Below are 69,534 nucleotides of genomic sequence, written 5' to 3'. Positions count from 1 at the left end.
TTTCAAAACCTGAAATTTGGAGATGACCTCGTCCCTCTCGCAGCTGGTCTCCAAGAGTCAAGTGCATGCACTCCAAGCAGAACACGCAATCGGCTGCACAAGGCCTTGCAAGCGGGACGGTGGATTTCAGAGATCATTTGTGGTGTCTCAGTCCAGGCGCTGGTACAGTACCTAAACCTCTGGGATCGACTGACAGAAGTAAACTTGAGGCAAGGGTGACTGATAAGCTCATTTGGCGTCGCTCTCTGAGTTGGGAGTTCAACACTTCAGCTCCAAGTTGTCCAACACAGCTCTTCATTATCTTGGATCCCTACCTTTTGAATCGAAGAGGAAGTTTAAAGTACTTCTTCCGTCCTAAAATAAATGTATATCTCGCTTCCCGAGAAGTCAAAATTTTTAAGTTTGATTAAATTTATAAAAATATACTAATATTTAGGATGTATACTAACAATCGTTAGATTGAATTATGAGTATACTTTTATAATAGGTTATTTGAAGATACAAATATTGATACTATTTTCTATATTCTTAGTCAAACTTAAAAGTTTGTCTCCTCGAAAAATGATATGCGTATTTATTTTTTAAATATATTTTAGTACTCCATTTGTCCAAAAAAACATCATCGCAGCATTTGAAGTACGTCCAGAAAAGAATAATGTTTTAGACATAGGTCCCACTTAACATTAATTTTCCGTGGCTACCCACCTGCCCCATCCATCCCTCGTCGTTCTATGTCTCTCCCTCCCTAGCTCCTATTTTCCTCCGCCCCCTCCTCTTCCTCTTCACCGGTGACCCCCTCTTCTTCTCCTCCGCCGGTCGCCCTCCTCTTCTCTTCCATCGGTGGGAGGCCGGCGCACACCCTCCTCTTCTTCTCCGTCAGCGTGGAGGTGACACTGCCTGGCGAGGCTACATCGGGGCGGCGGAGATCCGGCCCCTCCCTCCTCTGCTCCTCCCATGGCCGTCAGTAGCCTCTCCTCTCTCACCGTCGGAGAGAAGGCTCGGACGGAGAGGGCACGGAGTCGCTAGATATAGCGTGGGCTACGGCCTCCCTTTGCAGTGCTCAACAAGGAATGGACCAGCAGCGAGGCGAGGCGAGGCGAGGTGAGGCGAGGCTTGGTGGCCACCGGCCACCGTGTGGATCGAAAAATTTGAATGTGAATGGGAGAAGAGAACATGACAGAGACATTGTGGGGCTATTTTGGTCTTTTTTCCTTGCTTATTGGTTGTCGTGCTCATTCTAGAATGACAACAATTCTGAGACGGTACTTCTAAGATGGACAGAGTACGTTCTAGAGAGTCAAGTAGACAAAAGCTTCTGCTGCCCAGCATACTGTTCCATACACCATACTATAGTCGGTCCTCGCGATTGCTAGCTGTAAGGATTGAGAAATGTATGGACAGACTAAACGCTGAATTAGTTTCAGTCATTTCAGCTGCTGCTCATAATACAGAGACGGTAACTCGTGAGAAGACTCAAAACTCCATCGACCATGTAAGTGGTTCTAACCCCCCTGTCCACGAAAGAATGCGCGAGTAGGAGTAATTTTAAGTTAATGTGTCTAAAGTTTAATTAAATATATAGATAAAAATATTAATGTTTATGGCATTAGATAAATATAGTATAAAAATATATCTTATGACAAATCAAATGATACGTATTTAATATTTTTATTTATAGTTAGTTAAATTTAAAAAATTTAACTTGGTATTATACTAGAATTGCATTCTTTTGTGGACAGTGGGAGTATATAGTTAGTCCGCTATATTGGTAAAGTGGGGAAACATTAGCAAAAATAAGACACAGGGATTTCATCTATTGCTTCTAATTTTAGCGTCCACTTTTTCATTATGCTTGTCTGGATTCCATGAAATTAAAACCAATATCTAGAAAGTGCTTCTTATTTTATTATTAGATTATTTTCAATTTCTCTAAATTCCAAGACACCAAACAGGGCAAAGAAATCTAGTTTAAACTCTAAAAAGTTAGGGATATACTAGAACTCAACTGTCTCTAGAAATCATTTTTCCAGAATTATTAGTTATGTTGCTTCTTACCAATGCGCCTCAGAGTGACTTGTAACTAACTAAGTGGTTGATATTTTCCTTTTGTATTCACTTTAGCGAACATTGTAATGCATATTTGAGATCCTAAACGAACTTAAAGAAAAAAAGTTTGAATTGAAAAGCTTTAAATCACTTCAATTACAACTTTGGTGTAGGTCGTTTCTCCCTCTAAAGTCATTGGGAAATGTAAAAAAAATATGAATAGCAAAATCATTAATCTTAAAACATAAATTTTGGGTCCTAAATGAATTCAAATGACAAAGTCATCAACTATAAAGTTGCATACATCTTCCGGTACTACAACTTTGGTTTATGTCGTTTCTCCTACCAAGGTCATTTGAAAAAATCAAAAAAAATATGAATATCAAAATCATTAATCTGAAAACATAAATTTTGGGTCCTAAATGATTTCAAATAAAAAAGTCATCAACTAAAAAGTGCATATATCTTCCAGCACTACAACTTTGGTTTAGGTCGTTTCTCCATCCGAGATACTTTGAATTTTTTTTAAAAAAAATAAATTTCAAAATCTAAAAACTTCAAACATAATTCCTGGGCACTACAAAATGTAGTCATGTACAAAGTTGTAGATCCCTTCGAGTACTGCAACTTTGGTTTTGTTTCTCCATTTGAGGACATTTAAAAATTTAATATCGAATTTCAAATTATAAAAACTTAAAACAAAATTTTCTGACCTTAAATGATTTCAAATGGAAAAATCGTCAGCTACAACATTGTAGATCTCTTTGAGTACTAAAACTTTGGTACAAGACCTTTTTGAGGCAGACCAAATTGTCAACTGCCTCTAAAAAATCCATTTCTGAGTCGGCTAGAATTCCCAACCACCTCTAGAAATACCTCCATTTCTAGGAGCGTATGGAAAGTCTAGGTGCCTCTATAAATTGCATTTTGGAGGCGGTTTGGTTTGCCAACCAACCTCTAAAAATAGGAAGCATTTCTAGAGGTGGCTCAAAAGCCTAGCTACCTCTAAAATCGATTTATAGTGGCAAACCATTTTTAGAAGCGGATTTTGATAGAGTCGCCTCTACACAAAAAAGAAGGCGCCTCTAAAAAATGGTTTATATATAGTAGTGATACAAGCTATTAGGAATTACTTTACATGTTCCACAATGTTTATCCGGTTCTCATGGCTAAGAAGCAAGATTCTTGATTAATATTCGATGTATTTTGCATCAGATTTGTTTTTTACACAAAAATATATAGATTTTTGGTACTTCATCTATGTCATAAGAATAAGAAATAATTTAATTTCATAAAAAAACTATAAGTTTTGTGTCACCTTGGTAAGCATACTGAATAAATATTATGAAGTAGAGGTACTAGTTTAGACTTAATAAAGTTCTTTAAAATATTGGAGCAACCGATCAAGGAATCTCATGAGCAATTTTATTTTTCCCAATACATCGAGAGATCTTGGATCTTTACATCGAGAGCATTTGGTTTATAATTTGTACTCCCTCTATTCTAAATTGTAAGTCGTTTTGGTTTTCTAGATTTATACTTTTTATTTATATGTAGACATGGTGTATATCTAGGTGTATAGTAAAAGCTATATATCTAGAAAAGCCGAAACGCCTTACAATTTAGAACGGAAAGACCACTAAGTATGAATATTTATATACAACCCACTTTATTTAGTCTACAAATACATATTACATACCTACTCGAATATGAAGCTGCAGTATGTGCAAAGAAACCAAAGTGCGCCTTTTATTTTGATGGTATATAACTAACTCCCACCAAGAGTTTGCCTTATCATCTTTTTCAAATTATAGTTTATTTTAGTGTTGTCGTACATCTCTGATTTTGATCAAGTTTATGAAAAAGCTATCAATATTTACAACATCAAATTAGTTGTCAATGAAAATATGTCTTGGTAGTGTATTTATTTGAACATGTAAATATTACTATAGCTCAATAAAAATTCAGTCAAAGATAGAAAAAAAAAGAACAAAGCTAAAGAAACTATGATTTGCCTCGGAGTCAGGAGAGAGTACATATGCAAGAATTGCACTTCAAAAATGTATTTTGATTGACTCGTGACTAGGTGGCAATTCAAAGTCTACCCTGGTAAACTCTCAATCACGCACTGAATGATGAATGTGATATATGGCCACATAACTACCACATCACTCACAGTCCAGAGTCCAACTGTATTTCATGGGTTGTTTCACCGGGTTGTTTGATAGAGGGAACTGATAGCTCTTCTATGAATACGCCGGGTGGAACCTTTGCTCTGTCTGATCCGAGCTTGGTGAGGACATCTGCTGCAATGTTTGAATCGCGCAGGACGTGTAGAATTTCTAATCCTTGGAAATGTTTTTCAAGTTTCCGTATTTCAGCACAGTAAGCGCTCATGTTTTCTTTTGTGCAATCCCAATCTTTGTTGACTTGGTTGATGACTACTGCTAAATCGCCGTATACGAGTAATCTCTTTATTCCGAGGGTAATTGCCACTCGTAGCCCGTGGATGAGGGCTTCATATTCTGCTTCATTATTTGTAGCTTGCCATAATATCTGAAGGACGTACTTGAGTTGTTTTCCTTCTAGAGAAATGAGGAGAACGCCTGCACCGGCTCCGCCTAGTTTGAGTGACCCATCAAAGTACATCTTTCAGTGGTCAAGGATTGTATCTGATAAAGGCTGTTGAATCTCTGTCCACTCGGCCACAAAATCGGCAAGGGCTTGAGATTTGATTGCTTTCTGCGGGGTGAAATTGATGTTAAGAGCTCCGAGTTCAACTGCCCACTTTGATATGAGTCCCGTCGCATCACTGTTGTGTAAGATGTCTCCGAGCGGGAAGTCTGTCACCACGGTAATCTTGTGGCTTTCGAAATAGTGGCGAAGCTTGCGTGAGGTGATAAATAGAGCGTAGAGTAGTTTTTGTACATGCGGGTACCGGATTTTTGATTCAGATAATACTTCGCTGATGTAGTATACGGGTCATTGTACTTTATACACGCGTCCTTCTTCTTCTCTTTCTATGACTATTGTCGTGCTGACCACAGCAGTAGTCGCCGCAATGTATAGCATCATATCTTCGTCTTTCCTTGGGGGTGTGAGAATTGGTGAGGATGTGAGGTATGCCTTAAGTTTCTTGAAGGCTTCGCCGGCCTCTTTTGTCCACTCAAACTTGTCTGTCTTCTTTAGTAGTTTAAAGAAAGGTAACCCCTTTTCGCTGAGTCTTGATATGAAACGGTTGAGGACCGCCATGCATCCTGTTAGTTTCTACACATCTTTGATACTTCTAGGTGGGCCCATCTCTGTTATAGCTCGAATTTGCTTGGTGTTGGCTTCAATCCTGCGCTGACTGACCAAAAATCCGAGTAGTTGTCCTGAGGGAACTCCGAATACACATTTATTTGGGTTCAACTTCCATCTCCATCTCTTCAAGTTTTCAAAGGTTTGCTTTAAATCTTCAATCAGAGTGTCTGGGTTCTTTGTTTTCCCCACTACATCATCCACGTATGCCTCCACATTTTCACCGATTTGATCCCCAAGGCAAGTTTGGATAGCTCTTTGGTATGTGGCGCCAGCGTTCTTTAGTCCAAACGACATGGTCTTGTAACAGTAAGCGCCGAATGGAGTAATGAAAGACATCTTGCTCTAGTCTTGTTCTTTTAATGCGATCTGGTGATACCCTGAATAGCAATCGAGAAAGGATAATAGTGCAGACCCTGCTGTTGAGTCGACTATCTGGTCAATGCACGGTAGCTCGAACGGATCTTTTGGGCAATGTTTGTTGAGATCTGTGTAGTCGACGCACATGCGCCACTCATCCGTGTTCTTCTTCTGCACAAGGACCGGGTTGGCTAGCCAGTCTGGATGAAGGATTTCTCTGATGAATCCGGCTGCCATCAGTTTTGTGATTTCCTTTTTAATCGTTGCCTTTTTGTCGGGTGAGAATCGTCGTAGCCGTTGCTTTACAGGCTTGGAGCTTTCATTAACATCAATTCTGTGCTCAGCCAACTCTCTTGGGACACCTGGCATGTCGGTCGGCTTCCAAGCGAAGATATCTTTGTTGTCCCGAAGAAAGTTGGTGAGCGCGAGTTCCTATTTTGCCGAGAGGTGAGCACTGATGGTTGCTGTCTTAGAGGTATCACCGGTGCCCAAGTCGATTTGCTTGACGTCGGCTTCTTTTGGTGGTGTGATGATGCTGGGCTTTTTAGCCGGTATTTCTAATTCTTCTTGGCTCATCTCTGCAGTAATTGTGGCTATTTCTTTTCTTCCATTGTCGGCTTGTGCTTTGGCTGCAATTTGGATTGCCTGAACGTCACAGTCAAAAGCACGCTTCAAATCACTTCGAAGAGAAAGGATACCGTTGGGTCCTGGCATCTTAAGCAATAAGTACGGATAATGTGGTATTGCCATGAATTTTGTCAGTGCTGGACGTCCGAGGATTGCATGATATGACGAATCGAAGTCTGTGACCTCAAATTTGATAAACTCTGTTCGGTAGTTCGAAGGAGTACCAAAAGTAACGGGTAAAGTAATTTATCCGAGTGGCTTGGCTGCTTTGTCGGGTACTATTCCGTAAAAAGGTGTGCTTGTTGGTGTGATCATCCCTGCGAGTTGTAGTCCCATCTTCCTTAGTGTTTCTGAAAAGATGATGTTGAGTCCAGCTTCCCCGTCGATTAGTACTTTGGTGACAGTCATACCGGCAATAGTTGGGTCTAGAACTAGTGGGTAATGGCCTGCGTTCCCTACGCTAGTCCATTGGTCTTCTCTTGAAAATTGGATTGGATATTGTGACCAATTGAGATATCTTGGTGTAGCCGGTTCTGCTGTCATGATAGTTCGTAGTGCTAGTTTTTCTTGATGTTTGCTTCTGCAATCTGGAGCCCCTAAGAAGATCACTGCCACCGTTCCTCTGGGTTTTTGGAATCCTTTGTCCTCGTGGTTGTCTTCATCTTTTTTCTGAATGTCCTCTTTGGTGTTCTCCTTACTATCTTTTCTTGTGTATCGATCATTGAAAGTGTAGCAATTTCCGATGGTGTGCCTCCCATTAGGGTGCAATGGGCAACGTATGTTTTCAATGTCATCATATCTTCTGGGTTTGGAAAACTTCTTTGATTTGTCGGCCATTGCCACGGTATTGTCTGGTCTACGTTTTCTTTCTTGATGTCTGTTATTCCGATGATTTTGCTTGTCCGGGTTGTCCTGGTTGCTTCTATCCGGGAACCTCTCTCGTGTTTTTTCTTCTGCAGTAATCATCTTTTCTACTGTTCGTCTAAATTCTTCATTGTTTCTTGGATTTTCTTTGCAGAAGTCTTGGAATTGCCACCTAGCCATGATTCCATGAGAGAAAGCTTCAATTACTTCTCGTTCGGTGATGTCATGCACTTGAGCCCGCAGTTCGCCGAATCGTCGATAGTAATTTCTGAGACTTTCGCCTCCCTTTTGCTTGAGTCCTTTCAGTTCGGCATGAGTGATCGGGTGCATGATGATACCCGAGAAATTTTCACAAAAAGCTCTTTGCAAATCCTCCCAATTTTTGATTGATCCTGGGTTCAATTTATCGAGCCATTGGAGGGGCATAGTTTCTAGTGCCATGGGGAAGAACAGGGTTTTGATATCGTCGTCTCCTCCGGCTAGTTCAATTGATTGTGAATATATTCTGAGCCATTGCCTTGGTTCAGTTTTGCCATCATACTTGGAGTGGTTAGACGGTTTGAACTTGTGAGGTAATCGTACTGACGCAAGCCTGTTCACGAAACAGGGGAATCTGTCGTGCGTTTTGGCTTCTTTGAATTCGGATTCAGCACCTCCTTCTGGCCAACTATTGTTTTGATGGGAATAACTCTGCGAGACTGTCCGGGTAGGCACCTTACTCCTGATCTTTCTTGGTTGTTCAAATTGGTGGCCTTGATTATGTTCCTTCCTACTTCCTCCGTTATGGCTTCCACCTGGCCCAAGTCTTTCGAAGGCGGACTTCCTTTGATTTTGATCTTCTTGCCTGTGGGTCGTTGATCTGGCGGGTAGTCTTGATTGGTCTCTATCTTCGTGTGTTCTTGGGATCGTTGACCGGAGTAAGTCTTGGAGCTGTTCATACTTCTCATCGGGATGTGAAGTTGTTCTAAGTTCTTCTAATGCTTCTCGAATCTTATCGTAAGGCGTATTTGCCGTGCATCTTCCTTCGACTTCTCGTTGTGATTTTCTTCTGTCGTATTCAGCCAAATCTGACTCATATCTGATCCAGGCTTCCCTGCGCTGCCTAGCACGGTGTTGGCGCCCTTGCTTCAACTTGTTTTTCCTTTCTCTAGCTTGTTTCTGACTCTCTGTTTCTCCATCGTAGCCCTGGGCAAAGGGTGATATGTTGGATTCTAATTCATTCGATGACCTGACATCGGGTGCTTCTAGGGGGTTTAATGGTGACCGAGGATGTCGAACCATGAGTACTTCTCGTGCGTGAGCCGTTCTATTATTGGTGTTAGTTTTCATACTGTCGGAGTTGCTGATGACTTCAGTAGATGCTTCGATGTCGCAGATCGAGTCTCCTTCTTGGTAAGGTAGAATAGCTGTTGTTGTGCCGACTAGTTGGGTTCCGCTATCTTCAAGAACGGAACCTGGCCAGTGGATGATACAATCTTGCGATGTTATCGTTAGCACTAGTCCCTCCTGGGCTCCTGTCAGTGGTATCCCAAACATTGGATTGAAAGATCTTTTGAATTGTCCCTGATAGGATTTTGCCATGTTGTCGAGCCCAAACGGAAAAGAATTCGACTTCTTGAAAGAACTCTGAATGTAATCCGAGTTGTTTTGGGATGTGCTCTGGAATCCTGCTAAAAAAGAACTCGGTTTCTTGAAAGCACTCGAATAAGACTTCACCTTGGACACGGAACTTGAATTCGAGTCGGATGCGCGTAGCCGTGAAATCTTATTCGAATCGGATATTATGAGCTGCGCGAATCTTCTGGTGAGCTGATCCGTCGTAGTTGTCGAAATAGGAAATTCTTCATGATGATCCGGATCTTTGAGGAGATGGCTTTGAAGCTTGCCGTAGTTGTCTGCCTCGTAGATCCATGATCCAAAGATGAAAGTTGATCCCGTCGGGAAGATCATGTTATCGAGGTCCATCGAGCTCTCGGATGCAAAGTCGCCGAAAGCCCCTACCTGGCGCGCCAGCTGTCGATGTTTTACCACCGATAGCCTGCTACGGAGATACCCGAGGCAGTATGTTCGGGCTTCAGCGTATGCTGAACTCGATGGTGAACGCAAGAGACAGTCGATTTATCCTGGTTCAGGCCCTCGATCGTAGATCGAGTAATAACCCTATGTCCAGTCGGTGTTAGCCTTTGCGTTGGATTGATTATGATGTGTTGTGTTGTACAATTGCTGTCCTCTTCTCTCAGGAGCCCTGCCCTCCTTTATATAGTCAGGAGGCCAGAGTCCTAGTCAGTTTATAATGAGATTTCCTAGTAGGATTACTGAATAGTTCTACTACTAAGATTATATGGGAAGAATCCTAGTTGGACTAGATCTTCTCTCTCCCTTGCGGGGTATCCTGTGGGTCCCGCATCGACATCCGCTCAACGATCCTCGCTGCACCAAGCCGTCTAGGTGGCGGCAACTACCAAGAGAAACAAGCGAAACACAATCACCAAGTGCCTCTATATGCAATCACTCAAGCAATACACTTGGATTCACTCTCAATCTCACAAAGATGATGAATCAATGATGGAGATGAGTGGGAGGGCTTTGGCTAAGCTCACAAGGTTGCTATGTCAATACAAATGTCTAAGAGAGTGAGCTAGAGCCGGCCATGGGGCTTAAATAGAAGCCCCCATAAAATAGAGCCATGGGGCTCTCACTGCAGCCCAACTCGGGGCAACCGGACGCGCCGATCAAGTATGATCGAACATGCAGATCAGGTATGATCGGACGCACGCCTCAGTGTCTGGTCAACCATCGCCATCCTTGTGTCACCTCCGTTCAACCTCGCGCGTATGAGTCCAACGGTCAAATTCAAACCCTCACGTGTTAATTTAAGACTAGAGTCACGACAACACGACCTGACATGCCAACGCGGCATCCGATCGCTCCTGCGCCCAAGCCAGCCACGCAGTGACCAGATGTGTTGCTCCTCATGGCTTCTCAGTGTTAGGTCACTTCCAGTAAGCATCCAGAGGCAAAATTTCGTGACCGGACGCGTCAGATCACACGTGATCGGACGCATCGGTGAGTTAGGTCAACTCTGCCTCGTTCTGTTGCTTGCGTCAGCGTACGTCATACATGACCAGACGCACCTCTATCGCGTTAGGTCACTACTTGTGCCAGCATCCGGTTAGGGACTGATGCCACGCTCTTCACTACACTGATGACCGGACGCGCCGAACCCCGAGTCTGGTCACTACGTGACCTATGTTCGGTCAGAGGAAAACAGCTCCTCCACTTCACCAACTTCTCCACCCTTGAATAAATATGCCAACCACCAAGTGTATCACCTTGTACACGTGTGTTAGCATTTTTTCACAAACAATTTCAAGGGTGTTAGCACTCTACTAGATCTAAATGCATATGCAATGAGTTAGAGCATTTAGTGGCACTTTAATAACCGCATTTCGATATGAGTTTCACCCTTCTTAATAGTACGGCTATCTATCCTAAATGTGATCACACCCACTAGGTGTCTTGATCACCAAAACAAAAGGGCCCTATCAAATTCACCTTTGCCTTGAGCCCATTTTATTTTTCTCTTTCTTTCTTTTCAAGTCGAGCACTTGATCACCATGGCCATCACTACCATCAACAAGATCTTCATTTGCTCCACCACTTAGAATAGTGCTACCTATCTCATGATCACTTAGAGCAAATAGGTTAGCACATAGGGTTTCATCAATTCACCAAAACCAAACTAGAGCTTTCAAACGGTGTTAAAATCCAATGTAAAAGATCGTTTTGCCCCTGCTGCCTCACGTGCCGCCATAGCCTCCTCACCAGCGGTGTGGTTGGAAGTCGACGCAACGCGTGGGCCGGGTGCGCAGGGGAAGCCGGCAGCCAGTTTGCGTGGGGCATGGGTCGGCGGCCGAGGAAAGGGCATGCAGGCGAGACCGAGCAGGTGCTGGCGGTGGCCTAGGCGCGAGCAATCTTCGGCGCCGCATGGGGCCGCCAGTGGTGGCAGCTCCGGGGCATGAGGAGGCTGTGGCGGCGCGTGAGGAGGCAGGGCGTGGGCGGTAGAAGTTCGTGGCAGCGCGTGGGGGCCACAGGGCGCGCCGGCAACGGGCCACTATAGCGCGGGTGGCAGCGGTGACAGCTAACCATGGCGAGAGACGGACAGTGGGGACGGCCAGTGACGGCGAGAAGAAAGGGAGAAAGAGGAAGAAGAAAGAGACAGAGGGCAAAAACGTCATTTCACAGCTATTCTCTCACCTCCTAAGCCAGAAATAAATATTTTAATACGTCTGGTGTCCTTCAGCAAATTTCGCACAAACTAGAGTGTTCGCCAGCAAATCAATTTTTTCGGTGTCCGCTGGCAAAGCGACCTTACTTTCTGTGTCCGCTAGCAATTTTTGCCATGTTTTTTTTTTCTTAATTTAAGTATGCTAGAGATAAGTTCTTTGAGAATAATTATATAATTGAATGCATATTTATACCCATTATTCATCATATATATGCTTAAATTTAATGTGATTACCATATGCCGCTATTGGAACTTAGCATCCGCAATAGTGCCTCCTATCTCGACACCAATTCACTACCAACTAGCGCTATACACTTTTTAGTACCTTGTAGTTCAAAGACTACAATGACTATTCTGCCTATATACGACCAAAACAACGCTTGACCTAGTATTAAGGTTTCGTATTTCTTAAGTTGCTGATTCCCACTTTCACATGCAAGACTGGTGAACAAGCTAAGGAGATCTCACTTCTTTTCTTGTTTGGCTAAAAATAACCATGCATGCAATATCTAAAGAGACTCGCATACACGTATTAACTTTGCAGGTTAGCTTCTCAAAGAAGATAGCGTGAGGAATTGATTTCAGTTCTCTCTTTTTTTTCAAAAAAGAAAAAAGATACATAGCATGAGATGCAGACCAGACATGTAATCCTTAATCATCCAGCATGACAGTGTTGCCAAATGAACGCACTTGGCGAGCCGTTAACTCGTTTATGTGGTTTTGCCATGGCCCATTAGCAATGAGCTTTGGGAGCTAGCTTCGGCATTGGGCCCGGCTGCTTCCGACAAGGCTTCGAGTTTACCTGCAACCACACCACTCAACCTCCAAAGTTGTTTCTGGGCAACAGCACAACTCAGGTTACTTACATAAGCATAGAAGATAGTAACTTAGTTTACGTCCCTGATATGTTCTTCAACGATACTGGCATGGAAGAATATGGTACGAACACCTACAATGTATCTTGGGATGCCCCCGCTAAGGGTATTACTATCTCTAGTTATTATAACACTTTCTTCTTCCTTGGCTGCGATTTCGATGATGACTTTTTTGACTCTATGAGAAACCCAATCGACTCCTGCATGAGCAGGTGCCACGGCAAGGTATTGCCGAATCAAGGGCCTTGCAATGGTTTTGGTTGCTGTTCCATCCGTCTACAAAACGACATCTCAGGCTTTCAAGGAACAATTGTTCGGGCTGATAATATGGCGGCACAGTCACATCCTCTGCACCCTGGCATCATGTCTTTCATGTCGATTGGAGATCATTACATGGAAAATGCGACTGATCTTTTCTCAAGTTGGACAAGTGCAAGCAAGATTGATGACGCTGCACTTTGGGTTGCCATCATGGACCAACCAAGCTGCAAAATCGCGCAGATGAGCAAGGCAAGCTATGCTTGTGGTGGCACCGAGAGCATTTGTAGAAATGCATCACATGGAGGTTACACCTGCGACTGCTCCAATGATTTTTACACGTCCAATGCTTACCTGTCAGATGGATGCATGCTGACACTACTAGAGAACAGACTTTAGAACGATGTCCCAATTTGGCATTAGCCTCGGCATTTTTTTGCCCCCGGGACTAAAGGACCCTTTAGTCCTGGTTGGTAATACCAACCGGGACTAAAGGTCCCTGTCCAACGGTCGTCCGCAGGGCAGGGATCTTTAGTCCCGATTTGGGTGATGCCCTGGGAATAAAGATTAATCTTTAGTCCCGGTTTGGCCGCCTAACCGGGACTAATTATCCCGGCCTATAATCCAGCTCATTTCTTCCTCCCCGAGCCCGAGCCATTCCATTCAAACTCACTGCCTCTGTTCTTCAGCTTGCTGTTGTTCTTGCTCTCTCCCCCTACATTAGTGTTGCTCTTCGATTTTGGAGCTAACAAACTTAATCCTCTTATGTTTTATCAGTAGCTTATCTCATTTTGCGATGTAGATGCATGCGTAACTTTATATGTTGGACTTTATTATGATTTTATATGTCATTTTTAGCTCAAAATCACATGATGATTTGCATATATGTTTGGATAAAGAAAAGTTAAATTAGTTCATCAAAATCACGCCTCGCTCGTCCTCGCTGGAGCACGCGCCATCCTCATCCCCGGCGGCTTACGTGATCTTAGAGTTAATTTTTCCATGAAATGAAAAACTTAGAAAATAGTTAGAAAATTGTAGAAAATCCGTACTAGTTGAACTTGCGGACCGTGTTCAGCTCGGCGAGCATGTTCTCTGCCGAGCGGTAACGGACGTCAAGGAGGAGCTTTGATTCTACGAGGGAGAGCGGCAACGGTCGTGGAAGACCGTGTTCCCTTTCTCGTAGAATCGGAGCTCTTCCTTGGCCAAGTACGGTGCCGTCCGGTGGAGAAATGCTCGCCGAGATGATCACGTAAGCAAGGTCAACTAGTAGGATGGTTATTTATTGAAACATGTTTTTGAGCAATAATTTGATGGATATTTGATAACTTCAGACCTACAAATATCATCTACAAATATTACTATCCTCGGCAACCTAAATGCCAGCGAGCTCGCCGATATCGAGCAGGTCACTTAGAATTACTTTTTCCATAAAATGAACTACTTAGAAATCATGCCTTTTATTTTTTAGAATTAAATTTTCCATGAAATGAAAAACTTAGAAAATAGTTAGAAAATTATAGAAAATCCGTACTAGTTGAACTTGCGGACCGTGTTCATCTCGGCGAGCATGTTCTCTGCCGAGTGGTAATGGACGTCAAGGAGGAGCTTTGATTCTACGAGGGAGAGCGGCAACGGTCGTGGAAGACCGTGTTGCCTTCCTCGTAGAATCGGAGCTCTTCCTTGGCCAAGTACGGTGCCGTCCGGTGGAGAAATGCTTGCCAAGATGATCACGTAAGCAAGGTCAACTAGTACGGATGGTTATTTATTGAAACATGTTTTTGAGCTATGTGATTTCTATGTCATTTTTAGCTCAAAATCACATGATGATTTACAATAGTAAAATCACTTGATAGTTTGGTATTTTACTATTATACATAGTACATATTTCATGGTTTAGTTAGATAAATAAATAAATTTAGTTTTGTTTAAATATATCATTTTAGAAAATGTGAAATTTACACTAGTTTGTAAAAATAAGTATAGAAAGTAGATGACAACTGGTACCGGATCCTCGGCCTCTCGTTCGGTTGTGAAACGACTGAGGCCAGAACTCCCTCTCATTATCTGCGGCAAGTGTAAGCAGAAGATTGTGATGGAGTACCGAGTCAAGAGACAGGGACCCAACAAGGGTCGTGTTTTCTACAAGTGCCCGGATCGCGATGTGAGTTTCTTACGCATTTGATTATTATGGCTAATTGACCTACTTTTCTTGAATATTTTTGACTAAATATTTTTTGGCTTTAATTTCAGTGGGAGGGCAATGGATGCGATGGTTGGTACTGGGAGGAAGATTATGCTACATACGTGCAGAATTTGGGTGCGCTTGAGGTAGCGGCTGCTGATGATGAGGCAGTGAGCCAGCAGGAGAAGCTTATTGATATTCCACAGAAGGATGATTTGTCTGTTTTAGTTGTGTACGATCACGAAATAATTATGTTACTGAAGTGCATTGTAGTTTTAGTTTGTTTAGTGATAGTTGGGATTGCTTACGTTGTAGCCAGGCTTAGTTAATTAATCAACCGTGTGTGTGTCATCTATGTTGTGTAATAAAATACTTAATTATGTTCAAGGTTTTCATAATTTGTTGTGTAATGCAGATTATGTCACGCCATTGGATGTACAATGCCGATCGCCGCTCTCAAGACTTTATTGAGGGCGTGCACTATTTCTTAGGTGTGGCCGAGGCAAATAAGCGGGATGGTTTCATGTGCTGTCCATGTGCCATATGTAAGAATTTAAAGGAATATTCAAGCTCAATAAGTCTTCATTCACATTTGCTTAAGTCAGGTTTCATGTCAAACTATATATGTTGGACTAAGCATGGAGAAAGCGGGGTCATGATGGAAGAAGGTGAAGGAGAAGATTTAGACATTGATGACATTATTGCTCAGTATGGTGCCTTTGATGATACTACAATGGGGAGAGATGAAGAAGAGGTAGCGGCAGAAGATGATCTCGGTGATGCTCTTGGCGATGCCATTCGTGATGCACAACAAGAATGCGAAAGTAAAAAAGAGAAAGTTAAGTTTGAGCGCATGCTTGAGGATCATAGGAAGTTGCTATACCCGACGGCCGAAGAGGGGCAAAAAAAGCTAGGTACAACACTAGAATTGCTACAGTGGAAGGCAAAGAATGGTGTATCCGATAAGGCATTTAGGAATTTATTGAACCTCATAAAGAAGATACTTCCGAAGCCAAATGAATTGCCCACCACTATGTACGAAGCAAAAAAGGTTGTCTGCCCTTTGGGATTAAAAATCCAGAAGATACATGCATGTCCTAATGACTACATCCTCTACCATGGCAATGAATACGAGAATTTGGATGAATGCCCGGTATGTAAAGCAGCGCGGTATAAGATCAGGCGCGATGATCCTGGTGACATCGAGGGTGAACAATGTCCTAGAAAGAAAATCCCTGCCAAGGTTATGTGGTATGCTCCTATAATACCACACTTAAAATGTTTGTTCAGAAATAAAGACCATGCAAAGTTGTTGCGGTGGCATAAAGAAGACCGTAAGGTAGACAATATGCTGAGGCACCCAGCTGATGGGTCCTAGTGGAGAGCGATAGACAGGGAATTTCTAGAGTTTGCAAATGAGGCTAGAAACTTAAGGTTCACCTTAAGTACAGATGGTATGAATCCTTTTGGGGAGCAGAGCACTAGTCATAGCACTTGGCCAGTTACTCTATGTATCTACAACCTTCCTCCATGGTTATGCATGAAGCGGAAGTTCATTATGATGCCGATCCTCATCCAAGGTCTGAGGCAACCTGGCAACGGCATTGATGTCTATCTAAAGCCATTAGTTGAAGAACTTCTAGTTTTATGGAACAAACTAGGTGTACGTGTCTGGGATGAGTACAAACAAGAAAACTTTGACCTACAAGCAATGTTGTTCATAACAATCAATGATTGGCCTGCTTTAAGTAATCTTTCAGGTCAGACAAACAAAGGATATAATGCATGCACACATTGTTTTGATGACCTTGACAGTATATATTTGAAAAGATGTCGAAAGGTCGTGTACCTTGGCCATCATCGATTCCTTCCTTTGAATCACAAGTAAGAAACAAAGGTAAGCATTTTAAAGGTAAGCCAGACCACCGGAAGAAGCCTCATAACCAAACCAGGGAAGATGTACTCGCAATGGTCAAGGATGTGAAAGTAGTATTTGGAAAGGGACAAGGCAGCGAATCTGTTCCCAAAGATGCTAAGGGACACGCACCCATGTGGAAGAAGAAGTCCATCTTTTGGGAGCTACCCTATTGGCAAGTCTTAGAGGTCCGCAACGCAATTGACGTGATGCACCTGACAAAGAATCTTTGTGTGAACCTGTTAGGATTCATGGGTGTGTATGGGAAGCCAAAAGATTCACTTGAAGCACGCCAGGACTTACAGGGCATGAAAGAACGAGACAACCTTCATCCAGAGAAGACAGATAATGGATGTCATTACATAAGTCCTGCTAGCTACACGCTTAGCAAAGAAGAGAGGGACAACATGTTCGAATGTCTAAGCAGTATCAAGGTCCCATTGGGATTCTCCTCCAATATAAAGGGTATAATAAATGTGCCAGAGAAGAAATTCCTAAACTTAAAGTCCCACGACTGCCACGTGCTTATGACGCAATTGCTTCCAGTTGCTTTAAGAGGAATTCTACCTCCACATGTACGTCTAGCCACCATGAAGCTATGTGCATTCCTCAATGCAATTTCTCAGAAGGCAATCAATCCAGTGGAACTAGCTACTCTATAGAATGATGTGGTTCAATGTCTTGTCAGCTTTGAGTTGGTGTTCCCTCCATCCTTCTTTAATATCATGACACACCTCCTAGTTCATTTGGTGAAGGAGATTAGTGTTCTTGGACCTGTGTTCTTCCATAACATGTTTCCCTTTGAGAGGTTTATGGGAGTCTTGAAGAAATATGTGAAAGTCCGTTCTAAGCCTGAAGGAAGCATCGGCCAGGGCTATGGAACAGAGGAGGTCATTGAGTTCTGTGTTGACTTTATTCCTGACCTTGCCCCGATTGGCGTTCTCGAATCACGACACTAGGGGAGACTCAGTGGTAAAGGAACTTTAGGGAAGAAAACATATATTGGCATGGAAGACGATTATTTCAATAAAGCACACTACATAGTTCTTCAGAACTCGTCATTGGTGCATCCATACATCGAGATACATAAGGAGTTCTTACGATCCAAGTTTCTAGGGAAGACTGAAGCTTGGATTATGTGTCAGCACATGGAAAGTTTTAGTGGTTGGTTGCGAAAAGAATGTCAAGGCGATGACAATATTGATGAGCAACTGTATTTGTTGGCTAGGCAACCATCATGGCATATCCTCACGTACCAAGGGTACGAGATAAATGGGAATACATTTTACACAGTTGCCCAAGATAAAAGGAGCACCAATCAAAATAGTGGTGTTCGCATAGATGGCACAGATCCAAATAGGAATATACAAACATATTATGGCCACATAGAAGATATATTAGAACTAGACTACGCACCTAATTTTAAAGTCCCTTTGTTCCAGTGCCAATGGGTGAAGCTGACCGGAGGAGGGGTAACAGTCGACAAAGAGTATGGAATGACAACAGTGAACCTCAACAATATTGGGTACAAAGACGAACCATTCGTCCTTGCTGCCGATGTGAGTCAGATGTTCTATGTGAAAGACATGTCTACAAAATCAAAGAGAGGAAAAAACGAAGACATCAACTCAATGATCAATGAGCCAAAGCGCCACATAGTTCTTTCTGGGAAAATAAATATAGTGGGAATTGAAGACAAGTCAGACATGTCAGAAGATTATGAAAGAAATGTCCGAATTCCACCCTTCATAGTGAAGAAAGATCCAAGCATCATGTTAAATGATGAAGACACTCCATGGTTACGACAAGATCATAACCAAGGGTCATACGTCAAGAAAAAATTCACCATTGTGCCTGCATGATACAACGATGCACTGTTGTGACATAGTTTTAGAAAGTCTATATGAGATTCAAGAATTTATGACTAGTGTTTGATAAAACTTTCTCAAATGGGAAAATGATCTATGTAACAATTGTAGATCTTGCTGAGATGATCAAACTTGGTATTCAGAGATTTTTCATCTGAGGTCATTTAGTGTCTCATTTGAGCAAGTTTGACCAAGTCAAATTTGGTCAAATGAAAAAACAACACTTTGACTCTAGTATTATGAACTCTAAATGACTTCAAATTGAAATGTTTTGAATACCAAGTTTGTTAAAATCATCAAGATCTACAATTGTTGTTTTGGTCAACTTTCCATTTGAGATAGTTTGGACTGTTCAAATTTGTGATTTTTAAATTTCGACGCCTACAAACTAGTTTTCGGAACCCTAGATTGTCTCCAATTGAAAAGTTTTGAATACCAAGTTTGTTCAGCTCTTCAAGTTCTACAATCCTTATATAGGCCATTTTTTATTTGAGAAAGTTTGAATAAAATGTAGTTTAAATTTCACAAGTGTGTGACATAGTTTTAGAAAGTCTATATGAGATTCAAGAATTTGTGACTAGTGTTTGATAAAACTTTCTCAAATGGGAAAATGAGCTATGTAACAATTGTAGATCTTGCTGAGATGATTAAACTTGGTATTTAGATATTTTTTCATCTGAGGTCATTTAGTGTCTCATTTGAGCAAGTTTGACCAAGTCAAATTTGGTCAAATGAAAAAACAACACTTTGACTCTAGTATTATGAACTCTAAATGACTTCAAATTGAAAAGTTTTGAATGCCAAGTTTGTTAAAATCATCAAGATATACAATTGTTGTTTTGGTCAACTTTCCATTTGAGATAGTTTGGACGGTTCAAATTTGTGATTTTAAAATTTTGACACCTACAAACTAGTTTTCGGAACCCTACATTGTCTCCAATTGAAAAGTTTTGAATACCAAGTTTGTTCAGCTCTTCAAGATCTACAATCCTTATATATGCCATTTTTTTATTTGAGAAAGTTTGAACAAAATGTAGTTCAAATTTCCCAAGTGTGTGACAGTTTTAGAAAGTCTATATGAGATTCAAGAATTTGTGACTAGTGTTTGATAAAACTTTCTCAAATGGGAAAATAAGCTATGTAACAATTGTAGATCTTGCTGAGATGATCAAACTTGGTATTCAGAGATTTTTCATCTGAGGTCATTTAGTGTCTCATTTGAGCAGCTCATCAAGATCTACAATCATTAATGAAAAAACAACACTTTGGCGGGCTGCAAAAATTTCAGGCCTTCAGTCCCGGCCCAGGCCAGGAACCGGGACTAAAGGGTGGGTGGAATTGCCCGCCCAAAAATACCTTTAGTTCCAGTTGGTAACACCAACCGAGACTAAAGATCCTTTAGTCCTGGCTGGTAAGCCGAGCCGGGACTAAAGGGTTGGACCTTTAGTCCCGGTTCGGCTTACCAGCCGGGACTAAAGGATCTTTAGTCCTGGTTAGTGTTACAAGCCGAGACTAAAGGGTCCCGGCCTATATATATCGAATGGTTCATCTTCTACTTTTCGATCTACAACGTCGATCTCGTCGTCTCTACCGCGCCCGCGCCGCCGTCGTTGTCTACCCCCGCCCGGCCTCGATCTCGTCGTCTCTGCCGCGCCCGTGTCGCCGTCATCGTTGAGCCCCGCCGGGCGGCCATCGAGTCTCCGCCGTACGTCGTCCTCGCGCGGCTCTCTGCTCGGCCCCGTGGCCGGCCAGCACGCCCAGCCACCATGCATGGCCATCCATAGCATATTTTAGATAGTTTTTTAGATACTTTTTAGATAGTTTTTTTAGATAGTTTTTTAGGTAGTGTTTGATATATATGTTAGATTAAAATGTATTAAAATTTAATTAGTAGTTTATTCTTAGTTTTTAGATAGTTTTTGATTTATGTTAATTAGATTTAAATGTATTAAAATTTAATTAGTACTTTATTTAGATAGTTTTTTTAGATAGTTTTTATTATAGTTTTTGATATATTTAGTAATTATTATTCTATCTCTCTCTATATGTGTTAGATTTAATTTTGATTTCGTAATTCTATCTATGTATATATGTTAGGTTTAATTAGATTTAGTAATTAATTCTATCTAGAGATTCTATATGTATACATATATATGTACTTAATTATTTTTATGTGTATATATACATGTACTTAATTATTTCCTTGTGTTGAGAGAGAGAGAGAGAAAATTGTATCTAGAGAGACATTCTATGTGTTATCACATGCATATCTAGAGATATATACATGTACTTAATTATTTCCATGTTTTTTGGATCGAAAGTGTTTTTTATTCGATTCCAAAGCCTATACCTTATTATTGTTTATCCTTATGAAATATTATGTGTTATTATATTTAATTGGATTTAGTAATTCTATATGTGTTATCACATGTACTTATGTTATGTGCCATAGTAATTCTATCTATGTGTTATCTTGAAGATACAAATGGCTGCTCCGGATGATAACTTGAATGATGACATAATGGTGAATATTATCAACACCAAAACCAATGTGGATGTAGATGACACGAGTCAGTACTTTGCTGATTATGAGGATATCCTGAATATGCCGGTGGTTGAAGATCAACAAATTGTCGCGCAAGAAAATACTGGCGATGTATATTCGATTATCTATCATCTCTTATAGATGCATGCGTCCGTATATTTATTGTTAATCGTTGTGTTTCTACTCATGTAGCCGGTCTCTGGATCTACATCAACCACTGGCAAGAGTAGGAAAGTCCGAGGGCCAAAAAAGCCATTAGAGGGCCGTTTCATAATATCAGAATTCGACACCGACACCGGCAAACCATTGGGACCACATGCTCAGATATATGTCAATCAATGTGGGTTCATTGTAAGGGATAGGATCTCAGTTAGTGCTCATGAATGGAAGCAGAAGATATCCTCTCCTAATGTTAGTTTTGTATCTGATCGTGACAAGAACCTAGCTTGGAGAGATATCACTCAGCATTTCACATTACAAGCAGATGATGCTTTGAAGGAGCTAGTGAGGGATTGGACAATAAAGAAGATGGCAACATTGTTCCAGAGTTGGAAGAAGACACTGTATAAAAAGTTTATCTTGAAGAATGAAACGCCGAATTTCAATGCTAAGGCGTTTGTCAAGTTGGAGTCCCATTGGGATGACTTCGTACAATACAAGACATCTCAAGAGAGTGAGGAACGTGTGATAAGGAATCAGTAGAATGCCCGACAGAAGCAATACCATCATCACATGAGATCAGGTGGTTATAGGAGTGCTATTCCCAAGTGGCAGAACCTAGAAGCAGAGATTACTACCAAGGGAATCATACTTGAAACAATAGAGAAGAACTGGCCTCAACGCGCGAAGAATTGGTTCTATGCTCATGGGGGAAGCCTAGACCCAGACACTAGGAAGCTAATTTTTGGCCAAAAAATTGAGAGAGCAACACAGAGACTAGCTCGTGCTAGGGAAGAAGATGATAGTGGTGTTTTCAAGCCCAACAGAGAAAAGGATGAATTGACATATGCCCTAGAGAATCCTGAACACGGTGGTCGAACAAGAGGCTATGGGGCGGTTCCGTGGCTACAAGCATTCCCAGCAGACAGGGATACCTACAGAAGCCGCCAGAGAAAGAAGGATGAGGAGGCAGACCGAATCCGTGTATTGGAGCAATTTGTTAATGAGTCACGACAAGCATTGCTTGAATCACGTGAACGAGAAAAATCTCTTGAGGCAAGAATGCAGGAGGAGATCAAGAGGCAAGTGCAGCTAGTAATGAGTCAAATGCAATCGCAATCAATGCCGAGAGTCACCATTAGCCCTGTTGGTCAGATGAAAAGCAGTTGTGCTTCCACGGAGCTGCCAGTTATTCAAGGTGACGCTGGGTTGCGCTTCCCTGTTGATGACATTACCGAGCCTCTAACAACATGTGAGCTGCACATTCCAGATGGTAATAATGCATCAATCATGGTGGCTGTCGGGGTTGTATCTCCAATAGACCAAACGAAGACACCAAGAATCTATGGGTCAGTTATTCAATCTGGATATGCTAGCGTCTCGGTCGATAGAGTGCTCAAAGGTTACAGCAATGTTCCTCTTGACATTGAAGGCGGTGATGGGGAGAAGACACTAGGAGAAGCAGAGAAGACATTTATTCAATGGCACAAACGCTTCATCATTATTCCTGGGGCGCCACCGCTTCCCCTACCTCACCCTAGGTACGAATGAAAGTGAATTAAATATTATTTTTCCATTAATTTTATATTGGCTTCAAAAATAATTGACCCACAACTTGTTTTTGTAGCAGGGTCTCCCCCCAGCCTAGGCCAATCATTCATTCCCCATCTCATCACAGCGTCGCGGGGGGTGAGACGACTTCATCCCCACAGCGATCTCCAACTCCTACACCGGCCCCATCGCCTCCACAACGATCTCCAACTCCTACACCGGCCCCACCACCTCCACAACGATCTCCAACGCCTCCACGCCAGACTCCAACACCGGCCTCATCGCCTCCACGCCGGTCTCCAACACCGCCCCCACCCCCTCCACAGCGACGCACTACAAAGACGTCTAAGGTCCCGGCGGCAAAGAAGACCCCCCAAAAAAGAGTTATTTCTCAAGAAATACCTCCTAAAAAGACTGATGAGCAAATAGCAGTTGAAGAAGACAAAAAAGTGAAAGATTTTTTTATAGATATCCAAAAGTAGAGACAAGCGAAGCTTAAGGAGAAGTCGTACTTTTACATACCACGAGATCAGCTGAGGCAGAAGGTCGAAGCTCACAAGAAAAAGATGCTTGAAGTTCGTAAGCCTCCGCCACTATCAGACTATGACCGCTCTCTCGTGAAGTCACATGATGCATATAAGAAAAGGAAAAGAGCATCAGGGAAGGATGTCCCACAGCTCGGACAACAGAAGCAACCAATGCAAAATCTTGTTGTTGCTAATGAATATGGTTCCAACATAGAAGTCTATCGACCAGACAACTCTGGAGAAGTGTCGGTTCAAGACCTTAATGCTTTTTTTGAACAAACTGGTTTAACCTTGGATCAAGTGACGGGCAAAGCTCCAATCCAGAACCTGGAAGTTGATACCTGGAAGACTTATAAATTTGGCAAAAGTCTGTATAACCCTGCGGCTCTAAATGAATTGGGTACGCAAATGTACTTGCTCAACAAGTGGTACATGTAGACGTGTGGCAGGGGTGAGCAGTGGATCTTTGTCAGATTTAGAGACCATCATTACTTCCGTGGAGATGACATCTTACATATTAGTTTCAAAGAATTGCATCAACTATTCCACTTGGACGCTCTAGACAAATCAATCATTAGCTCTTTTTGTTTGTAAGTGATTCTTACTTTTATTTAATAAACTCACTTCCATGCGTACGTGTATATAATTATCCTCACATGTAACTTATATTTATGTACAGATTCCAGATGTCAGAGCTCCAAAGAATACAAGACACCGGTGTTGGCTTCATTGATCCTTATATCGTATTCAAAACCGATATTATTGTCAAAGAGCACTGGTTATCTAAAGCACAGATAAATATCGTGAAGTTCTTCGTGAAGCAGCACGACAAGACAACAATACTTTTCCCATACAACTTTGAGTAAGTGTTAATAATAATGTAGTCTACACATTTTATGTAATATCAATAAAACTTATATGCATGTACGTGTGTGTATAAACCAATGCAGGTTTCACTGGATACTCATTGTCATTGAGTTAAACTCAAGTCAGTTAGTAATCTTGGACTCATTGAGAAAAGAGCGAGCACTATACCAAGATATGATAGACATTATCCAGGGGTAATTTTGATCTCTCGCGCACAACTATTATTGAATAGACTTTGCCATAATTTATTAACGATCGTACATTATTGGTCGCACAGGGTTTGAAAAGAGTTTATTCGGCAACACCGCAAGGATTGCAAGGCACCACTTAATGTAGTTGAAATACCAGTAAGTTGTACTATATATACTTCCCCACATGTTTAATTACTATATCGTACTTCAATTTACGTGTGAGATGATGAGAATAATCTTCTTCTCGTACAGTGGTGTTTGCGGCAGGAACCAGGTAATAACTTGTGTGGATACTACGTTTGTGAATTTATCACTGCATACATAAGAACTCCTGAAGATGTCCTCAGAGTACGTATATATCAATTTTTTTATTTATTTTTAAATGAATATATATATATATATATATATATTAATACTTTTCCTTTTATTTCAAATGCAAGACTGAATGGTTGAAACGAAGGGTCATGCAAAAAGACCATCTGAAAGCAGTTCAAGAGTCAATAGCAGGATATCTTCTAGAAAAAGTGCTAAATCCCAACGGCGAGTTCTACTTTGATCTAAGGAACTAATGATGTAAATTAAATGTTTATTGATATCGTTATTTTCGAGAATAAGATTATGAAAGTGTTGTATATATACATATATATCTATAATATATATAGTTTCATACTTTATTCGAATATAATAATGCTCGAGATGAGAATTAGATGTAATTATATGCGTGCGTGTATTTATATTAGCAGTGTAGAATACGTACATAAAAACATATTATATATTAAACAAATATGTGTAACTGAACTGAAAACAAATTAAACAAAAAAAAGAAAAAGAAAATGAACCTTTAGTCCCAGTTGGGGTTACCAACCGGGACTAAAGGGTGCGGCCAGGTTTGCTCGGCTGGAGGGCCTTTAGTCCCGGTTGGTAACACCAACCGGGACTAAAGGTCCCTCTTTAGTCCCGGCTCGATGACCCGGGACTAAAGGTTCCACCTTTAGTCCCGGGATCGTTGTCCCGGCGCGGTAACCGGGACTAAAGGCCGTTACCGCCCGGGACAACAAGTCTATTCTGTAGTAGTGTGAAACAAGATTCTACTTGCTTGCTTTTATCTAAAAAATGAAAATATCACAAACATATCATTTCAATCATCTTGTTCTTACTCCTTGTCAATTTATTATGGTGCAGATTACACCCCGAAGCCTAAAGAGCATTGCCGGAGGTCATGTGGAAACATGACCATTCCCTTCCCTTTCGGCCTCGAAGAAGATTGTTATGGAAACAAAAGGTTCAAGCTTAATTGTACAGCAGGTAACACTACACTTTTCAGCTCAGGAAGTGCGCAATATCACGTGATTAATGTGTCAGTAGAAGATGGGACTCTGATTGTCAGCAACACACTAAACAACAATGCAAGCTCCATGAAAGAAATGGTAATAGTTAATACCAACGAGCAAGGAGATACTGACTTCGAGGGCCCTGTCGAAGATCAATTTGATTTTTCTATGGAATATGACATTGTTATAAGATGGGCAATAACCAATTCAACTTGTCAGCAAGCTAAGCAGAATAATAGCAACTATGCATGCCGTAGCACAAACAGTTCTTGTCTACACGTAACCCATGGGGACATATTTATGGGGTATCGTTGCAATTGTTCTTCCGGCTTCCAAGGAAATCCGTACATACGTACAGGGCGGCTGCAAAGGTACATCCCTCTCATCGATCAGTAGTTCAGTACGTCTACAGAGCATTACATCACTCATACCCAAAATGGAATGCATATTAGTCGGATCACATGCTCTAACAGAGCTGTAATTCGAAAATCGGATCAAATTATATAAACATTGGATTTGTTTTCAGCATAGTATAATACAAGAATATATGATACTCTCACCATTCCAAATTACAAGACATTTTGGTTTTTCGAGATACATAGCTTTTGCTATGCACTTACTTATACACTAATATCTAGATACATAGTAAAATCAATATATCTAGAAGAGATAGATCATCTTATAATTTGGAACGGGGAGAGTATATATGTAACGGTCAATATAAATATTGAATAACAAATTAGATGTCTACAGATATTGATGAATGCTCGCTGCCAAACTACTGCAATGGTACATGTGAAAATATCCCTGGAAGCTATAAATGCACGCCATGCCCTCACAGTAAAGAATTTGATTCTATTAAGGGGCAGTGTGTCATATCGACTAAGCAACGGAACCTTCTTTTGGGTAAGTCATAGCAAACAAAATCCCCTTGCAATTACATTTTGTAACATTAACATGGTCTTATAACCACAACAAATGCATATAGGTATTGCAATTGGAACTAGCTGTGGCATTGGATCCATATTTATTGCCTTGGGTATAATTATAATTGCCAATAAGTGGAAAAAAGGCATCCAAAGTAGAATCCGACGAGCATACTTCAAGAAAAATCAAGGTCTATTATTGGAGCAACTAATCTCAGAAGAAAGTGCTACAAGCAAAACAAAGATATTCTCATTGGAGGAACTAAAGGAGGCGACCAATAATTTTGATGCTACCCGTGTTCTTGGTCGTGGAGGACATGGAACAGTTTATAAAGGGATTCTATCAGACCAACGTGTGGTGGCTATAAAAAAATCCAAAATAGTGGAGCAAATAGAGATAGACCAATTTATCAATGAGGTTGTCATTTTGTCTCAAATCCATCATCGTAATGTGGTGAAACTGTTTGGTTGCTGCCTAGAAGATGTGGTGCCCTTTCTTGTATATGAATTCATTTAAAATGGAACTCTGTCTGAACTTCTTCACACTGATACTACATTAAAATGCTTGCTTTCATGGTCTGATCGCATTAGGATTGCAACAGAAGCAGCAGGGGCCCTTGCTTATCTACACTCAGCAGCTACAATACCAATTTTCCACAGAGATGTCAAGTCTTCAAATATACTATTGGATGACAACTTCACCACAAAGGTTTCAGATTTTGGTGCTTCAAAGATCTGTTTCACTTGATGAGACCCATGTGGTGACAATTGTTCAAGGAACATTCGGTTACTTGGATCCACAGTATTATCATACCGGTCAACTAACGGTGAAGAGTGATGTATACAGTTTTGGAGTAATACTTGTGGAACTTTTGACAAGAAAGAAGCCAATTTTTATTGATGATTTAGGTGCAAAGCAAAGCTTGTCCCATTTCTTCATTGAAGGACTTCACCAAGGGTCTCTTATTGAAATAATGGATACTCAAGTTGTGGAAGAAGCAGACCAGGAAGAGATTAGTGAAATTGCCTTACTTACAGAAGCATGCTTAAGGATCAAAGGAGGAGAGCGACCGACTATGAAAGAAGTAGAAATGAGGTTACAATTCCTAAGAACAAAGAGGCTATGAAAAAGACAACATTTACTTGAACAAGAAGGAGATATTGAGCCTTTGTTATGTGCAGAAGCTAAGAATTCACTCGAACATATCAACCTTGTTAATGCTACCCATATAATACCTCAAGAGACCTCTAGGTGCTACAGTTTGGAGCAAGAATGTGTGTCTTCGTTTAGGCCAAGCTAATTACATTTGTGCTAGATAATAAAGGGCTTTGCTTAGATACTGATTTATCTGAGATATAATATATTGTGAGCGCGCGTGGGACTAGTACCTATCTTCAGAATATTTTGTACCAATTATCGGTAATGCATGAAGCAATACATTTCATTGACAAATGACCATGGCACAAGGGAGCCTACCAATTGAAGCAGACGACAGTAGCCAAGGCCCAAGGCCGCGGGGGACGCATCAACCGGCTGTTCGTGCTGGGAGCGTCAGAGGAAAGAGGCGGAGGGCCTGTTCCGTTTGGCAGAGCCTCTACCGACTACGGCGACCTATGAACAGCGAAGTGCGGCGCTCGGCAGAGTCGCGGCGAGGAGTCGAGGTGCCCGAGGATGGAGTAGGCATTGGCGCAGAAATTGGGTCTGAAAGGATTTTCCTTGATGGGCCCAAGAACTGCTGTCGGCAGCGTGGGTCAAGGACTTTTAACACGCCAAGCATCCATCCAGCCAGCAGCATGCTCACCGCGCTGGGGCCTCATGTCCAGACAATCCTTACTCCCAATTCAGTGCTGTTAGTTCTTTGCCTTGACCATTTGCCAGCAGCTTCGGCCCAGGACGACGAGGAGCCTAGATGCAAGCCAATGCTAAGTGAGATACTTATTACTTCATGGTACGAGCATGAAGCAGCAAGGACACAAGCTTAGCTGTCTGTGCTCGACTGCTTGTCCGGCCCCCGTTGCGCCTGCAGCCAGCGCATGTACGCCGGATGAGTTTAACACAAATCTTCTAGTAGTGTCGATTTGCTTCCCTGAGCTTTTTGCTGAATTTAAAAAGCACTATCAAATTCGAATACCGGACAACGCACTCCTTTTAACTTTCAAAACCTGAAATTCGGAGATGACCTCGTCCCTCTCGCAGCTGGTCTCCAAGAGTCAAGTGCATGCACTCCAAGCAGAACACGCCATCGGCTGCACAAGGCCTTGCAAGCTGGACGGTGGATTTCAGAGATCATTTGTGGTGTCTCAGTCCAGGCGCTGGTACAGTACCTAAACCTCTGGGATCGACTGACAGAAGTAAACTTGAGGCAAGGGTGACTGATAAGCTCATTTGGCGCCGCTCTCTGAGTTGGGAGTTCAACACTTCAGCTCCAAGTTGTCCTACACAGCTCTTCATTATCTTGGATCCCTACCTTTTGAATTGAAGAGGAAGTTTAAAGTACTTCTCCTGTCCTAAAATAAATGTATATCTCGCTTCCGGAGAAGTCAAAATTTTTAAGTTTGATTAAATTTATAAAAATATACTAATATTTAGGATGTATACTAACAATCGTTAGATTGAATATGAGTATACTTTTATAATAAGTTATTTGAAGTGATACTATTTTCTATATTCTTAGTCAAACTTAAAAAAGTTTGTCTCCTCGAAAAATGATATGGGTATTTATTTTTTAAATATATTTTAGTACTCCCTTTGTCCCAAAAAAAAACATCATCGCAGCATTTGAAGTATGTCCAAAAAAGAATAATGTTTTAGACATAGGTCCCACTTAACATTCCTTTTCCGTGGCTACCCGCCCACCCCATCCCTCCCTCGTCGTTCTCTGTCTCTCCCTCCCTAGCTCCTATTTTCCTCCGCCCCCTCCTCTTCCTCTTCACCGGTGACCCCCTCTTCTTCTCCTCCGCCGGTCGCCCTCCTCTTCTCTTCCATAGGTGGGAGGCCGGCGCACACTCTCCTCTTCTTCTCCGTCAGCGTGGAGGTGACACTGCCTGGCGAGGCTACATCGGGGCGGCGGAGATCCGGCCCCTCCCTCCTCTGCTCCTCCCATGGCCGTCAGTAGCCTCTCCTCTCTCACCGTCGGAGATAAGGCTCGGACGGAGAGGGCACGGACACTAGTAGAGAAACGACTTTTGATCCACTTCGAAATTTGGCTTTAGTCCCGGTATTTTTCGCGCCCGGGACTAGAGAGACCTTTAGTCCCGGTTTGTAGCTCCAACCGGGACTAAAGATCCCTGCCCAACGGCTACTGCGGCAGGCTTTTGCTGCAGGGGACCTTTAGTCCCGGTTGGAGCTACCAACCGGAACTAAAGGCTATCTTTTACTCCCGGTTGGTCCCTCCAACCAGGAGTAAAAGTCTACTCCCGGCTGGAGGCTCCGTCCGGGACTAGAAAGAGACCTTTAGTCCTGGTTGCTGTCTTCAACCGGGACTAAAGGTCCCCTACTATATACCCCTTCTTCCTCCCGGAGCCCGAGCCACTTCGAGCTCAGTGTTCTTGCTTCATCGCCGGCCTCTCTTCTTCCTTATCGCCGGTAATCATAAGATTTTCTTCGGTTCCTCCATCGATTCTTCGGTTCTAAAGGTTACCAACTTTATACTCTCATGTTTCATCAGTAGCATATCTCATTTTGTGGACTAGATATATGTGATTTTTTATGGTGGATTTTTTTTATTTGTAAGCCATTTAAGCTCAAAATCACTTTAAAGTTTGCATATTTAGATGAAGGAAGGTTAAAGTAGTTATTCAAAACTAGTATTCAGCTTTCATTTCTAGCATGCATAGCACACTTCATGGCTTAGAGATATAGAGAATTTTAAAATTTTTTAATTTTATTTTTTTATAAAATGAGAAATTTATATTATATTAAAAATGAGTATAGAGAGTAGATGACAACTGCTTCCGGGTCCTCGGCCTCTCATCGGGTTCCAAAGCGACTGAGGCCGGACCTCCCTCTCATTGCATGCGGCAAGTGTGAGGAGAAGATTGTGATGGAGTACCGGGTGAGGAAGGAGTGTCTCAACAAGGGCCGTATCTTCTACAAGTGTCCGGATCGCAATGTGAGTTATTTTGTCGCATTTGATGATTATGGTTAATTTATACTTATTTTCATGATGATTGTGATTAAAGTTCTAATTTTTTGTTTTAATTTCAGTGGGATGGCACTGGATGTTCAGGCTGGTACTGGGAGGAAGAGTATGTTGAACACGTGCAAAACTCTCTTGCACAGGTAGCTACGACGGCTGATGAGGCAGTGATCCTGCGGAAGAAGCCCATAGATATTGAACAAACACATGATCTATCTATTTTAGTTGGGATTGGTCGCGAAATCCTTATCTGCTGAAGTGCATTTTAGCTTTAGTTTTTTAGTGGTAGTTGGGATTGTCTACATTATAGCGAGACGTTCATAAATTAATACCTTGTGTGATGACATGCATGTCGTATAATTAACTAATTATGTTCTAGGTTTTAATATGATATGTATGTCATGTAATGCAAATGAGCCGGCATTGGATGTACAATGCTGATCGCCGCTCCCAAGAGTTCATTGAGGGCGTGCATTCTTTCTTACGTGTGGCTGAGGCAAACAAATGCGATGGTTTCATGTGCCGTCCATGTGCCATATGTAAGAATTTAAAGGAATATGCTAGCTCAAGGAGTCTTCATTCACACTTGTTGAAGTCGGGTTTCATGCCAAACTATATTTGTTGGATGAAGCACGGAGAAACCGGGGTTGTAATGGAAGAAGGTGAAGAAGAACAATGGGACGATGATGACATAATTGCTGAATATGGTGCCTTCAATGATACTACAATGGGGAAGCTGAAGAAGAGGTAGGGGCAGAAGATGAGCCCGCTGATGATCTTGGTCAGGCCATTCATGATGCATAAAGAGAATGCGAAAGTGAAAAGGAGAAGATCAAGTTCGAGCGCATGATAGAGGATCACAAGAAATTGCTATACCCAACTTATGATGCGGGGCAGAAAAAGTTGGGTACCACACTGGAATTGCTGCAATGGAAGGCAAAGAATGGTGTATCTGACAAGGGATTTGGGGAGTTACTGAAAATCCAAAAGAAGATGCTTCCGAAGGATAACGAATTGCCCGCCACTACATACGAAGCAAAACAGGTAGTCTGCCCTTTGGGATTAGAAATCTAGAAGATACATGCATGTCCTAATGACTACATCCTCTACCATGGCGAGGAGTACGAGAAGTTAGATGCATGCTCGGTATGTCATGCATCGTGGTATAAGATCAGGCAAGATGACCCTAGTGATGTTGAGGGCGAACGTCCCACGAAGAAAATCCCTACCAAGATTATGTGGTATGCTCCTATAATACCACGCTTGAAACGTCTGTTCAGAAACAAAGACCATGCAAAGTTGTTGCGATAGCACAAAGAAGACCGTAAGGCAGACAATATGTTGAGACACCCTGCTGATGGGTCCCAGTGGAGAGCAATCGATAGAGAATTCTCGGAGTTTGCAAATGACGCAAGAAACTTAAGGTTTGCTTTTAAGTACGGATGGTATGAATCCTTTCGGGGAGCAGAGCAGTAGTCATAGCACTTGGCCTGTTACTCTATGTATCTACAACCTTCCTCCCTGGTTATGCATGAAGCGTAAGTTTATTATGATGCCAGTGCTCATCCAAGGCCCAAGGCAACCTGGCAATGACATCGATGTGTACCTGAGGCCACTAGTTGAAGAACTTCTACTTTTGTGGAACAGACTAGGTGTACTTGTGTGGGATGAGCACAAACAGGAGCACTTTGACCTATGAGCGTTGTTGTTCGTAACAATCAATGATTGGCCTGCTCTAAGTAATCTTTCAGGACAATCAAACAAGGGATATAATGCATGCACACACTGTTTTGATAACATTAAAGGTATATTCTTGAAAAAATGTCGAAAGGTCATGTACCTTGGCCATCGTCGATTTCTTCCTGCGAATCACCCCCTAAGAAAGAAAGGCAAGCATTTTAAAGGTAAGGCAGACCACCAGACCAAGCCGGGCAACCGAACTGGTGAGGATGTACTTAATATGGTCAAGGATGTGAAAGTAGTATTTGGAAAGGCACATGGCAGTGAACCTATTCTAAACGACGCCGACGGTCACGCACCCATGTGGAAGAAGAAGTCCATATTTTGGGAGCTACCCTATTGGCAAGTCCTAGAGGTCCGTAGCGTGATCGATGTGATGCACCTGACGAAGAATCTTTGTGTGAACCTGCTAGGCTTCATGGGTGTGTATGGGAAGCCTAAGGACACACTTGAAGCACGATAGGACCTGCGGTGTTTGAAAGAACGAGACAACCTGCATCCAGAGAAGACAGACGATGGACGCCATTACTTAAATCCTGCCAGTTACACTCTTAGCAAAGAAGAGAAGGAAAGCATGTTTGAATTCCTAGCAAGCATCAAGGTACCATCTGGATTCTCCTCGAATATAAAGGGTATAATAAATGTGCCAGAGAAGAAATTCCTAAACTTAAAGTCCCATGACTGCCACCTGCTCATGACGCAATTGCTTCTAGTTGCATTAAGAGGAATTCTACCTCCAAATGTACGTCTAGCCACCGTGAAGCTATGTGCATTCCTCAATGCAATTTCTCAGAAGGCAATCGATCCAATGGATCTAGCTAAGCTACAGAATGATGTGGTTCAATGTCTTGTCAGCTTTGAGTTGGTGTTCCCTCCTTCCTTCTTTAATATCATGACACACCTCCTAGTTCACCTGGTCAAGGAGATTAGCATTCTCGGTCCTATGTTCTTGCATAACATGTTCCCCTTTGAGAGGTTCATGGGAGTCCTAAAGAAATATGTTCACAACCGTGCTCAGCCAGAAGGAAGCGTCGCCAAGGGCTATGGAACAGAGGAGGTCATTGAGTTTTGTGTTGACTTTATTCCCGACCTTGACTCGATTGGTGTTCCTGAATCACGACACGAGGGGAGACTAAGTGGAAATGGGACACTAGGGAAGAAAACATATATTGGTACATAGGACAATTATTTTAATAAAGCACACTACATAGTTCTGCAAAACTCCTCTTTGGTGGATCCGTATATCGAGACACATAAAGTGTTGCTCTGATATGAGTTTCCAGGGAAGTCTGAAGCTTGGATTATGCATCAGCACATGGAAACTTTCAGTGACTGGTTGCGAAAAGAATGTCAGGGTGATGAGAGTATTGATGAGCAACTATATTTGTTGGCTCGGTAGCCATCGTGGCATATCCTCACATACAAAGGGTACGAGATAAATGAGAATACATTTTACACAGTAGCCCAAGATAAAAGGAGCACCAACCAAAACAGTGGTGTCCGCATAGATGCCACCGACCCTAATGGAAATAAGCAAATATATTATGGCCGCATAGAGGAGATATGAGAACTAAACTATGCACCTACTTTTAAGGTACCTTTGTTCAAGTGCCAATGGGTAAAGGCGACTGGAGGCGGGGTAGTAGTCGACAACTAGTATGGAATGACAACCGTGGACCTCAACAATATTGGGTACAAAGATGAACCGTTCGTCCTTGCCAAGGATGTGAATCAGGTGTTCTATGTCAAGGACATGTCTACAAAACCGAAGAGAGGGAAAAACAACAACGACCCAATCAATGAGCTAAAGCGCCACATAGTTCTTTCAGGGAAAAGAAACATCGTCGGAATTGAAGACAAGTCAGACATATCAGAAGATTATGAAAAGGATGACCGAATTCCACCCTTCACAGTGAACAAAGACCCAAGCATCCAGCTAAATGATGAGGGCACTCCATGGTTACGGCATGATCATAACCAAGGGATATATGTTAAGAAGAAGTTCACTACTGTGCCCGCTTGATATATATAGTGATGTTTAATAGTGTGTATTAGAGGTATTATGTAATAATTGTGAATTCAGAGGTGTTTATTAGGTGTTTTCTTTTTTTTCTATGCTCAGATTAAAATTGTGTTTGATGGTGGGATTTCCATGTCGCTTTTGGACAATGAGTGATGAAAAATGAAAAGATTTACGTTAAAATGATGTGAAAACAAATTTCCAATCGAAAACAAAAGTTTTAATGATTTAAATTAAACACTATATTTTTGCATTAATGAAATAGTAATTATTAATCACATTATGTTTCAATATTTATAAGAAAAAACAAAAAACTTTAGGTCACACAATTTTCCCGTGTGTAATAAAGCAAAAGTAAATCCATATTCTTTTAAAACAATTTTATGCCTTGTATTTAATTTACTGTGCAATTAACAAGACTTTAACATTTTATAGAAAGAAATATATAAAAAAACAAATGGAGCTTGAAACTAGTGAGAAGCCAAACTGCAGCCCAGCTTTACTCCCGGGTGGATCAACCACCTGGGACACAAGATGGGCTTCGTTTTCGCGGCCCCCCAAAATACCATTTACTCCCGGGCCGTGGCTACACCCGGGACTAAAGGTCATACCTTTAGTCCCGATTCTAACCATCACCCGAGACTAAAGGTCCCCTTTATAAAAACCACGCCCTTCTCTCTTCTCTAGTTCTGTTCCTCTCTGTCTCCGCCGCCCGATAGATCCAGGCCCGGCCGCGCCACCGCCGCCACGCTTCTCCACCATATCCGATCCAGCAGCGCCGACGCCCCTAGGTGACCACCCTAGCCTCACCTCGTCACACGCGCATGCTTTGTCACCGGCCCCATGCGCATGCACGCTTCTTCTCTGGCCGGCCACCGCACGCCTCGCTCATCCTCGTCCATCGTCGCTCGTCCCTGGCCCGCGCGCCTTGCTCGTCCTCGCTGGAGCGCGCGTCATCCTCATCCCCGACCCACCTCGCTCGTCCTCATAGGAGCGCCAGCCCTTCACGCCCAAGGAGGACACCGCCATCGTTCGCGCCCACGCACGGCTTGGCAATTGCTGGGTTGCCATCGTGCGCCTCCTCCCTGGCTGCACCGACAACTCTGTCAAGAACCATCGGAACTGCTCCCTCAAGCGCAAGCTCGCCGCCACTGCTGTGTCTGGGTCGTGAGTGGGCTTCGCTGACGTCGCCGCCGCCTCGCTCGTCCTCATCCACATCGGAGAGCGCGCGCCTCTGTGGTTCTCGTCTCCGGCCGTCCAGCCGCACGGTCGCCACGGTGACCGCCTTTTCTTCTTATTACCCCTTTTGTAATCAGATGGATGCGTGTGCCAAGCTCTCGTGCCATCAATCTTGTAATGGGCGTCTTGTGCCTACTGTGATTTTGCGCTGAGCCATCGAGCCAGCTCTTGTGCCTGCTGCGCCATGGCTGTAGTCATAGCCCGCCTCGAACGTCAGAAATGAGCATCGGAAATGTAGTCCAACTTCACGATCCCAGGCCTCCACAAGTCTCAACTCCCCCAAGCGACCAACACCGTTTCTATTGCGGCAAACCTGGGCTGGCTGCAAACCCAAGCCTAAAACAGAGCCCAAAACCTAGCCGGGGTCCAGCAGCTCTTTTCTTTCAAGTGCCGGTGCTTCTCGTGTTGGTGGCCAAGGCAAGCAAATTAAGGACCGAGGAGTGGACTACGGTGAACAAGACGAGTAGACGACAATGCTAAAGGAGGGAGAAGTTTTGTTCAAACTTCTGTTGCGACGCTTGTTCTTCTTTATCCACCTTTTCGTAGATAATACCAAAAAAATGTGCGCATCATATCCACATTTTCTCATATTTTTTCCCATCTCCTCACTTTTTGATGCAGCGCACTATTTTTTGTTGCATCCGACCATGTAGAAATTATTAGGGGGCGCGTTGTATGTAACCTAAAGAAAACCATAAAAAATAGGGTTATATAATTAATTTATATTGTTATATATATAAATTTGTTATATATATCACTTGCCAATAAATATTTCTAGAAAATAAGAAATCAAAGTTATGCTTTGGAGACTTGAATTTTGAGTGTAGTTATTTAATTAATTTTAAGCATATGACTCGATCCATTTTATAGATATATGGTTTTATTTTTTATAGATATATCTAGTGGTGTAAAAGCTAGATGGCTGCCTTGAGAGACAACATGGATGAAGAAATGATGGATATTATCAACACCGACACTCAATTTGCCGATGGTGACCAGTAGGATGTAGATGACGGGAGTCAATACCTGGCTCTTGAAAATAATCAAGAAAATATTGTGCAAGAAAATACTAGCGAGGTATATATATTTATATATATTTTTGAATATTATATATATATTTGAATATCTATCATCTATTATGTGTATACATGATATTTATTTATTCTTTTTTTATACGTAGCCCTCTGGATCGACGACCACAATGGTGAAAAGCAAAAATATTTGAGGTCCGAAAAAGCCATTGGAGGGGCGCTACATAATATCGGAATTCAATATCGAGACAGGCGAACCACTTGGTCCACATGCAAGGAAATTCGTGCAACACTGTGGGTACCTTGTAAGGGACAGACTTCCGATCAGTGCCCATGAATGGAAGCAAAAGGTCAACGAGCCTCATGTTAGTTTTGTCTCTGATCTTGATAAGAATTTAATTTGGGATGATATTCTTCAACATTTCACGTTGCAAGCGGATGATTATGATGATATCAACAATGATGAATTGAAGGAGCTAGTTCGAAAGTGGGCTATGAAGAAGATGGCCACACAATTCTAGACTTGGAAGAAATCCCTATACACGAAATACGTTAAGAAGAACCTAATGCCCAATTTCAATACTAGGGGCCCGCTCGCGAAGTTGAGGCCCTACTGGAATGATTTTGTACAGTACAAGACATCGGAAGAGGGTGAGGAATGGGTGGGAAGGAACCAAGAGAATGCCCGACAGAAGGTACACCATCATGGCATGGGATCAGGTGGCTACGCGACTGTCATTCCCAAGTGGGAAAAATGGAAGCGGACATTCTTGCCAAGGGTAGCACACCAGAATCACTCAATTGGCCCAAACGCGCGAAGAATTGTTTTTTTGCTCATGGGAGAAGACTGGACCTAGAGACCGAGAAGCTGGTTCATGGCCCAAAACTCGAAAGAGCAACACAAAGATTTTCTTATGCTCTACAAGCTAAAGCTATTGGTGTGTTCAGGCCCAATAGAGAGAAGGATAAACTGACGTATGTCATCGGGACTGCTGAACACAGTGGTTGAATGAGAGGTTTAGTACAAAGCATTTCTTGGGAGCATGGTTTCCCTAACGACAGAGATACCTATAGAAGTCGGTAGAGAAGGAAGGATGAGGAAGCAGCGCGGATCAGCAGGTTGGAGGAATATGTTCATGAGTCACGGGAGGCGTTGCTTCAAGCACAGGAGCGCAAAAAAGACATGCAAGCTAGAATGTAAGACAAAATCATAAAGCAAGTGCAAATAGCAATGAGTGCCCAAAGGCAGGCATCAGATCTAGGAATCAACATTAATATTAGCCCCCCTGATCAGTTGAAAAGCAGCTATGCTTCCATGAAGTTGCCAAATCAAGATGACGCAATGCTACGTTTTCTCGTGGATGACATCACTGCACCATTTACATCATGTGAGCTACATATTCCAAAAGAGAATGCCACAATCATGGTGACTCTTGGTGTTTTTTCTCCTCCAAATCCTACCAAGACACCAAGAATCCATGGGGCAATAATGCCACCTGAATATATTAGCGTCTCAGTGGATAGAGTTAACAAAGGTTTTAGTGATCTGGCTCTTGACATTTCAGGAGGTGATGGGGAGAAGACTCTAGAAAAGCAGAGAAGACATTCATACTATGGCGCATGCGCTACATCATTATTCTCGGGGTCTCTAGTCCACCGCTGCTTCCTCAACTGCCAGACAATAGGTGCGGACAAAAGTGAACGAAACAATTTTTTCACTAATTTTCTATTGACATGCATGATTAATAATAACAATTTCTTATACCTAATTATTCTTTTTTGTACTCACACAGTAGGGCCTCCGCCAACCTAAGTTCAATTATTCAATCTCTAGATCATCATAGTGCTCCGGGCAATGATTATGCAACACCGCCACCGCCACCACCTCCAAGGAGGTCTCCAACGCCTCCAAGGAGGTCTCCACCACCGCCACCTCCAAGGAGGTCTCCAACGCCTCCAAGGAGGTCTCCAACGGCTGCCCCGCCTCCCTTGATGACCAAGAAGCAGCCAGCTCCTAAGAGGTCCGCCCCGCAAACGAAGCCATTGGCCCACCAACCGGCAAAGAAGAAAGCCTCCTCTAATCCAGTTATTCCCCAAAAACTGTCTTACGAGAAAAGTGAAAAGGAATTAACTGCTGCTGTACAAAAAGATGTGAACAGTTTCTTCGAAAAAGTAAGAAAGCAACGAGAAGCGAGGGAGAACCTAGAGAAACTATACTTCTACCTACCTCCAGATCTTCTAAGAAAGAATGTGGACCACAAAAAGCGGGAATCTCAAAAGACCTTGCCAAAATCAGACTACGACCGCTCTCTCACCAAGTCATTTGAGGTGGCGCAGAAAAAGACTAGAGCAGGGAAAGGTGTTGCACAACTCGGACAACAATCGCAACAATCAGTCCCCCCTCTTATCATTTGTAATGAATATGGTTCAAACTTAGACTTACTGGACGTCGATTTTAAGGACCTGGTTCGATTTTATGAGGATACTGGTTTGGACCTTGCCCAAGTGCTCGCTGAAGGACCATCTGCTCCGAAAGTGGATCCTTGGATGAAATTTGAACATGGAAAGAGTCTATACAACCCTAAGGCCTTAGGTGAACTAGGTACGCAAATGTACCTGCTAAACAAGTGGTACATGGCGGCGTGTGAACGGGGAGAGACCTTTGTTTCTGTCAGAGTTAGAAACCAACATTACTTCCATGGCGATGATGTTATATATGTCGAGTTTTTAGAATTACACCAACTATGCCACCTGGACTCTCTTGACAAAAGTCTCATTAGCTGCTATTGTCTGTAAGTGTGATTATTTTCTACTATTAAAGTGTATATATATAAAGCTACATGTATATATATAAATTATATATCCTCACACTATATTTTTATATATGCAGATATGAGATGACAGAACTCAGAAAGAGAAAGGATAATGATGTTGGTTTTGTTGATCCAAATGTCGTATTCAAACACCCTAATCCCCCACCTCAATGGAAAGCTGAACTCGAGAAAAATCTCATGAGGTTCTTAGTGAACCAACAAAACAAGGACATACTCTTCCCCTACAACCTCAAGTGAGTGTTCAATAATTAATGCCGTGTGGACATTTGTTTAATTATTTGATTACTAGCTAAGCTATCTCCCATATATATATGTGTGTTGACTCTAGTTAATGTTGATCATATTTGTGTATAAAAACATATGCAGCAATCACTGGATATTGATGGTCATCGATATGGCCAATAGTCGGTTGAGCATCTTAGACTCGTTAAGAAAAGAGCAAACAGAGTACCAACACATGATAGATATTATCCTAGGGTAATTTGGTCTCTCTAGCAACTATATATACCCCGATCTCTTAACTGCAATAATTATTAAAGGCCAAATTAATTTTTTATTTTATTGGGCACAGTGTTTGGAAAAGTTTCATTGAGGAACACCACATGAAACATTGCAAAGCGCCACTATATGTAATCGCACACAAAGTAAGTACTAGCTACATTTATGTTGAAACTGGTGGTTTCAAACTACGTGGAAGTGGCCAAGGCCTCCGCCTGACGGACGGTCGGCCTTGGGCGGAGGCTCGGGAAGGAAATGACAAAGGGGGAGAGTGTCGAGTAAGGGAATGGCTCGGAAAGCTAGGGTTTCATTAATTCATCCACCAACCAACCCTCACAGTTACAAGTGTCCCATATTTATAGGGCTCAACTACTACATAACATAATTTATTACAATGCCCCTCAACTGCTACAGTACATTCCTGGAATATTCCGTCGCTAGCCTCTTGTTCGCGGGGCAATCCTGCCATACTGTCTTCGAGTGATGGGCTTCCAAGTACAACTGGCCCATTGTGGCTCGGTCTTCGGCCCAAAGGTCTGAGTTCCCCAGCACCGGCCTTTGTCTCTAGGGGCGCGCCGCTGCCCCGGCGGGTCTCCGCCGGACGGTCGGAGGCATTACCTATGGGTCTCTGCCCGGCTGCGTAGGGGCCACGGTTCTTGCCGCTGTCCTCCGCCCTTAGGGGCGCGCTGTCGCCTTCGAAGACCTCCGCCGGTCCGGGCAGAGGCGTCATCTGCAGGTCTCCGCCCAGCCTGGGCAGGGGTCATGCTGGCACGTTTGCGTGGACCGTGAGTGCCTGCACTTGAGTACCTGCGCACACTTAGGCAAGATCGTCTGTTTGATTAGTTTGGAGATAAGGCGGCCTCCGCACGTGATACCGGAGACGCTCGCCTGAGCGGAGTCCATGTTGAGAAGGAGATTCGGCACCCTTTGAGCATAGCCGGGAAAACTCCTTTGGTCAGCGCCGAGTCTCCGACGGTCGAAGACGCCTTGGTGACACCTCGCTGTCGGGGGCCTTCGCCACCTGCCAAAGCCATGTTACAACAGTTCCCCCCTTTTGAGGCCATGGTTCGCCGGAGCGTGCCGTGAGCTCAAAATGCCTTGGCCGAAAGCGCCCATGGGGGCGGACGCCGCCTTTGGTGTCTTCGATCGAGGCCCCGCTACTTCCCCCCTGGCCCGATCTAGCGCAGCCGTTGGTCTCATTGAGAGTAGCCGTTGGGCAGCATATCTAGTCGTTGCCCTATGTTGCGGCCGTTTCTGCCACGTCAGTGTCTGTTGCGTTCCTCGTGATTATTTCGGTGGTGACCGTTGCGTGGCGGGTGGATTTTCTGGAGGCGAACGTTGTGCAGCGGGGGTCGCACCACCTGCCCGCTGCCTATATAAGGGTGCTTTTGGTGGCGGGGTCCCCCCCACACACTACTCATTCGCTTTCATTGCATTCGAGAAATTGCTCCTTGCCCACTTCGCTTTCGCCTCTTGCTGCCCTCGCGTGTCCCGTCTTTCCGTTCGTGTTTCGCTTTTAGGTTGCTGTCGCGGTGGCTTTTCTTTCCGCCTCCGCCCAAACTCGCCGGCCCGCCTTCTCTGGACCCTACCACCACCTTCTCGGTGTTAGGGCCGTCGACTGGGGTGCACGCTTTGAGGAGTGCATGCTTGCTTCTGCCTCCGCACTGGAGCTGGGAAAGGTGGTGGAGGAGGATTTGGGGAGTGTTTCTGCTTCTATCGGAGACTTAATCGCCATGGACCCTGGAGAGATGGTGATAAAGTCTTGGGACTTCGGCCCGTCCTCTATTACTGAGGATGTAATCGCGGAGATGTTGAAGGAGTCATGTTTCCCTTCTTCTAGGGTAAAAATCCCTCCACTAGGTTAGACTGTTCCGGAGCCGGAGGAAGGATATGCGGTGGTCTTTCGAGACTTCTTCACCTGCGGCCTTCGCTTTCCTTACATCCCCTTCCTTCGCCGGGTGTTGGAGACCTTCAATGTCTAGCTCCATCATCTGACGCCCACTGCTTTCCTGACACTTAGCAAATTCTGCTGGGCGTGCGTCTCTTACGTTGCCGAGCCAGACGTGGACACCTTTTGCACGTACTATGAGCTGCAGAAGCAGCCGAAGAAGAAGAAGGAGGTGCGAAATGGCAAGGAGGTGGAGGTGACCTACCAGTATGGTAGTTGCACCTTCATGTCTAAGAGGAACCAAGGCGTGGACCGCCTGGAGATCTCCTTTTGCCAGAAGGGCAAGTGGGACCGCGGCTGGCTGGAGCAGTGGTTCTACATGAAGACCTACGGGGTCCACAGCACAACTAAGGATGGCGAGGAGCTCTCCGAGTACCCATTGACTTCTTGGATGGATGATATGGCGCCACACACGCACGTGGATCCGCCGGAGGCGGTGTCTCCGACTCGGAAGGCCTGTGATCGAGCCTTTGCGGCAGCGTGCTGCTACTCTGGCGGCCGTGATCTAGTGGAGGAGATCATGGCCTCCAACTACTGGCCCTTGGGCAAAAACAACCTAGCTTTTCAGCTGGAACAGGTCAAGGTTCCCGTTTTCGGGCCGGAGGCTGGGATTCCGTTCCCCCGCTTTGGTCAATCTTTGGGGGAGGGAGTAACGGAGGAGGGTTTCGTCTTCGAAGTCAAGGAGGCCACCATAGGGTTGGTCGGCAAGATTTCCAAGCGTGAGTACACGTCTCAGATGGCCGTGGCAGGCACCATGCCACGGCTTAATCGAGTTTTTGAGGAGGTCGGGATTATCTACCGGGAGCGTGAGGTTCCCGCTGAGGTCCTGGCCTCGATTGAGAAGAAAAAGAAGAAGGCCTACGCAAAGAATGTTACGGCGGAGGCTGAGTCTAAAAAGAGGAAGGGCGTCGTCGGCTCTCGGGCGCCTGTGAAAAAGGGGAAGAAAAGCGGAGCTCTGTTGATCGCGCCGGCCTTTTCTTCTGCTGGCAGTGCGAGCGCTGCCTCCGCCAGCAGCAAAGACATCGAGAGCTCCTCTGCCCCATCAGCGGATGCTCGAGTTGTGAGCGGAGGGGATCGCGGCGCTCCCGCAGCTCTGGCGTGCCCAACGGGCGGAGCCATGAGCGATGCCGGGCGGCTGAAAACCGGTGTTGCCCCGGCGCGCTCCTCGCATGGCACTACGAGCGTCGGCGAACAGCCAGAAAGGTAGCGCCATCGAGCCTATGCCCGACGTTCTTGGTGGGCTATGCTCAAGCTCTGAAGAGGACACCGAGGCCATCCCGCGGCATGTTCCTTCATTCCCTGCCACTGTCGCGCCTTCGCCCATGCCTGCGGTCGACATCGGGTAGCTGGATGCCGCTCCTGCTGAGGAGGCCCCGGTAGCTCAGGCTTCTTTGAGTCCTCCGCCCTCCAGGTCGCTAGCTGATGAAGTCCGGCTCCTTGGGCCATCGCCGCACGATACGGCGGAGACTTCTGCTCAGAGGTCGCAGCAAGCTGCCCTACCAGGGCTTTATATGTGTAGGTCTATTTGGTGCACATCTTTGTGTTTATTGTCTTCGCCCGTCTGAATCCTTTGCGTGTTGGGCTAAGTACCACTATTGTGCGTCTGCTGCTTTACAGGTGATGTCATGGTCGGACTTCTCACCCCGGAGGAGCGAGCGGCTGCTACGGGCGCTAGGTTCGGTCCGGGGCAACCGGGGTCGACGGCGCCAGGTCCGAGTAAGTAGAAAATGTTTTTACTTTGGTCATTATCTGGCTTGTTTTTGATCTATCCTCTGACCTGAGTTGTTGTTGTTGTTTTTTTGCGTAGGCTCCCCCGACAGTTATATCTCAGGTTGGGAGGAGTGTTATCTTGCCATTCTTAGAGACGTCGGAGGTGGTCTTTGGTTGTTGGTGCGTTTATCGTGAGATCTGCTTCTCACCTTATCGTTTTGTGTTTGTTTTTTCTTGTTTGGACAGATCGCTTTAAACAGTGCCTGAGGGATATGGATTTCTTCCAGCTTCTCTGCGTTCACCTCGAACACCAGTGCCTGGTTCATCTCCGGTGGTTTCGCCCCTTTCCTTCCTTTACTATTTTTCGTGTATCTTCGCTTGTAGACTTGTTCTTGATTCCACCGCTGTTTGCTTTGGTTTTTTTTCTGGCCGTAGGGGTATCACACGGGTGTTGTTATGGAAGAACGTTGTACCCACGAGGTCTATGACCATGACGTCGCGATCGAGGCGCTCAAGGCGGAAGTCGAGCGCCTGGAAGGTGAAAAGGGGGTTTGTCGAACTCTATCGCGGCTCTCCGCCTGTCTCTTATGGAGAAAGAGCGGGAAAACGATGGCTTAAGGGCCGATGCTGCGAAGGCCTGGGAGGCGGAGGCATTGTCCGCCGAGTAGGCCCGTAGGGCGAGTGAGCTGACCAAGGGTCTCCGGCGAGAGCTTGCCTTCGAGAAGGAATCCGCAGCGGCGGTGAGGGAGCAGCTTTCTCTGACGATGAGGCGTCTAGACTCGGTCAAGGGGGTCCTCGCTGCGACCGTTGGTCATTACCAGGCCACCGTCGCTGAGGTCAGAGGCGAAACCTCCGCTCCTTCGGAGGAAGACAGCGTGTACGCCCTCGCCTCCTGGCTAAAACATCATCTTGCGAAGCTCCCTGGTGTGATCAACGGTTGCATGGACTATGGGGCGCTGGCGAGAGTGACGAACTATGCCAAACTTTTGGCACTCGGTGGGTGTACGCACACCAAAGGTATTCCAGAGGGGGCGCTGCCTGGTCCAGAGGAACTCGGTGAGACTTCTCTTGGTTTGCGAAAAACCTTGAGAAATTTCATCGGGCACTTTTGGGCTCCATTTGGGAGATCAGCAGCCCGGAAACTGGCGGAGGACAAGAGGGCGAAGGTATTTATAGTTTGTGTAGTCGGCCTCCTTTTTTTTGACATTCTGGCCTATGTTGCATGATGCGCAGAAAGGTCTTGCGGGCAGGCCTCCTTCGATTCCGCGCTCGGTGACTGCGGTTGTGGCCTTCGCCGTCGGTGGTGTTCCGGGGGGATCTACGATCGGCGGAGGCGGTGGTCGGGGGTCGTGCCCGCCCATCGTTGATACGAGCTCCGCTCCAGAGACTTCTGCTGCGGCCGATGCGCCGGAGGTCTAGGCCCTTTGTAGCATTTAGTTGTTCTGGCTTGTATCTTGCAGTCCAACTAGGCTTTTTATGAATAAAGTATATTTTTTCCTGAATGTTTTTGTGGAAAATTTTAACCTTGCGCAGGTTCTGAACCGGGAGCCTGTGCAAGATGTTGCTCCTTTGACTCTCTACAACGACGGTCTTTACGTGAGCGAAGAGCTCTGGGAGTATTGGCGTTCGGCCTTTCCCCGCAGCGTTGCGCACGATGTTTTTGAGTCAGTTAGGTTTGACATAGACGACGAGCGCGCTGAGTTTACTCGCGCGCTTGCTTGGCGTGGACCTCCGCCACAATAGTTAGTATTTTATTTCAAGTTGGTGTGCTATAAGAATGTTTCTTGACGCTTTATGGAATACAAGACAGGTTGACTTTCTTGATTGTTTGTGCGGTGGCTTGATCCCGTCGTGGTAGTTTACATATCTCGTCTAGTCCCGAGCTCGCGCACCGTTGTCCTTCGCCTTGGCGATCGAGCGCGATACAGAGGTGGTGGCTAGGACCTTCGCCCCATTTTTTCTCCTTCTCTGTGCTTGCTTGATGGCTAGGGTAGAAGTCTCCGCCGTTTTTTGACCGGCGGAGGTGTACTTGAAGTCCGCCTAGCGAGGCTTGCCGGATCGGTGTTTGATCCGACTGGAGGTTTGGCGCAGCTTGTGCAGACGGCGGAGACTTTTGATATTTCTTTAGCTGGGTGTTTTAGCTGTCTGGAGGCATGGGTCTCCGACGCCGTACACCCGTGGGACATGGTTGATCTTTGGAGATGGCAGGTTAGGTCTCCGGAGTCAGGGGGATGTTACGAGTTTTCGTGCGATATCCCCCTGCTTCTGTAGGCCTTCGTCGGTCATCACCGTGCCGTAGGCCCTCTCTGTTTTCCCACTATTTCCGACTATCTACCGTTGCTTCCGCCCTTACGAGTTTTCGTACAATATCTATAGTCGACTTGGATATCTAAGGAGACCCCTGCCTCCATGGCTATCGCTATGGCTTTTGCCTGTGCTGCGCCTTGCTCCCCCCTTGCGCCCTTGCGCCTTATGCCGACTGAGTTTCTTTGGGGTATGGGGGGAATCCGTTTTTATAGTGTGGTGGTTGCCTTCGTGGGTTAACATTTTTGTACGTTGTTAGTTGGAACATATCTTGGCTTTGATGGCCTATATCTTGCCTTATTTATTTGTTCCCCTTGAGATCTTTTCGAAGTAAAGAGGTCTGGCGCCGCATTGGTGGTAGTGTTATATGGGTAGCATTAACTAGGTTGATATGTTCGAGTGAATTCTTAGCTTCTGCACATAGCAAAGGCTCAATATCTCCATCTTTTTCGGGTAAATGATGTCTTTTTCTCAGCCTCATTGTTCTTAAGGATTGCAACCTCATCTTCACTTCTTTCATAGACAGTCGCTCTCCTCCTTTTACCCTTAAGCATGCTTCTGCAAGTGAGGCAATTTCACTAATCTCTTCCTGGTCTGCTTCTTCCACAACTTGAGTATCCATTATTTCAGTAAGAGACCCTTGGTGAAGTCCTTCAATGAAGAAATGGGACAAACTTTGCTTTGCACCTAAATCATTAATAAAAATTGGCTTCTTTCTTGTCAAGAGTTCCACAAGTATTACTCCAAAACTGTATACATCACTCTTCTCCGTTAGTTGACCGGTATGATAATACTCTGGATCCAAGTAACCAAATGTTCCTTGAACAATTGTCACCACATGGGTCTCATCAAGTGAAAGAGATCTTGAAGCACCAAAATCTGAAACCTTTGTGGTGAAGTTGTCATCCAAGAGTATATTTGAAGACTTGACATCTCTGTGAAAAATTGGCATTGTAGCTGCTGATTTATGTGTATGCACAAGATATTGTAGACCACATCGCTTGTATACCTCCGTATTTATTTAGATGCATATAACATCAAGTCACTGTATTAAAGATAAGGTTGTGTAAGAACATACAAAATAGTCATGGCTGTCGATGAGTCCAATGATAATTTGATCAGTTGCCAATGGCTTAATCAGTGGTTCCAGTAGCCATTGACTAATGCATGATTTCAACTGCAACATGCTGCTGCACTTCTTTCTTTCTTTTTTTTTTTTTTTTGCCAATTATTAGCATGACTAATGTTAATTGACACTCCGGACAACAGGAACTCACTCTTCCCTTCAATGTCCTTTCAGGACAGTATCAATAGCACGGTCGATATGCATTCAACACAGAACTTCGTAACTGTATTTGCAGATATGAAATACAACTCCATGTCTCTATCCTACAGATGCAACTGATCTGCATATGGAAAATCCGAATTAGCTTCACGCATTTTAGACTTCTAATAATTCTGTAACATTGTGAGCGCACGTGGACTAGTACCTATCTTCAACCAACTATCCGTAATAGACTAAGAATTGAAGCAATACATTCCATTGAAAATGACCATGTGGCAAGGGAGCCTACCAATTCGAAGAGACAACAGTAGCCAAGGCCACGGGGGACGCATCAACCGGCTGCTCGTGCTGGCCTGCTGGGAGCCTTGGAGTTGGAGGAGAGAGGAGAAGATCCCGACCCCGATGGGAGCACGCCCCGCTCAGCCTGTTCCGCTTGCTCTTGCTCCACCGACTACCGACACTGCAGCGACCTATCAACAGCAAAGTGCGGCGCTTGGCAGAGTTGGCGGCGTCGGCGAGGTGCGAGGAGTCGAGGACGGAGTAGCATTAGCGCAGAAGTTGGGCCTGAAAGGATTTTCATCGATGGGCCGGGCGGTGCTTGCGTAAATGTGGCCCAAGAAGTGCTGTCAGCAGCGTGGGTCAAGTCAAAGGACTTAACACGGCACAAGCATTCAGTCAGCAGCATGCTCACCGCGCTGGGGCCTCATGTCGCCGGACAACCCTACTTCTCCAATTCAGTGTTGGTGGTTCTCTGCCTTGATCTGCCAGCAGGTTTTTCCTTAAGAAAGTCACAGGATCACCTAAAATGATCCAAGTAATGGCTCTGACAACACTGCAGTGCCTGTTTCAAGCATGGCCCTAGAGAAGAACCATCCAGAATTCCAGATGTTTAAAGCGCTACGATCTGCAAATTCAATGAGCAGATGCACATTCCAGTTGTAAGAGCCAAGAGGGTATGAACTTTGTTCTAGATTCAGATTTCAGAGTCGTGAGTGCATAATGGTACGTATAGCTTAAACGTTTCCCTCCCCTGAGGAGCTATCGTTGTGCTTACAGAACTGGATCATCGCTTTGGCCGTGTCCAAGCCGAAGTGACATTGCCTCCAGGGCCTAGCAGTATCGCCGTAGGTGACATCGAAGCAAGTACGTGTTGCTAGTGTGATAAGTATTGCAGCCGCTGAGTCTTTGAACTTGACTTGTGTCCCGTTTCCCTGAAGCGAACCTTCGCACAAATAACTTGTTAGTACAATAAATATAACGGTAATGCTAGAAAGCCAGCGTCCATCCGCCTGACACCGCCCGTCCCACTCCACCTCACTGCTGCCACCTTCCCCCGCCGCGCGCCTCATCACGTGCCGCGTGGCTGCCCCATCCTACGCCGCGCTCCAACCACCGCTGCGCCCACTCTGTGTTTCCGCTACTACAGTTCCCCACCAGGAAGGTTGTGGCCGCCGCGACGCGCGACGGCAAGGAGATGTTGTGCTAAAACCTTATGTTGCAAATGTATGTTTCAAGGGTTCCAGATGTTTTAAAGATATGTTGCAAGTGTTTCATATGGATGTTGCAAAAGTAGATCGGGATGTTGCAAGTGTTTCAGAGGTATGTCGCAATTGTCTATTCAATGTTTCATCTATTTCAGACGTATGTTGCAAGTGTTTTATCTGGATATTGCATATGTTGCAGTAGCGATACACATGTTGCAGGCGTATATTCCAAATGTTTCATCTGTTTCAGTCATTAGTAAGTGCAAGCCGCCGGCACTGGTGTTGACGAGGGCGGCAGGGCCAGTCCGCGACCACCGACACGGGGAGGCGTAGACCGCACGGCGCCAGTGTGGAAGTGGCGCGCGATTCCTCAGCAGAGGAGTCTGAAGCCATAGAGGTGAACGACGCCCGACGCGTCCGCACAGGGATTGAGCAGGGGGTGGAGGCGAGTCATCCGAGCGGTGTGGAGCGGTCCTGCATGCATGCGCGAAATGGTGTCAGCATGGGCAGTGTGTGAATCCGAGCAGACGAGGTGGAGCAGGCGCGGCGTCCGTCCGGACGTCCGACGCTAGCCTCTCCGAATAAATAATTTTGTTGAAAGTCTAACAAACTAATTAACAAAGATTAAATTCAAAATAGCATCACCAAAGAGGTTAAGAATCCTCATTATTGTTTGGATACTCAATCTCTCCCATCCATATAGATTGGAGTGAAAAATAAACTAATTGCTAGGGTATTTTGTTGAAGAATGGGTTAGTCCATCATCTTCTTACTCCTCATTTTTTTGTTTGGTTTGTAGAATGAAATGAGTTGACGTATTATCACCTCATTCCTTACAAGCTAATAATTAATACTAGTATAAGGAACGAAGTCATTCCACTAAATTTGAGGAATAGTCTCTTGATGCATCACCTTTTGAAAACGAATAAGCAGAAGAGTCGCCGATTATATTAAAAAATCTAGACTATCTCCACTGTCAGTAGTGTATGTCGCGGATTGCGTAACCATGGTCATTGTCTATGTAATGCAAGGCCCGCACTAAAACACTATCTCTTGCCTCACAACGCCGAAGACATGGTATCCCATAGATGTAGCCTACTGTCGGACTATTGATGGCCCGGTTCTGCCTAAATCTCACGTAATACTAGATACAAGCTGTCGTTCTCTAGCCCATATCTTCCACGTAATCCTAGGCGTACCCCAGTCGCTCAATAGATTGCGTGAGAATGGGCTGCACGCCACTTGCAACATAGGTGGAATCATAGAGCAAATTCTGCAAGCGGACAAACGAAAACTATCAAGAAGCGCTCATATAATAATAAGAATAAATAAATATTACTCTGATATCATACACGACTTACCACATCCATTTGGATGAATCTCACATACCTTTTGCTTACTAGCGGCACGTCTAGATTATGCTCACATAAAGCGTCTATCTTCAAGGACGAGAAATCAGGCATATGGTAGCCAATTCGCTTTATTGCCTGTAAACTAAGCAGCATGGTATCGATCTAGACGCCTCTCTTGGTCGGCATCTGTCATCTATTCTGCACGATGTCTTGGCGCACATCTTGATTATACCTAATGGGGATGTCAAAGGCGAGATTACACATCCATAACTCGCCACCTTCGTGATTGATGACCTCACTTGTCATCGTCTCGAAGATGTCCCACACCCCGAGCATCCATAGTGCTGATTCCAGCCACTTGACTAGGGATATAGTCTGTGACATATGCAACAATCATATTATGAATGAATGTATATATGTAAAAATTATATTAGCATGCAAAACTTAAAATATTCTATACTATTGATGGGTCTGGGTGACGCGGAATGGCCCTATCTAGAGGTGGTGCGAATGAAAAATCACCATGGTGAAAACCTGGTTCCTGTGGCTAGAGAAGTCCACCGCCATTTATCATAACTAAAAAACCTAAAAAAACATCCCAATAAATATACCCCCCATATAAATATACCGTGCAATATATTAGAGAAACATATAAAAATGTGTCAAAATATATATATGCGTGCCAAGTAAACTTAAACATTTTGCAACCATTTTGCGCCCTATTTGTTGGCACATAATTTTTTTAACGATTATTAACTCTCATCAAGAACTAATGTTGCTCACAAAGATCTAGAAAACTACAAATGTTTAAGAATGGTTGGAAGAAGATTACAAGTTGAATTTGCTAACAAAGATTAGAAGATGAAGTTGCTAACCTTTAGAAAGTAAGAATGGATGGAGAAGATGCTTGACGTCGACCAGCAAGAACTGTTGTTGCTCCCCCAAGCAAGAACACACGGGCAATATTTTGAATTGGATTGGCTTGGGCTAGGGGCCGGGACTGAGGAAGCGGCGGGGATATATAGTGGGGACCTTTAGTCCTGGTTGATGGACCCTATCGGATCTAAAGGATGATCCTCTAGTCCCGGTTGGATCCACCACCCGGAATAAAAGGGCAGCGGAACCTTTGGTCACGGTTGGTGGTTCCAACCGGGATTAAAAGGCCACATTTAGTCACGGTTTGAACCATAGGCTGGGACTAAATGTCCCTACTAGAAAAGCTTGCTGCACTATTCGTTGGGCAGGAGATTCTAGTCCCGGTTGGTGGTTTCTACCGGTCTAATTCTGTTATTAGTACTGGGTCCAATCCCAACCGGGACTAACGCCAAACGAAAGTCGATTCTCTACTGGTGGACTATTCTGCCTATATATAACCAAACAATGCTTGACCTAGTATTAAGGTTTCGTATTTCTTTAGTTGTCGATTCCCACTTTCACATATATGCAAGACTGGTGAACAAGATAAAGAGGTCTCACTTCTTTTCTTGTTTGGCTAAAAATAACCATGCATGCAAGATCTAATAGACTCACACACACGTATTCACTTTTTGCATGTTAGCTTCTCAAAGAAGATAGATAGCGTGAGGAATTGATTTCAGTTCTCTCTTCTTTTAAGATACATAGCATGAGATGCAGACCAGACGTGTAATCCTTTTAATCATCCAGCGTGACGGTGTTGCCAAATAACTAACTGGTCAGGAACGCACTTGGCGAACCGTTAACTCGTTATTTGGTTTTGCCATGGCCCATTAGCAATGAGCTTTGGGAGCTAGCTAGTGAGCAACGCACTTGGCGAGTCGTTTTTAATTTGGTCCCAGCGACGACTGAATTATAGCTTGATAGGTATGCATTTCTTTATTAAATGAAGAGCTTGTAGATTGGTTTCCCAACTAAAATTCGAATTTACTCAAAATTTTTGACCTGTATAGTATTGTTTCGGACCTCACCAAAATAGGTAAATTTCACTGAAATTCGGTCATTTCAGGCCAGAACCCTGGAATACCCTGGTAAACTCTCAATCACGCACTAATGTGATATGCCTCATAGTGCAGACCACACGATCATAATGCAGACGCTAGCGAAAGCGACCACGCGTGGCGTACGTACCCGACGGGCGACGACCACAACATCTGATGGGACTGGAGTATTGTTAGAATCTTTGCTCCGGACAGGAGTAGCTACGCATGCACGAAACTGTATCGGTGTGGGGCCTATAAATAGTACGCCGGCCGTATTGGAGTCTTTATCATCCTGTAAACTGTGGATCTGAAATTTTGAATGTGAACGGGAGAAGAGAACATGACAGAGACATTGTGGGGCTATTTTGGTCTTTTTTCCTTGCTTATTGGTTGTCGTGCTCATTCCTGACAATAATTCAGAGACGGTACTTCTAACGTTCTAGAGAGTCAAGTAGACAAAAGCTTCTGCTGCCCAGCATACTGTTCCATACACCATACTATAGTCGGTCCTCGCAATTGCTAGCTGTAGAAAGAGTAAACGCCACTATCACATCAGCCTTGCTGTAAGGATTGAGAAATGTATGGACAGACTAAACGCTGAATTAGTTTCAGTCATTTCAGCTGCTGCTCATAATACAGAGACGGTAACTCGTGAGAAGACTCAAAACTCCATCCACCATGTAAGTGGTTCTAGCCCCTGTCCACGAAAGAATGTGCGAGTAGAAATAATTTTAAGTTAATGTGTCTAAAGTTTAATTAAATATATAGATAAAAATATTAATGTTTATGGCATTAGATAAATATAGTATAAAATATATCTTATGACAAATCAAATGATACGTATTTAATATTATATTAATATTTTTATTTATAGTTAGTTAAATTTAAAATATTTTAACTTGGTATTATACTAGAATTGCATTCTTTTATGGACAGTGGGAGTATATAGTTATTCCGCTATATTGGTAAAGTGGGGAAACATTAGCAAAAATAAGACACAGGGATTTCATCTATTGCTTCTAATTTTAGCGTCCACTTTTTCATTATGCTTGTTTGGATTCCATGAAATTAAAACCAATATCTAGAAAGTGCTTCTTATTTTATTATTAGATTATTTTCAATTTCCCTTAATTCCAAGACACCAAACAGGGCAAAGAAATCTAGTTTAAACTCTAAAAAGTTAGGGATATACTAGAACTCAACTGTCTCTAGAAATCATTTTTCCAGAATTATTAGTTATGTTGCTTCTTACCAATGCGCCTCAGAGTGACTTGTAACTAACTAAGTGGTTGATATTTTCCTTTTGTATTCACTTTAGCAAACATTGTAATGCATATTTGAGATCCTAAACGAACTTAAATAAAAAAAGTTTGAACTGAAAAGCTTTAAATCACTTCAATTACAACTTTGGTGTAGGTCGTTTCTCCCTCCGAAGTCATTGGGAAATGTAAAAAAATATATATGAATAGCAAAATCATTAATCTTAAAACATAAATTTTGGGTCCTAAATGAATTCAAATAACAAAATCATCAACTATAAAGTTCCATACATCTTCCAGTACTACAACTTTGGTTTATGTCGTTTCTCCTTCCAAGGTCATTTGAAAAATTCAAAAAAAAATATGAATATCAAAATCATTAATCTTAAACACAAATTTTGGGTCCTAAATGATTTCATATAAAAAAGTTATCAACTAAAAAGTGCATATATCTTCCAGCACTACAACTTTGGTTTAGGTCCTTTCTCCATCCGAGATACTTTAAATTTTTTAAAAAAAAATAAATTTCAAAATCTAAAAACTTCAAAAAATAATTCCTGGGCACTACAAAATGTAGTCATGTACAAAGTTGTAGATCTCTTCGAGTACTGCAACTTTGGTTTTGTTTCTCCATTCGAGGACATTTGAAAAATTAATATCGGATTTCAAATTATAAAAACTTAAAACAAAATTTTCTGACCTTATATGATTTCAAATGGAAAAATCGTCAGCTACAACATTGTAGATCTCTTTGAGTACTAAAACTTTCGTACAAAACCTTTTTGAGGCAGGCCAAATTGTCGACTGCCTCTAAAAAATTCATTTCTGAGTCGGCTAGAATTCCCAACCACCTCTAGAAATGCCTCCATTTCTAGGAGCGTATGGAAAGTCTAGGTGCCTCTAAAAATTGCATTTTTGGAGGCGGTTTGGTTTGCCAACCAACCTCTAAAAATAGGAAGCATTTCTAGAGGTGCCTCAAAAGCCTAGCTACCTCTAAAATCGATTTATAGTGGCAAACCATTTTTAGAGGCGGATTTTGATAGAGCCGCCTCTGCACAAAAAAAAGAAGGTGCCTCTAAAAAATGGTTTATATGTAGTAGTGATACAAGCTATTAGGAATTACTTTACATGTTCCACAATGTTTATCCGGTTCTCATGGCTAAGAAGCAAGATTCTTGATTAATTTTTTATGTATTTTGCATCATATTTGTTTTTTACACAAAAATATATAGATTTTTGGTACTTCATCTATGTCATAAGAATAAGAAATAATTTAATTTCATAAAAAACTTTAAGTCTTGTGTCACCTTGGTAAGCATACTGAATAAATATTATGAAGTAGAGGTACTAGTTTAGACTTAATAAAGTTCTTTAAAATATTGGAGCAACCGGTCATGGAATCTTATGAGCAATTTTATTTTTCCCAATACATCGAGAGATCTTGGATCTTTACATCGAGAGCATTTGGTTTATAATTTGTACTCCCTCTGTTCTAAATTGTAAGTCGTTTTGGTTTTCTAGATTTATACTTTTTACTTAAAAGCTATATATATCTAGAAAAGCCGAAACGACTTACAATTTAGAACGGAAAGACCACTAAGTATGAATATTTATATACAACCCACTTTATTTAGTCTACAAATACATATTACATACCTACTCGAATATGAAGCTGCAGTATGTGCAAACAAACCAAAGTGGGCCTTTTTATTTTGATGGTGCATAACCAACTCCCACCAAGAGTATGCCTTATCATCTTTTTCAAATTATAGTTTATTTTAGTCCTGTCCTACATCTCTAATTTTGATCAACTTTATAGAAAATATCAATATTTACAATATCAAATTAGTTAGTGTATTTATTTGAATATGTAAATATTAATATAGCTAGCTCTCTAAAAACTCAGTCAAAGATTAAAAAAAACAAAGCTTAAGAAACTATGATTTACCTCGGAGAGTACTTATGCAAGAATTGCACTTCGAAAATGTATTCTCATTGACTCGTGACTAGGTGGCAATTCAAAGTCTACCCTGGTAAACTCTCACACAGTCACTGAATGTGATATGGCCAGATGATCACCAGACCACTCACGGTCACAGTACAAACGCTAGCGATCACGCGTAACGGACCCGGCAGGCGCGCGACGACCGTAACATCTGATGGGACAGTAGGATTATGGGCTTATGGCGGGTTAGAATCTTTGCTAGTATCTCTATAGCTTTTAAATATGAAGTAGTTCCGGTAGCCCAGAATATAATCCCGACACCTCACACCACGCACAGACAAGCTGATTGGCTTAATGATGAGCTCGAGCAGAGTAATGGTTTGTGCCATGGTGTTCGCTCTGGCGTGCTTGGCGTTGCCGGCCATGCCACCTGCATCCACGTACTATGCCAGATTTGCACATCACTGCTGGCATCATCACTGCCGGATTTATGAGAATCGGCAGTGATGTACCTTCACTGCCGGTTATGAGCTTGAAAATAAAAAAAATAATTGGGGCTGGTCTAAAACCGGCAGTGAAGGACCACATCACTGTCGGTTTATGGCTTGAACCGGCAGTGTTTTGGTGGCCACTCATCACTGCCGGTTTAAGCCAAGAGCCGACAGTGATTGAGCCATGCCACCTGCATGTGCAAATGACGGAGGGATACTGTATGTCCCGTCCGCTGCCACTATAGCTAGCCACTGCCCCTCCAGCTGTGGGGACATCAACATCTCCTACCCCTTCGGCATAGGGGCCGGCTGCTTCCGACAAGGCTTCCAGTTCGAGCTTACTTGCAACCTCACCACTCAACCTCCAAAGTTGTTCCTATGTATACATCCCAGCTATGTTCTTCAACAGTAGCTTGGAAGAATCTGGTACAAACACCCACAATATATCTTGGAATGCCTCCGCCAAGGGTATTACTATCCCCCGTTATACCACTTTCTTCTTCCTTGGCTGCGATTTTGATGTTAACTTGTTTGACTCTGTGAGGAACCCTATCGGCTCCTGCATGAGCAGGTGCCACGGCAAGGTATTGCCAAATCAAGGGTCTTGCAATGGGTTTGGTTGCTGTTCCATCATTCTACAAAACGACATCTCAGGCTTTCAAGGAACAATTGTTCGGGCTGATAATATGGCAGCACAGTCACATCCTCTGCGCCCTGGCATCATGGCTTTCATGTCGGATGATGGATATTATTACACGGAAAATGCGGCTGATCTTTTCTCAAGTTGGACAAATGCAAGCAAGATTGATGACGCTGCACTTTGGGTTGCCATCATGGACCAACCAAGCTGCAAAATCGCGCAGATGAACAAGGCAAGCTATGCTTGTGCCACCGGCAGCTATTGCAGAGATGAGTCATATGGAGGTTACAGCTGCCACTGCTACAATTATAATAATAATTATTACACAGCCAATGCTTACCTTTCCGAAGGATGCATGCAACAAGGTGCTCCCTGCTTGCTTTTCTCTAAAAAAAAGAAAATATTTAACATTTTATCTTCTTGTTCTTAATCTTATCAATCTATTGTTATGAAGCAGATTACAACCCCAAGCCCAATGAGCATTGCCGGAGGTCATGTGGCAACATGCCCATTCCCTTCCCTTTCGGGCTCGAAGAAGATTGTTTCGGAAACAAAAGGTTCCTACTTAACTGTACAGCCGCAAATGAGATGCTTTTTAGCACAAGATATGCACAGTATCACGTGACTGGTCTGTCAGTAGAAAACGGGACTCTGACAGTGCTAAACAATGCTAGCTACTGGAAAGAAGTAATAATAGCTCAGGACACCGAAAGTGGAGGAGTGGACATGGACGGCCCTGTGGAAGACGAATTTGATTTTTCTATGGAATATGACATTGTTATACGATGGGCAGTTACAAATTCATCTTGTGAACAAGCTAAGCAGAATAATAGCAACTATGCATGCCGTAGCACAAACAGTTCTTGTCTACACGTAACCCATGGGGACATATTTATGGGGTATCGTTGCAATTGTTCTTCCGGCTTCCAAGGAAATCCGTACATACAGGGCGGCTGCAAAGGTACATCCCTCTCATCGATCAGTAGTTCAGTACGTCTACAGAGCATTACATCACTCATACCCAAAATGGAATGCATATTAGTCGGATCACATGCTCTAACAGAGCTGTAATTCGAAAATCGGATCAAATTATATAAACATTGGATTTGTTTTCAGCATAGTATAATACAAGAATATATGATACTCTCACCATTCCAAATTACAAGACATTTTGGTTTTTCGAGATACATAGCTTTTGCTATGCACTTACTTATACACTAATATCTAGATACATAGTAAAATCAATATATCTAGAAGAGATAAATCATCTTATAATTTGGAACGGGGAGAGTATATATGTAACGGTCAATATAAATATTGAATAACAAATTCGATGTCTATAGATATTAATGAATGCTCGCTGCCAAACTACTGCAATGGTACATGTGAAAATATCCCTAGAAGCTATAAATGCACGCCATGCCCTCACAGTAAAGAATTTGATTCTATTAAGGGGCAGTGTGTCATATCGACTAAGCAACGGAATCTTCTTTTAGGTAAGCCATAGCATACAAAACTCCCTTGAAATTATAATTTGTACACGTTAACATGATTTCATAACAACAACAAATGCATATAGGTATTGCAATTGGAACTGGTTGTGGCCTTGGCTCCATATTTATTGGATTGGGGGTAATTCTACTTGCCAATAAGTGGAAGAAAGGCATCCAAAAGAGACTTCGGCGAGCATACTTTAAGAAAAATCAAGGTTTGCTATTGGAGCAACTGATCTCAGATGAAAGCACTGCTAGCAAAACATAGATATTCTCATTGAAGGAACAAGAGGAGGCGACTAACAACTTTGATGCTACTCGTGTTCTTGGTCGTGGAGGACATGGAACAGTTTATAAAGGGATTCTATCAGACCAACGTGTGGTGGCCATAAAAAATCCAAAATAGTGGAGCAAACAGAGATAGACCAATTTATCAATGAAGTTGTCATTTTGTCCCAAATCATCCATCGTAATGTGGTGAAACTATTTGGTTGCTGCCTAGAAGATGAAGTTCCCTTGCTTGTCTATGAGTTCATTTCAAATGGCACTCTGTATGAACTTCTTCACATGGATACTACAGTAAAATGCTTGCTTTCATGGGATGATCGCCTGAGGATTGCAGTGGAAGCATCCGGGGCTCTAGCTTAACTACACTTAGCAGCTACAATACCAATTTTTCACAGAGATGTGAAGTCTTCAAATATACTCTTGGATGACAACTTCACCACAAAGGTTTCAGATTTTGGTGCTTCAAGATCTCTTTCACTTGATGAGACCCATGTGGTGACAATTGTTCAAGGAACATTTGGTTACTTGGATCTAGAGTATTATCATACCGGTCAACTAACAGAGAAGAGTGATGTATACAGTTTTGGAGTAATACTTGTGGAAGTCTTGACAAGAAAGAAGCCAATTTTTATTAATGATTTAGGTGCAAAGCAAAGTTTGTCCTATTTCTTCATTGAAGGACTTCACCAAGGGTCTCTTATTGAAATAATAGATACTCAAGTTGTGGAAGAAGCAGACCAGGAAGAGATTAGTGAAATTGCCTTACTTGTAGAAGCATGCTTAAGGGTAAAAGGTGGAGAGCGACCGTCTATGAAAGAAGTGGAGATGAGGTTGCAATTCTTAAGAACAATGAGGCTGAGAAAAAGACATCATTTACCCAAAAAAGATGGAGATATTGAGCCTTTGCTATGTGGAAAATCTAAGAACTCACTTAAGCATATCGATCTTATTAATGCTGCACATATACCACCTCAAGAGACCTCGAGATGCTACAGTTTGGAACAAGAATTTGTATCTTCATTTAGGCGACGCCAACTGCATTAGGGTAAGATTATAGAGGGCTTGCTTATATACTGCTGCACCTGAGATATCATATATTTAGAAGTTGCATTTAATTCCATATCTTTGGATGAGATTGTATCACACAGATTCATTTTCTGTGTAATATGCACAATGTATTGTAGACCAGATGGCTTGTATCCTTCTATATGATGGCTTGTATCCCTTCTATATTTTCTATAGATGCATATAGGGTATAGCATCAGGTCCCTGTATTAAAGATAAGGTTCTATAAGAACATAGTTGTGGTTGTCGACAAGTCTATTGATAATTGGATATCAATTGCCAATGGCTCAATCAGTGGCTCCGGTAGCCATCAGACAAATACATGATTTCAACTGCAACACGTTGCTGCACTTTTTGTCATAATCAGGCTAGCACATGATTCCAGTAGGCATCAGACTAATGTGAATTGACACTCATATATGAGAATAGAAAGATATGGCAAACTCACTCTTCCCTTCAATGTCCTTGCATGACAGTACCAACTTCGTTGTCCTTTCATGACATTATCAATAGCACGGCCATCACGTGTATTCAACACAGAACTTCAAAGTCGCATTTGCAGATATGAAAGTATGTACAAGTCTACCCTACAGATGCAACTGATTTGCATATGGAAAATCTGAATTACTAGCTTGTCGCATTTAAACTTTTTAAAACTTCTACAAGTGTGAGCGCGTGTGGATCATCAGTACCTATATTTTGAATATTTTGTACCAACTATTGGTATTACATACATGAAGCAATACATTCCACTGAAAATGACCATGGCGCAAGGGAGCCTACCAATTCAAGGAGACAACAGTAGCCAAGGCCACGGGAGACGCCTCAATCGGGTGCTCATGCTGGGAGCCATGGAGGGGAGAGGAGGAGATCCCGAGCCCGAGGGGAGCAGTGGAGTAGGCCCCACTCAGGCGCTCAGCCTGTTCCGCTTGCTCTACTGACTGGCGACCGGACGCTGGTCTCTATAGGACCGGCGCGTCCGGTCAGTAGCAGCTAAAGAAGCGCAGCGTCGGTCATCGACCGGATGCTGGCGCTGAAACGACCGGACGCTGGCTGGCTGCGTCCGGTCACACTGACATAGTCATGCACAGAGGAGTCGCTGAGTGACCGGACGCTGGGTGTGTCCGATCGAGCATGACCGGACACGTCCGGTCGAAGAAATTCGTTCCTAGAACCTTACTGGAAACGACCGGACGCTGGAGGCTCAGCGTCTGGTCACTTATGCCGCAGCGTCCGGTCGACTATTGACCATTGAGATTGGGCGAACAGTATTCAAAGAGAGGGGACACGTGGCGTGTATCATGTGACCGAGCGCTGAGGGCCAGCGTCCGGTCGATATGACTGGAGCGTCCGGTCACCCCGCGTTGTGCCCAGTGAAGGGGTACAATGGCTCTATCTCGTGGGGGCTTCTATTTAAGCCCCATGGCCGGTTGAAGCTAATACCTTTGGCCATTTTCATTGACATAGCAACCTTGTGAGCTTAGCCAAAGCCCTCCCACTCATCTCCATCATAGATTCATCATCTTTGTGAGATTGGGAGAGAATCCAAGTGCATTGCTTGAGTGTTTGCATCTAGAGGCACTTGGTGTTCGTGTTTCACTGCGGGATTCGCTTGTTACTCTTAGTGGTTGTCGCCACCTAGACGGCTTGGAGTAGCGAGGATCGTTGAGCGGAGGGTGGTGATTGTCTCCGGCTCCGATCATGGTGATTGTGAGGGGTTCTTGACCTTTCCCCGGCGGAGAGCCAAAAAGTACTCTAGTGGATTGCTCGTGGCTTGTGTGATCATCATCTTGTGTTGGTTGTGCGGCACCCTATTGAGGGTTTGGCGTGTGAAGCTAATTAGCGCATGAACCTCCAAGTGAGTGAATCGCCACAACGAGGACTAGCTTGCCGGCAAGCGAGTGAACCTTGATAAAAAATTATTGTGTTCATCATTGATTCCGAGGTGATTGGTCTTCATTGTTATTCTTCCTTGTGATTGATTGGTTCCTTCATCTACACGGTGGTATAATCTTCTTGATCACTCTCTTTACATTACCGCAAACTAGTTGTCAAGCTCTTTAGTGTAGCTAGTTGTGAGAGCTTGCTTGGTTGGTTGGTGTGGCTCTTTAGTTAGCCTTTGAGAGCACACTAACATAGGGTAGTGTCATAGCTATTGTGTGAATAAACACTATCTAAACTAGAATTGTGATAGGTGGCTTGCATTTTGAGTAGGCTAGCGCAACACTTGCTTCACCTCATAATTGTCTAACCACTTTATTAAGTGTTGTTGTAGAAATTTTTATTAGGCTATTCACCCCCCCTCTAGCCATTAGGACCTTTCAGCCCTTAGTATCCAGAAATCATAGGCTTTCTCATAAACCCATGTCGACTGTGTGTTCTCTGAACGCACTGGGTGGTAAGCCTTTGATAAGCAGATCCGTAGGTACTTACTCGGTACTTATGTGCTCAATGCTTTCAAAATGATTCTAGATTTTCTCCTTTACAACATATAACTTAGTGTCAATGTGTTTGGCAGCACACTTGACCTATTGTCTTAGGAGTTAACTTACTTTAAATGGTTATTGTTGTTGTCTACCATTGTTAAATCCGGGTACAAATTCCCTTAACCTCCTTTTGCCAGTTCCTTAAGTCTCATGTCAAGCTATACTATGGTATGCGTCACTGATGACACTACAACTGTTTCTTTGGAGCTTTTTCACAATAATACTCCAACTGCTAGTGTTAGCAACTGCTGTGGATTTCACTACACATCTCGCCAAAACTTAACATTTGTACCCTCAACTATTTGAGAGTACTTGTTCTTTGTTACTGAGCATGAGGCCTATGATACTTTGCAAAATTGCAAGACATTATCATCTCCATTCCAGTGATCTTTATCTGGACTTTTGTCAAAATATCCAGGATACGTAAACTATGTTAGGGTAAGTTCTTACTTGTACTTGTACACTCATCAAGCTCCCAATAGCTAAAGCATATGGAACCATGTTCATTTGATTGATCTCATATCGGCTCCTGGAACACTTAAAGTTCCCAAATCTATTACCCTTGACTATAGGAGCAGGCGTAGGTTTACCTACGTGCATACTTTATTTATTTAGAATCTTTTCTAAGTATGCCTTTGCGATAGTCCTAATACCCCATTTTCTTCTATCTCGGTGAATTTCAATTCCTTGAACCTATGATGCTTCACCAAGATCATCACATTGAAACTTGAGGACAAAACTTCTTCTCCAATGGCAGATTAACATCACTACTAATGAGTAGAATGTCATCTATTCACAGGATGTGGAAAATAAATTTTCCATTCTTGAAGTTCGCATAAACGCTATTGTCCTTCTCATTTTCTTTAAAATCCAAACCTTCTCATTGTTTCATCAACTTCAAATACTACTGTCTAGAGGCTTACTTTTAATCCATAAATGGATTTCTACAGGCGGCATCCCATATATTCTTTTTCTTCCACGACAAAACCTTTGGGTTGTGCCATGTTAACGTTTTCATACAAATCCCCGTTGAGGAATGCCGTCTTTACATCCATATGATGTAACTCTAAATCGTAATGTGCCAATAACACCATTTTGATTCTAAAGAATCCTTGCATGAGTCTGGAGAGAAAACTCTCATAGTAAGCTATTTATCCTCTTCGCGCAAAGCCTTTTACACCAAGTCATGCTTTATATCTTTCTACCTTCTCTTTGGAGTCACATTTTGTCTTGTAAACCTATTAACAGCCTACTATATTGGCTCCATTAGAAATTACTTCTAAGTCCCAAACTTCGTTGGTATTCATTGAATTCATTTCAACTTTCATAGCTTCTTGCCATTTAAACGAGTAAACGCTTCTCATGACTTCTTAAAATGAGGTGGGATCACCCTTCATTTGAATTTCTTTACTAACATAGACTTTATAGTCATCAGAAAACTAGTTTACTAATTCTTTGAGATCTTTTGGGGCCTCAGCTACTGGCACTTTCATATAGGGTTGTTGTTGCTCTTCATTGCCAAGAGACAATTGATTCTACAGGCTCCTGTATAACAAGATCATTGTTTACATTATTAATCTTCTTCGAAGAGCTAACAACAGGTGATGTATTAGTCATACAACATCAACAGGTATTGAGAAACTTGTTGCTCCTGAGTCACTAGAGTGGGCACGCAGTCCCTCTTCTCTTCAAGTCTTAGGTCTCTACATACCTCTACATACCATGCTCCCCCAGATCTTCCCATCTTTTCTAAAAATGGTATATCTTTAAATATCTTATTTTGGGTTTAATCTGTTAAAACCTCATATGACGCTTTAAGGACCACCTTAACATCTTTATGGCTGACTACGCTATTTTTCTGTCGAAACTTTAAAAGGTTTAGGAATTTAGCTATATCTCTGCTTAGGGGTATCATTGTTGTGACCGTTGTACTCCTCCAACGATTTCACCTTAATTAATCTTTATCTCACTCTTAATGAAGAGTATCTTTCTTAATTGATCTTAATATTTTCCCCCTCGAAATATGGCATGAACTTTACTGTCATAATTTCGAGAACTATTCAAAAAACCTATGAACGAGGAGACAATTATAACTTACTTCATTCACTTGATCATGTCATGTAAACAAAGTTATTTCTTGATGTATTTAGGAGTACACTTTCCTTATTTCACTTCAAGAACTCAACGAGGTTTTTTATTAACTATACTTTTGCAAGTCACGCTTGCATCTTTTCTAATCCTTTGGTTAGTATTGACCATGACGATGCATTTCTATTGTGCCACGGTCAATATTAGGACAGCATAAGAGCTACCCAAACTTCTCTCGCTATGCGGGATATAAAACATGTGAATCGTCACAAAACTTCTTCCACCATGCAGGATTGACTAGCATAAGTACTATGTCAAAACTTCTCCCCATGCGGGATAAATCTATACACAATTTACTGTAACGAAAACTTAGTCATGATGACTAAAACATTCACCTATTTCTTCATGCGGGGTAAATCTATACACAATTTACTATGTTCGGCTGCACTTAAAAGCCAGCTTATAAGCCGGCTTATAAGCCATGGTACAGTATTTTTCTCTCCTAAAAAAACAGCCATACAAATCAGCACAAGCAGCTTTACAACCAGCCGAACAGGCCCTATAGATTGACAGTACATATGTGTACATAACAGCTGAAAAGTGATGGTTCAGGTGGGCCATTATTCAGCCGCCTTCCACTCTGTAGATGATGAGATGCCAACCCTGTCGAGTTAGGATGGATGCTCTCCGAGTAGTGGACATTTTGTTGGTTTTTAATTTCGGTATTAGAAAACTTTCAACCACCTTCGAAATTACTGGAATTCAGCCAAAGTTTCGCCATTTTAGAGAGTTAAACATGAAGTACGCTTTTTCCTAGAAATTTCTAGATCTAAATAAAATATTAGCACAATTTAAGACCACATGTATTGAGTAAAAGAATATGCAATATAAGACATAGAAAATAGGGGCTCTTGCATTCTTGCCCCTGTTTTGTATTGAAATTATGGTTTTGCCCCAACTTTTTTAAATTTGTGAATTTACCCCTATGTTTTCAAAATGAAGCACCGATTTGCCCCTATTCCGTCATCCTTCTCTAATGGTGTTAACTTTTATAAAAAAGACAAATATGCCCATGTGATTTTGTCTCTGTTTTTATGGCTATTTGTGATTTCACCTCTAATTTAGAATAAGACATTTATATTGTATTTTGATAAAAATTGTTCGATTTGATCAAATTTATTTGGCACAATTTGCAATATTTCAAATCAGATTTAATATTGGAAAAAATATTCAAAATCACAGTTGGAAATCTGTTAAACTGTTGCGGTCCTAATCCACCGAGTCAAATTACAGTTGGAAATTACTAGGTCGTAAAATGCGTTGCTACAATTGGGAATGGCAAAGATCATAAACTCTTGAAAAGTACCATCTGATAAATGAATCCAGAAAATCGTGATGCTTCCTGTAACGAGACCACCGAGCTTGCAAGTACCTGAACAAGTAGTCAGCGACAAGAACCGATGAATCAAACCAAGAACAAACTGAATTGCAGAACCACGCACGAAACGAAGGTTGCCGCGGCGAGGGCACGTACCAGGAACGCGCCTAATAGCCTTCTTGACCTTGTGCGCGCAGCCGGCGCAATGCAGGTCCATCTTCAGCACGACGGGCTGCGCGGCCTCGGGCACCGCCGCGGCTGCCTCGCCACCGCCGCCGCCTCCTCCTCCTTTTCCCGCACCCATGGACCGAGACCGAGACTGGACTGGACTCCGCTCTAGATCGTTTGTCCCTTCTGCTGGTGGATGTGCTTCTTCTTCTCACCGTGATTGTGCACTTGTGCGTGGCTGTTGGTCTGACGAACAGGAGAGGAACCAGAAGACGGGCGCGGGCGGCGATAAATAGGAGGCGGGGCGCCCCTCGCCCGCGCGTGGGGAGGGGAGGGGAGGAGAAGAAAGGAAAAGGAAGGGAGGGAGGTGGGGCCGCGGGGTCAGCCGGTGCTGATCCGTATCCACGTCGGTTCGTGCACCTCGTCGTCGCGGAGACTCCCGGATCCGCTTCTTCCTCCTTCGTCGGCCGTCGGAGCAGTACGCCGTGACCTCGACGAACCACGCGCGTCCGCTGGAACTCGTGCCCGTGACCGAGCTAGCGTCTGCGGCGGTGCTGGCACCCACGGTAGCCCTCGTGCCCGCATCGCCGGCCGGCGAGGAGGCCGCACGCTCACACTTTACACAGCCGCCGCGGCCTGCCGCCATGCAGCTCGGCTGTGCGGCCGCCGCGCCCACCCACCCTGAAGCCCAATCGCGCGTCAGGGCGCTGCCGCCGGAGACCCGCCGCCGGGAGCCGCCGCCGCCCGCTCCCGATGCGCGCTGCCCGCTCCGGGTCCCGCACCCCGGAGCAGCAGTCGCACACCGCATGCCCGCTCCGCGCCGCCGCACGCCCGCACCGCCCGCGTCGTCGACAGGCACCGCGCCGCCCACTCCCTCTCCGATGTGTTTTGGAGGACTCGAGGAACAGACGGGGAGAGATAAGGGGCAGCGTAGGCATTTGGTCTTTTCTTTTCAGATTTAGAATTTTTTAATTCATCTATTCACTGAGCATCAGACGGACATCCAAAGTAGGGGTAGACAGATAGTTCAGTTCAAAATAACAAGGGCAAAAACACAATGTTGAAAAAACAGGGGCAAAATCACAATTGAAGTACTGGACAAGGGCAAGAACACAATTTTTCCTAGAAAATATGAGTCTACAGTTGTATTGCATGTATAATATGAAATGTTAGAATTTTTATTAGCCACCATCGGAATTCATGAAATTTCGCCAAAAGTTGGAACGCTGGTTCATGGCCTTTAGGTGTTGAAACACGGAGACGTGTATCTGTATGTGGTCCAACCCAGTTAATCACTGTGTGATATCCGGACCATGGCCTTTCTCAACCGTGTATCCTTTTCGGCTTTGCCTATGTATACACACCGCTGTAGTGACAGCTGCCTAAAAACTAGCGATGGAACATATCGAATACACATGAAATTGATATCGTGAGTGCATCATGGTAGGTGCCCGCTCTCTGTTTAGGCATCCTTTTCATAAACTGATCCTCTCAGTCCATATGGATTAGAGTGAAAAATGTACTAATTTTCTACCTTCAATTGAAGACCATTGATATGTTTTCAGACAAAGTGGAAGCCACTAGAGAGTTATGCCTAACGTAATGACCCACAAAATTCTGAGAAGCAATGGAGCACTTAGTCGTGATACTTTGGTTTTGTCGTTTTCCATACCTACAAACAATCACGACGAACTAGTGGGCTCTAATGGTGGTAGATGTTTCAAGCGACAGACTTGACTCGACTAAGAGCATCTCTATTAGCCTCTCATTAATAATCTATCTATACTCCAATATATAAATACTAAGGTAACATAATATACTTTTTATGGATATAGACAGTACATATGTGTACAGAACAGCTGAAAAATGATGGTTCAGGTGGGCCATTATTCGGCTGCTTTCCACTCTGTAGATGATGAGATGCCGACCCTATCGAGTTAGGATGGATGCTCTCCGAGTAGTGGACATTTTGTTGGTTTTTAATTTCGGTATTAAAAAACTTTCAACCACCTTCGAAATTACTGGAATTCAGCCAAAGTTTTGCCATTTTAGAGAGTTAAACATGAAGTACGGTTTTTTCCTAGAAATTTCTAGATCTAAATAAAATATTAGCACGGTTTAAGACCACATGTATTGAGTAAAACAATATGCAATATAAGACAAAAAAATATGAGTCTACAGTTGTATTTCATGTATAATATGAAATGTTAGAATTTTTATTATTAGCCACCATCGGAATTCATGAAATTTCGCCAAAAGTTGGAACGCTGGTTCATGGCCTTTAGGTGTGGAAACACGGAGACGCGTATGTGTATGTGGTCCAACCCAGTTAATAACTGTGTGATATCGGGACCATGGCCTTTCTCAACCATGTATCCTTTTCGGCTTTGCCTATGTATACACACCACGAACGAGATGTTGTTGATGGACGCCACGAACTGGACCCACTCGGGCCCTGGCAGGTACCGTTGACAGCGCACGTGTGCGTGCTGAGCCCTGCGATGAAGAAGAAGCGCCAGTCGATGTTCCGCGGCGCGGTGGCCACGTATTTCGATCTCGCGAGGCTGCGGAGCTTCGTGGTTTGATCTGTGGCAAGATCGGCACGAAGAAGACTGGGAGGTTGTTCTGGGCTGCAGATGAAGAGCCGAAGGGGTTGGGGTCCTCGTACTCAAGGACGCCGACGACGGTGGTGTTGTCGAACGTGCCTAGCGTGTGGTGTACCACCACACCTTCATGTAGTAGCTCGCGCCGGAGTACATCGGGCTTGACATAGAACGCGTCGACGTCGACGACGGTGAGCATGTGGTTGGCAATAGAGAAGAAGAGCTCATCGTTCAGTGTGGCGTTGATGAGCCGAGGCAAGAATTTCGATCTTGTCGGGCTTTATGTACAAACAAAATTCATGACTCCATGTGCGACGCACGGGCACATATCCAGTACTAATACTAAACATATAGTTCTCGTATGAATTCGCATCTAAGTACCCATTTAACTTTGTTATATGTAAATATCCATGTAATGAATTTTAGAAATAAATCATGTAATGGGATATCAAAATATAATAAGTATACTAGACTTTTTGGGGCTCATGTTCATCTAAAAACTATCAAAGTGACCGTTTTAGTCTTAAACTTTATATTATGAATTCAGTTTCACCTCGTATTAGTCCTTGAACTTTATATTTTGAATTCAATTTTACCTGTGAATAGCAAAGTGCATTTTAATCCTTCAACTATTTCTTTGCTCATTGTCATTACTTGCCCTACATGGAACGTCGTAATGCCGCGCCTGTTAGCTCTAGGACCACTCACGGTTTAAGATAAATGGTCACCGTTAGGTCTTAGTGCCCCTGACATTGTCCCTAGCTATCGAATTGGACATCACACATTCGATATTTATATCCATATAATTCAAAATAAATATAAATATAGATCCAAATATCCTTGAATATGAATGATTGGATCTTTCAGATCCGTATCTAGTTTGGATATCATATATTCATATTGTTCAACTACAATATTAATTTTTTCATTCCAATAATTAAATATAATTTCTAGCTTATAGATAAAAACATATTATTTTTTATCATAATTGGTTATTAGTTGAGCCTCATGCTAGAAATAGCTAAGAAAAAGTTGTAGATTTGTTGTTGTTCTAATTTACCCGCGTTTTCTTAAATTACTCCCTCTATTTTAAATTGTAAGTCGCTCTATCTCTTTTCAGTGTATATCTAGGTATATCGCAATAGTAATATGTCTATAAAAGTCAGAATGATTTATAATTTAGAATGGAGGGAGTACTAAATAGTGTTTATAGCAGCTATAATTATTCCACAAAAATAATGTATAGTAAGATATATATAAAAATGACACTATTACAAGATAACATTCCAAATAACATTAGAATTATTAAGATACAATTTTCTATTTGACACTGAAAAAATTTATGCTCTCTTATTTGATAACCAAACTTGAAATCTTTCTTATTTGTCTACCCTTTCAATTTTCC

General features: G+C 43.2%; 2 pseudogenes; both read left to right on the top strand.

The window, feature by feature from the left end:
* Positions 1 to 11,184: 11,184 nt before the first annotated feature.
* On the top strand, positions 11,185 to 27,810 carry LOC136465911 (wall-associated receptor kinase 5-like; annotated as a pseudogene).
* Positions 27,811 to 56,636: 28,826 nt separating this feature from the next.
* LOC136463889 (wall-associated receptor kinase 5-like) lies at positions 56,637 to 59,531 on the top strand (annotated as a pseudogene).
* The last annotated feature ends 10,003 nt before the right edge of the window (positions 59,532 to 69,534 follow it).

The sequence above is a fragment of the Miscanthus floridulus genome, chromosome 7 (assembly GCF_019320115.1).
Source record: "Miscanthus floridulus cultivar M001 chromosome 7, ASM1932011v1, whole genome shotgun sequence".
In the NCBI taxonomy this organism is placed as follows: Eukaryota; Viridiplantae; Streptophyta; class Magnoliopsida; order Poales; family Poaceae; genus Miscanthus; species Miscanthus floridulus.
This window is presented reverse-complemented; position numbering and strand designations above follow the sequence as displayed.